We start from the raw sequence: 71,249 nt of genomic DNA on the forward strand, positions 1-71,249 counted from the left end.
TGGACACCTTTAGTACTTTAAGACCTTTCTTCATGTGTAGAAAGACAATTCATACTTTTTCCAGGTTTTCTTAGCGGTGGACTGACATTCGGTTGTCTATGAGTAGGTTCAGCACAGAGGGCATGTTTAAAAACAGACAGACACACTGTTTTCCCAGTGAGGTAAAGAGCTACATTTTCTAAAATTTCTCAATCTGCCACCTGACTGACAGGGTCCTTGGAAATCAAGGCAATAAAATGTCCTTGGCTGTGTTAAAAGCAAGCTATGTTTTCCTTGAATCCATTTTTGTAAGGGAATGTTTGTAATCTAATTGGTGATTAATTATAAAATGTAGTCTTCCCCTCAGACAGGAAACTATTTTCACTACTAAAACTCTCTTGGCCTTTCTATGGTTTAAAAAAAAAGTGTAGTAAACACCTGGGTTTATATCCTTAGCAACCATATGCACACCTGTACTCCAAATGCAAGCTTGCAGTATTTATCAAGCATCCCCAAAAATGAATTTGAGTCACCATTTGGTTGTAATTGTATTTGGATGGATTATCAGTCAGGGGATGTCTTCAGCACAGGCTCTGGAGTTCACTCACTATATACACATATAGATAGTTGGATAGATAGATAGATAGATAGATAGATAGATAGATAGATAGATAGATAGATAGATAGATAGATAGATATAAATGGCTGTTAAATAAAAAGTAATTATTGCAAGAGCTTTCTGAAGAAGTTTATTTATTTCTTGCGATAAAGATGTACAAAAAATAGGTGATAATTCCACTAAGACCCGTAAAAGCATGTTAGCAGAGGATATAAAGACAGCATTACGCCTGCAGCCTCGTATTCAGGAAGCTTCTCTGAAAGAGGGAGTTCTCTGATGTCAAATTTGGGCTGTCCGCAGCCTAGATCTTTACCTGGTAGTTACCTGAAGGACCTCTCTGTATCACTTTCCTCTCAGTGCAATCCACAGATTTTATCTTTCTCCCACACCTGTAGGCTGCAGCAGCCTTTTCCAGTGTGCCTGAGAGCTCATTCTCTGCTGCAGATGTACCACGGGTTTGCCTTGCTCCTTCTCCTGTCCTTGCAAGTCAAGTACAGCCTTTGCAAGAGCCAACTAGCCTTTCCTCAGTTCCTGATATTTCAAGGTCCTTTAAAATGCCAAGAGTATGTACAGTACTCCAAACTTGTTTTTTCTTAACTTTTGAAAAAGGCTTTATGTCATTCCCCCCCCTCCCCAATTCCTCACTTTCCTGACCTGCAGACTAATTTTTTTTATGAGTCTTTTACACTGGGAAGCTTTTTCCCTCGGAGCCTGCCTTCCCTGGGGACAAACAGCATCCCTCAGCGCTGGGAAACATCGTAGTATTTGTGTTGGTCCACATGGCTTCCGTGTGAAACCAAGGGGTGGAATAGAAACCCAGAACTGAGCCATTAAAACTGAGGAGGAGCCATCCAGTTAATGGATAATTAAGTTAATGAGTAACACACCATCATTCAAGGAACCTAAAACCCAGTGAGCTGGGCTGCCCACTCATTCATAATCTGGTTCCTATTCCATTTCATCATTATAGGTGAATCAATATATGAATTTGGCTTTTGTGTTGATGGACAGATCAGGACATGCCCTCTCATCCAAAGACCAATGCTGCTGCTGGGGGTTACGATACCACCTGTTACTTGAAAAGCTGATTTACTCCAGTTACCACACTGTAAACACAACCCAAGGCGGGTGTCGACACGTTTGACGCAGCAGCACTAAACAGTCCCAGGTTTGTTCTCACCGTGTAACGTGATGCGCAAACAGAACAAAAGAGTATTTCAGTTAAATGCCCTCTTCCAAAAACGTATCAGAGGACTGGTTACCAAATTGTCGCCCTTATTTCCCTAAACAAAAATTGTAGGTGTAGCCTGATAATACACTTACCAACTTGAAAGTACAGAAGGAAGGCAGCCCAGAATATTCAAGCTCTGCAGGCTGATTCCACTTATCTCAACATGTCCCTGGCTGCCTGCCTCTTGCTCAGCTAGCATATTTCCCTCAAATGTAATCTGCACTTGTAAAGATAAATTTAAAATACCTAGGTGCTGACAAGGGGTAAAAAATGCAGGAATACTTTCTACATGCTCATGAACACAAACAATTGTGGAAGGTTTACCATCCCACACCTTAGAGGGTATCTGAGCTAGACCTTTATCTGTACTACTGAGAAGACACAAAGGAGGTTCAGTTTCTGAACATAACAAAAAGTAGCCAAATTCTAGACAAAGTACTGGGAGATCTTGAGTTTAAATCACTACTGATACACAGAAAATGTTAGGTATGTTATACACAGAATAGAAGCCCTGAGTGTATGTCTGCATCTATTTTATGTAGAGAAAGTTTTGATTTCTTCTCCTGCTTGGTGTATATGCATTTTTAGTATTGCAATGTTTATGTTTGCACACGAGGAAATCAAGCCAATTTGCTGCATTAATGTTCTTATTAAGGCCTACTCTAATGTTCATATCTCATGCTGCCATATCCTGGGATGGCTTCATCTGTTAATTGGTATCTTGAATGCCTAAAACAAATATCTGCCAGAAAAGCAGGAGCAGGTAATTGTACAGTAATCACAGTGCACATTTTTTCATTTTTAAATGAAGTAAGGTTTCAAAGGCATTTATTCAGGTCCTTTCTCCTTGTGGTCACCTTACCACCCAACCTCCAGTAGCTACGTCAAATCACTTGCAGCGTGGTTTTTAAACGTTTCAAGTTCTCACTGAAAAATCTGTGTATTCATATATACACATACATGTGGATGTGAGACCACGTGCATTGGGTTCTATTCGGTAGTGCTTCTATTGTTTCTGCTACCAGGAAGAGTCAGGAGAGATTTCTGGAGCACCTTCAGCACTGACACAATGAGAGAATCAATTTCATCTGTGCAACCCAGGTGACAGACTAATTTAGCCTGCAGCAGATTTTCGATTTTGCCGGCAAAAGAATAAAGTATTTACCCACCAGCACAGCTTGCAAAATCACGCATAGTAAGAAGGATAAACTTTATTTTAAAGCACCAGCACACTTGCTAGACCACAACAAAGGGCAAACTTTATCGGTTTTTATTCCCCAACGCGGAAACTGATATATCATTTCTTTGGAAGCAGCTGAGTTTAAGTCCTGTATCTTTCATCAGCGGCCGAGGACACTGACTCGCACCGACGCCGCCGAGCGGCGGCCGGCGGGCAGGCAGCCCCGGCAGTCACGCCAAGAAGCCCGGCACCCATCTTGCACTTTATTTACTACTGCGCGTAATTTTCCTTCCCAGAGATCCCATCTCCGCCAGCTTTCCGGGAAGGCACCAAGCGCTCTTCCCAGGAGGCGCCGGGTCCCGCTCCCCTCAGCCGGTTTGGCGGGAGACGGGCGCCGCTCGCCCCATCCCGCCGGAGAGCGGCGCCCCCCGCCGGCAGGAGGCCGCGCGGCACCCCACGGATTCGAGGGCTGCGCGGCCCGTTCGGCCGACGGGCTTTAAATCGGCGCTCCAATAACCCGCGGGAGCCGCCTTTTCCCGGCGGGGAGAGCGGCGATCCCCGGCAGCGGCCGCCCCGCAGGCGGGCCGAGGTACCCGCGCCGCGGCCCTGCACCGCTGCGGAGCCTCTCGCCGCCGCCGCCGCCCCCCCACGCCGGGTGCGCGCGCAGCCGCCGGCCGCGGGGCGGGGCGGGCGCTCATTTCCTCCCTGGGCGCCATTTTGTAGCGCAGAGAACCCGCAAATAAAGAGCGGGCGGGAGCGGCGTGCGGGGGAGCTCGGGCGGGGGGAGGCGCGGCCGTCCTGGCTGCGGAGTTGGTGGCGCCCGCGCAGCTGGTGGCGGCAGGCGTGGAGGTGGCGGCGTTTCGCCCCTGCTCGATGTGAGGCGGAGCGCGGCCCAGGCAAGCGGCGTGCGAGGGGCGCGGGGCCTCCGCGCCGCAGGCGGGAGGTGAGTGGCCGTGCGAGCGCTCCGCCCCAGCGGGACGGACGGACCGACCGGGCGCCCCGGGGTGCTGAACCCCAGCGGCGCGTCCGTCCCTCACCTCGGGTGCGGGGGGGAGGAGCGGAAGCACTTAGAGCCATTTTGTACGAGGCCCCGAAGCCCGGCCTGGCTGCGCGGCCGGGATCCTCCTCCCCCTGCCTTGGGCTGCCGCCGCGCCCCCGGCCGCGGCAGCCGCGTTTGGTGCTTCTCCTGTGGGAGAGGAGCGAGGGCGGCGGGGCGGGCACTGCCTGGGCTGGGGGGCGGCCGCAGCAGCTGGGTCTGTCAAACACCTGCGGCCCTCGGGGAAGGGTGGGGGGTGGGACTCCCGCGGTTGCTGAGGCGAGTGTGAGGGCTAAGCAGTTATGGGGCTGCTGTGAAGCTTTTCTTTCTAAACGTCAGAAGGTTCCTTAGTACGAGGAAGACAAGGAGCTACTGGAGGGGGTCCAGGGGAGGGCCACAAAGATCCTTTGGGGTCTGGAATGTTTCTGTTGTGAGGAGAGACTGTGAGCTGGGCCTGTTTACTCTAGGAAGGAGAAGACTGAGAGGGGCTCTCATCAATATGTACAAATATCCTAAAGGCGGGTGCTGTCTTAAAGTGAAGGGTGCCAGACTCTTTTCAGTGGTGCCCAGCACTGAGTACGAGGGTCAGTGGCCATAAACTAAAACACAAGAAGTTTCACCTCAACATGAGGAAGAACCTCTTTACATTGAGGGCGGTAGAACACTGGAACAGGCTGCTGCGGTGGTGCATTCCCCCTTAACTCCCTTCCAGACTGCAGTGTGGGCTGAGAAATTTTTGAGCAATCTCAAGCGCACTCATTCGGGACAGCTGCTCAGGCAGGTCGTGGAATCTCCCTCTCTGGAGACATCCAGAACCCACCTGGACACGTTCCTGTGTCACCTGCTCTAGGTGACCCTGCCTTGGTAGGGACGGGGACTGGCGGGGGGGGTGGGGGGGGGGGGGTGTTGGACTATGTAATCCCCAGAGGTGCCTTCCAGCCCTAACAATTCTGTAAATTGTATGTTTGTATATATGTATGTACACACGTACGTGCTTTGGGAGCTGGGAGCCCATACTGGGGTTTTCCTCATGGAGCTCTTTCTTGGTATCATTAAAACAACTCAGTTTGTGTATAACAAGTAAAGCCTCACACCTGATTCAATTACTTTTGTTCACTGAGGTTTTTAAAAAAGTTTTTAAATCCTGTGTTCTATAAACGTTGTAGGAAAAGGTGTGTGGGCTTCTATCAGAGTTACTAAAATGTACTTTCCTCGTTTCACATTTCTTTTAATTGAAACTGCCATAGAAGCCTAAAACATTGAGTTTTTCTAAAAATTCTTTAGTGCCTGTTATTCTTAAGTATGGAGTATGGTTTTATGTTGCTTGTTGCCAGGAGCAGATGTGCAGGAGTGGTGTGTGGCAGCCAATGTTTCTGCAAAATCATGAAAGTGCTTAGTTAGGATGGTACAGTTAAGCTGTTCATAATATAAATCACAAAATACAATTGTGTTCATTCCCGTCAGTTATGCAGGAATGCTGTTTACGTTGATTCTTTTTATTGTAGAAAGTGCCATTTCATCATGTTCTTGCAAGATATTTCTGATAAGGGTAGGAGAGAGATGATCTCTTCTAGAGGCAAGCCGAGTGATAAGAAGCATCTCTTGATGCGCAGTGCTTGAGAGGTTACTGTATTGGATTCAAGGAATGAACGTTTCAGTTGCAGTTGTTGTCTGTAGCGTACAGATTCACCTGTTAACAGAAAACTAAAGTGAATCACCGTGACAGTTGCTGTAGCCAGCCTGATGCTGCTGCTGTTTCTGAGAAACACGGAGCACAAGGATAGCAGTATTCAGCAGTAATAACTGTTCATGCTTCTGCTGAGTTACTCCAGGTTCCCAAAAAGCTGTTGCAGGGCAGTAGCAAGGTGAAATTTATATGCGTGGAAAGAGCACTAAGTGTTTATCTGTAGATATTATCAACCTAACTTTTCCAGAATAACCTATGGAATATTTTTAGCTAGTGTGTTTTTATTTTTTAGCGTGTGATTCTGTCATAGCAAGTAATAATAGGTGGCAGTAAGGCAGTACCTTCTGTGATGCAGTGGCCCATAACTTCAGTCTTTCGTGCTCCTGTCTGAAAGCGAGAGATGGTTTTGTAAACAGTGATGTGCTGAGTGTGAGGTTAGAGCAGCCTGGTCTGGTGCTGGAATTTTGTGTGAGGTCTGGAGATGCAAGGTTTGACTACCTTTGCATTGGAGCATCAACCTTTGATTTCTTGTAGTCATGACTGTGACAGCAGTTTTATGTTTATAATTGCCATATGCTGCAGCAGGGGTTCCAAGCCAGGTCTCTGGGGGAAATTCACGTTTTCAAGTACTTGTGTGCTTCTGGTACTTTTTTGGGGAACACACACGTAATGACTTGACATGTGTGCACCATTTAATCCGTGTTAGCTGTAGTTGTGTGAGACGCCTGAAAATCGTGTTTCTCTCTGTCAGGAACTTAACACTAGCTGAGATCTTCAAGACTACTTCCAAACTCCAAAGGAGTTAAAAGCTTTAAAAATCTTTGGAAAAATTACAGAAGGGGAAGGTAGGCAGCCTAAATACAGGGGTCACAAGCATTCCCTTTGTAATCTCCAGTTACTCTGAGTGATTGAATTGGGCACTGGCAATTTGTATCAGCAGCCTCTTATGCTTGTATTTTATATTTGAGGTATGTTTTTGGTAAAACAGTTTCATATAAGGAGCTGCATGGAGAAGTTCAAGCAAAATGCTTGAGGTAACTTCTTGTGAGCAGGAGGGGGGGGGGGGTGGGAGTGAAGGAGGCTTCTTAGTATAGGGAAGACTTAGGTGTCTGTGTGTTACTAAGCCTAGCAACAGGAAGCTGCCATTCATTAGTGAGATGCTTCTACTGAATGTTTTCTTTCTGTGGGTTCTAATGTCAGTATTTATTATAGGAAGGGAGTGTGAGTGTTGGTTGTTTGGTTTGTTGTTAACCAGGACCTTGTTTGGTAGGGTGCTATGTAGTTGTCAGTGGTGTCAGTGCGGGTTGAAAACACTCTGCTTCATTGGAATGTGTTTGCTTGTCTTACTGACCAACAGTTTTAGGATTTGGAAAAGTTAAATTGATTCCTTGAGTGTCATTGTGAAAATACTAAGGTAATCCATAAAAATCATTGAGAAAATAGAATATCTGCTCCTTAAGAGCATTGTTTCTTTAAAGCTACGTGTTCACAACTAAGGAGTTGACACATCCTTTCCCTGGTACTTGTGCAGTAGTAGCTTTACAAACTTGTCAGCTCTTAGTATTATATGCAACTTTTGCACTAGAAAGCATATTGCAGAGATGCATGCCTCCAGCAAGCCTTGCATTTATTGTTATTTGAATGCCCGTAAGATTTAGGAACTCAGAATTTCTTACATAATCATAGTTGTGTAAAATACTGTGTATTACTCTTTAGAGATAAGGAAGCATGTCCTGTAACTCAGGGCAGTGTGAATATTTAACCTAGCAAAATGCGGTCCTCTTGTGCTCTGTATGCATCAGAGGAATTCAGTTTGATGGCCTATCTAAGCCATTTATTTTGCATCCTACTTTTCCTGAGAACATTCGCATGGGTTTTAAAATAACAGTACTTCCTGTTTATTTGAATCTTAAGAGAATAAGTACTTGCAAGAACATGTTGTAATGCTCACAAATTATTCTTTTATTCCAAAGAGGAGGAGCAGTATTATAAATTGCTTTCCTCAGACCCTGATTATCCTTTACCTTGTAAAATACAATGTTGTGGAGATGTAGACGCATACTAAATGTCAGTTTGATGCAAAGTTGGGTGGTTTTGATTAGTTAAATAGGAAGGATTGATTACTGATTGGCTTTTTAGATATAAATAGAAAGTTTGAGGTAACTTTGAGGAAAAAATGCATCTGACTATATCTAGATTACAGGAGCAAACATGTCTCAGTGTTATTTTGTACTCTGGTGCTGGATTGTGTGGAGTCAATATTTCAGTGGTGTAATATTGCAAACCAAAACAATTAAGGCTATAAGTTTCTGACTTCTTCAGTGTTATGCTTACACTAAATAAAACTCCTTTTTTTCCTCTCCCTTCAGAGTTCACAATGACGAATGAAGAACCTCTCCCAAAGAAGGTATGTGTAAAATTACTTGTGACTTCACCCTTCCAGGTAGTCAAGACAGCTTGATAAGTTATGCTTTTCTTTTTGTTTCATAGGTTCGCCTTAGTGAAGCAGATTTTAAGGTTTTGCCTAGAGATGAGCTTATCCTAAGGTAATGTAAAAAGTCTTTTTTCCATCTCAGCATTTTAGTGAACTTCCTGTGGATGATGTGTGAATTTACTCTTTCATTGTCTTTTAGTATCCTTGTTCTGAAAAACAGTTTTATTTGTTTCATAATGTATCTCTTCTGTAAAGTTCTCCTCTTGTCTCAAATATTTGTAGTTTGGGAGGGAACACTTTTTCCCAAGAGGCAAAATCCTTAATAGTATTTTGTAGAATACGAGTACAAGTATTATTTTTTTTTTGCTTCACTCATAACTACAGAAGATATGATTGCTTACATTCCTTGATAGATAGCAAGCTATTTTATCAGAAAAAATGACAACTCTTTAATTCTCCAGTACGTTTTTCCACTTTCTCAGTCCTTGCAGTTGTCTTCTCAGCATGTTCAGATATTAACAGAAAAATGTTAAAATGAAGTTTTCATTGCCTTAAACTTTGATAAGAAAGAACCTGGCCATCTTGTTAACTTTTTAGAAAGCTTCAGTGTCACCACGGGAACAATTACAGGGAATTCTGTTGCACATACCACCTGCTTAATAAACCACCCCAGGCCACTTGTCTCTGTATTGCCTGAATTTCCTGATTTGTAAGCCAGGAGCTATCCAAACTAGCTTTCTGTGGGGCATCTCTTTATCTGCTGGAATAGTCTGTGCTTTTTGGTAAACATTAGTTCTTGACTTCTTGTACACTGAGTTATTAGTGTTAATAGGGTCTCAAGGTGAATTTTGCTGTTTTATGGAACAAAAACTAAATTGTATAGAAACAAGGGGTTACATATGCAACACTTAGTGTACATGGTGATCAGCTACCCTCACTTTTGGGTAAACTATCCTGCCAGCTACTTTTGGGGTGACAGTTTTTTTTTCCAGGGAGTACACAGTCTGGCTCCATATGTTTAAAACTAGTTTCTGTCTGCTTCTGAGTATCTAGTCTTTTGGGTTGTAAAGAAAAATGTATTCAAACAGTAAGAAAAAGTGCTTCTTTCATAAGTGGTTTTGGCCCTGTGGTCCTTTTTCTAGAAAACTCCTAAGTCTCCAAAGCTGTGCCCTTAACTTCCTGTGATAAAATTCATGTGAAAGTACCAAAGCATAGATTCTGTACCACTTGCTTTCTGACTGATAGTGTGAAAACAAAAAAAGGCTGTCAGTTGTAATCAGTTTCTGTAACTTGAAATCATTAGTTGCTACATAGAAGAGATGAGTTTCCAGCACATATTCAGGAGAGAATGTGATGGAATGCCCCTAAGGAGGTAAAGTATGGCAGCAGCTCACCTGTGTTAATGCAGAAGGGAATTTGCTAATGACAGCTGTGTTGGTATTGAATCATCTTCTTAGTGTGTAGAAAAACTAACATGTTCTCAAAAAGGGCACTTTATGGATTTAAGGAGAATAACTGTTTGATATATGCAGAAATGGAAATTTAAATTCCATTTTGGTTATGTCCATTTTATTAGTTTGCACAGATCAGTCTTTCAGACACTTTTTTTGTATGGTGGGAAAATTATGGATTTCTAGTAAGTTCACCTCTAATTGTGATTTCATGTAAAACTAGCAATTATTGCACTAGCTGCTGGCTTCACTCATAGGCTGAAATAAAATATTATTATTACACATATTTTAATCAATGGCATTTCTATTACTTTGAGATGTAGAAAAACATATGTTGACCTCTAGATTGTCTTAAGACTTGGAATGTGGTTTTTTGGTCCATGCTTTGGTGAGGCAGATGCTTTTTGAGACAGATGTATAATCACCTTTTAGTCTTTTAGGTAATAAATCACCATTGCTGTACAGTTGCAGTGATGAAATACATACATAGAAAAAATGGGGGGTTTGGCACAGTTTCTGTGCCATGAGTCCCAATTTTACTGTTCTTTTCCGTGAAGTACAGGATTTAGGTTTGTTCATTATAACTTTTGTTGACTAAACATGAGCAGGACCAACATAGAGCTTTTAGACCTGACCTTGAATTTCTGCTTGTCTCATGACTTGCTGCTGTGGAGTCATCTTAAACTTTTCCCTCTTTAATGCAGTAGTTAGCTTGACTATAGGAGCTTCTGAGAGAAAGAAGAGCCGGGAACATGGCAAAGAAATAATGTGTGGATCATAGCTAAAAATCTGATCAGTATTACCCTGATCGTGTATTTCTGAGGAAACACAGTGCTTTTACTACTCTTCAGTCAACAGGGACTTAGAGTCAAAATCATTTTTGGAATGGCCTGGGTTCAGTGTGTGTCTTAACCCCTAAGTGCTTATCATTTACTGTGAACCCCAATGCTCAGCATAAAAAATGTGTGCTTCAAGAAAAAGTATTTAGCAGTTCATAGCTTCAAATTGCCTCTATAAAGTCTGCTAAATATTTTTAGAAGATTAAGGCAATTAAGTAACAGACATAGTGCTGCTTAGCTACCTTCCAATTCTTGTGAAACTGTAAGCAATCCCTTGAACACAGATTCAGGAGTGTCCTCCCAGGTCTCCTGTGTCTGTTCTTGAATGCCTTTCCAAGTAGCACTTCAGTGAAGCTCTTCAGATTATTAATTTTGAACCATCAGATTATGGACATAAACTACCATATTGCATGGAAAGCAAACTGGTGGGAAGAAAAAAATCTGCTTTTTAGCCTTTGTCATTCTTCCGCCACTCAGATTCAGCAATGAGCTGCCTTAGTCTGCTACAGATGTGCTGGAAGGTGTAATCTGGGGCAAGGCAAGGAGGTCAAGGGTCTGGCTGCGTTCCCTCCCAAGATCTTGCCCATTCCTGGCGTACTGGTGAGGGGGGAATGTTGGAAAACGTGCCTTGATGATGTGTGAGCACTTCTAGCAGTGGCTGAAACTGGTATGTTACCAACGCCATTCTGGCTATGAGTGCAAAAGCACAGTGCTGTGAGGGCTACTGTGCGGAAAATTACCTCTGTCTCAGCCAGACCGATACAAGTTGTTCGAACTGCAAGAGTCTTGACCAGGTTGTTGTCAAAATGCCACATCTGAATAGGTGTATTTTCTAGAAGTGTTGGTAGGCATATGACTTGAAATCCATGACACAGTCTAGTGCCATCTAGGTTTTCTTTTCCAGGAATTTGGTTCTTGCCTAAATACTAGCAGTTGTTGAGAGGTGAGTTAGAGTTATTATCTACAACATTCTTGGTGACTGTAGGCTACATGGTTTGTTTGTGGGTGGTTATTTTGGGGGTTCTTTTCCTTTTTATTTTTTTAAGCTAGTGGTCTGGCACATCTACTTAACTTGTGTAATGTCCTCATTTCACTCTGTATGTTGCTCCTATTAGGGGAGTGTGGGGGTCTCACAATTTTAGAATTACTGGGTTTGGGCTGGGAGGTGTAACTTAAAAGTGAAGTAGTCCTGTATATTTGAAGACCGACTGTTTATTGCATGCCAGTTTTTTAAAGTAAAATTAGGTTCTTTCTTTCTAGCTTTGCTGTCTAGTTGGCCATTTCAGTTTTACTTCTGGGAGATTGAAGTCTCCTGAAATGACATAGAATTTTTAATCGTCAAACAGTGAAACTTCTTAGAGCAGAGAGATTAGTTTAAGGGTTAGGTATGAATTCTACTGCTCTTTTACAGAGCTTTAAGAGTTTGTTCATGCTGTTGCCATGTTCCACTGAAAAGATGTAAAATTTTCTTGTTGCTTGAAGGGAGAGATCTCATTATTTCCTTTTTCTAGTGATGTGGTCTTGCTTGCTGTTGCAGATCTCTGATGCTTTTTAGACCCTTTAATGTGCTGTTTGAATTCACTAAATGGTCCAAATTACCTATAGGTAGATTTTATAGTTTCAATTAAAGTAGTGTTGTAGGCTAGAGAGTTAAAATGGACCAGTTGTGATGAGTCTGGCATAAAATACGCATCAGGGAGAGAAGGTAATGGGGAGAGGGAACAGACACCTCCTATAGTGGTAAGCTGTTAGATGAATTTTCTTTATAATGTGCAGTTGTACCATCATGAGGAACACACATAGTTAGGTGCAGAGTTCTACTTAAAAATCCAAAAACACTGTGCTGTGAACTTTTTCCTAAAGCATTTCATGCTGAACTTTACAGCAGACTTTATTTGCTGCAGATTTGATGGTTTGTATAAAATGCAGCGCTGTTTTTAGGTGATGTTTTTTGACTGGGGATGAATTTCCCAAATAACATGTTTTCAAAGAGTTATTAAACTGTTTGGCTTATGGGTGATGAATGTAATCAAAGAGTGGTCTTAATCTGAATGAGCTGATATAACTGCTTAACCTAGACTGCCGTTTCTAGTGTTATGACACTTCTGCTTGTCCTGTTCTCTTGGTAACATACTTAATGTTGTATTTGTATTGCACTTTGTTACAGAATTTTGTTTGAATTGCTCTGCTATGAGAATAAGATGCACGTAGGGTACTTTACAAAGATAACAAAATAAGTAGTGTTTGATGCTAATGTTTGTCTAAAATACTGACTCTTAAGATGTCAGTTTTAAGTGTTGTAATGCACAACTACCATTTTGTTCCTCTGAGATGTAAAGCAAATTTAACTATTTCCCTAATTAAAAGCTCCTTTTTTAAAACTGGAATTGTCTTTTGTGCAGTTGTGTAATTCCTTCTTGACATTTTCTGATTATGGTATCAGTGTGTGCTCTGAAAGCTTAGGAATGAGATGTTTTGATTTAATAAACAGAGCTTCAGAAAATTCTTTTTTTTTCTTTTTATATCTGTGACAGGTGGAAACAATATGAAGCATACGTGCAAGCTCTGGAGGGCAAGTACACAGACCTTAATTGTAAGTTAGCTGGATTTAAAATGGTTCAGATTATCAGAATGAATAAAGCAGAGTGATCAAGTAATATGTGTGCTTTCTAGAAGTGCTAGAAGTAAGATATAATAATCTGTTATGTCAGTTACTTGTTAGGAAAAGAGCTCCTGTTTTTCCTACTGTAAGTTTTCAGCCTCTCCTAGCTTTCTTACCAACTTCTTTTCCAGTTGCAAATTTCTCCCACCATCTAAAAAGTCTTATTTTTGCGTTGTTAGGACACAGACTGCTGGGCAGGGGAAAGCTTCAAAGCTTAACCCCATAAATAGGTGTACTTTCAGAACTTTACCATTAGAAAAGGAAACTGTCTCCTGAAATACTCTAGCAATGTCTGTGCCTTTAGTAGTCTTACAGGATTGTAAGGCTGGGAGGGGAAGCAGTGTTTAGAGGTAAATGTCTAAAATGAGTCCCCAAGGATTGTTTGATCTGATTAGGCAAATTTGGTTGTCATTCTTACATGATCATTAAAATTTGGTCTTTTGTAAGATAATGTGGGGAAAACATCCTATTCTAAAATGATAAAATATTACTACATTCTGGGAGTGACTCAACAGCCAATCCTAAGTAACTTTTTAAAGTTATATTGCCAGTTAGGGATGGTATATTTCCTGCTTTCCACTCACCTTTTCAGTCTAAATACTTAAAAGATGTAATACCACAGAGTTTGAAGGGTATTTTTCTGTCAGTCCAAATGATGTCCTCTCTTTTGCTGTTGTTACTTCCTTCTTCTACTGCTGTCTCATAAAATCTTGGATTTTGGAGAGAATAAAACAGAGCACATGGAAACGGCTGATTCCATTCACATCTCAAATGGTCTAAATATAGATGAATAAGTTGTTTCAACATTTCTAGTTTCTTGATTTTGGAAACAGTACAGGCCGTAGTTGTCAGTGTTAATGAATTATCTGCAAGGATTTATTTAGAAATCATTGTCCTGAAGCAATTTGTGATGCTCAGGTTATATTTACAGCTGATTATTCTCCAGAAATTAGGAAAAAATGAAAATCTAAATTTTTCAAATTTTAAATTGTCTTACATGTGACAAGTAGTAGAGTGAATGTATACAGTTGGTATGGAGTTGCTTGCATGTGTTTTTGTTTGAGCAATTTGGAAATGTGCTGCCTTCTCTTGTATTTCATATATAATTTTTCATAAGTGTCAGTGGATCAGAATTCTAGTTGTGACAGAATGTTCTTGAATGTCTTACTGTTCGCTCATGGGGTGTTGAGGCCAGTTTAAAGATTGCCCATAAACAGCGGTGTTTTACTGCAGATTGCAGATTGGTTTTTGCAGCACAGACTGATTTCCTATACAAACATGGAAACATCTTGAAAGTTTTAGTAAGTCTTAAAGAAGGACCAGGAATACGGCTTTAACGCCACCTGTAGTTAAGCTTTTCCAATACTTAATGACATTCTGTTTTTTGATTATGCTAGTTATAAACATGCCTGCAAAAAGAGTAACTGTTTGACTTCTGTTTATGAATTTGGTTTTTAGATTCTTTTAGCTATCTTTTTAAAACTTCTTATGAGAGGGTACTATAAAACTTGCTTTGTGTTGTTGCTTGTGTTAGCTAATGATGTGACGGGGCTGAGAGAATCTGAAGAGAAGTTGAAACAGCAACAGCAAGAATCTGCCCGAAGAGAAAATATTCTGGTGATGAGGCTGGCAACTAAGGAACAGGAGATGCAAGAGTGTACTGTAAGTATTTAGAAAGGATAAGTGTGTTCAAACTGCTGTGGCAACATCACCTGTTGAGCCTGTACCTATCAGCTATGCAGTGTTTTTTGTGTATCCACACCATCGCATTTTCTGCATTTAAACACACAGCAGGGTACTTTAATTGAACTAGTAAAGATCATGTCTTAAAAGTTTGGGGTTTTTTTTAATACTAGTTTTTGCTGTTGATTTTCAGCAGCAGTTGTGATTGAAGCTTGGTTTACTTCAAACCAAGCTAATTCTTGCATGTGCCATGCTTAATCTCTTCTAGCATTTCTCTGTGGAGCTTAGCTACAAAAATGTTACTTCTGAGTATCATTAGAGTCAGGAACAAATAAAAATGTAAGGGTATGATTGTGTTTATTTGTTTTCATTTAGTAGGTTTTAGGCTGACACATTGCCTTTGGGTAACAATGTAAGCCTATTTGTAAGCCTCTGTTTGGCTGGATAGGTGAAGTTGCTACTCACTTATGCCAAATTTCAAAAGAATTTTGAACATCTACCTGGTTTCTACTGTTCTGAGTATGTATTTTGTTGATCTTTGTTTCTTGCTCCTTCATTTCTGGCCATTTTCTGTGACTTCTACATGTGCATTTAGTTTTGGTTTCTTGGAAACCATCTCATATTGGATTACCTTCTTAACATAATTTTCATTCTGCTTGAATCTGGCAGCTTCTGTAAAAAGCTTATTGCTAGTTTTGGTAATATATTCTTTAGAGCTTCTCTTAGGAAAAATACAAGCTCTGTGCAAAACTAATAACTAGTGTTGTAGCTTTCCTTTGCTTTTTAAGTCTTCCTTTTTTTGCCTGAAGCTTTTAACACTCAGGTATAGATAGTAGTGTGACTGAACTCCGTACACAGTATTTTCACGGCTCTTAAGACTGTAAGATCGCTTTAGTTCACAGTGTTATAAACAGGAAAAAACTAAAGGGGATTAAGCTTACTTTGCAGTGGCAAAAAATGAAGCCCAGAATCATTGAGGTTGGAAGAGACTTGCAATTTTTAGTCCAGCTTGCCTGTTCGCAGCAGGGTCAGTTGGACCAGGTTACTCAGGACTGCACACTATTGGCTTTTGAACATCTCCTGAAATGGAGACTGCAGAAGTCTTTGGTGACCTGTGCCGGTGTTGAGCCACTGACACAGCAGAATGTGTTCTTAGTTTAAGTGAAACTTCTGGTGTTTCAGTTTGTGCCCATCGCCTTCTGTGTTTTCACAGTGGGCACCATTGGCTTTGCTTTCTTTACTCCCCATCAGGTATTTATGCACATTAGTAACATCTCTCGAGCCTTCTCTTCTCCAGATTGAGCAGCCCTAACACACTCAGCCTCTGCTTGTGTGTCACATGCTCCATCCCCTTAATGAGCCTCACAGCCCTTCATTGGCCTCACCCTGATACGTCTGTGTCTCTTGTACTGGGGTGTCCAGGTCTGGACCCAGTACTCCAGATACCTCACCAGGGTCAAGTGAGAGGATCACCTCCCTCAGCCTGTTGGCAGCGCTCTGCTAATGTAGCCCAGGATGCCAGTGAAGATCTCTTCTGGTAGTGGACTGCAACGCTTCCCTAGTTGTAAGGCTGCTGTATTGGTCCTGCTTCACTGGTGAAGTTGTACTGATAAATTCGGCTATGTGGAACAGCATTAATAATGTTTTTTTTTCTTTTGAACTTCTAAGCATATAGCTAAAGCAGTAAATACTAAAAATAAATAAATAAAAAGAAATATAAGTTTTTCACCAAAACCAAATTTGTGTGTGCTATATTTGCCTTTGTTCCTTCCTAGAAGTTATAAACTTCAAGTATTTAATGCCTTGAATTTGACTATCATGAATGATTTGGATATCATGAAGCCTATAGGGGTTTTGGCTGCACTTTGTTAGATGTTTATAGCTGCATAATCTTTCCAGAACATCTGTTTAGAAGAACTTCTGATGAGCTTTTATTTTCAGTGTACTTTAAAAAAGATAAAAGGGTGGGTAACAACCTACCAAAAAGAAATAAAAAGCAGACACATGCCCACACACTCAGGTGGCTTATATTTCTCCTGCTCTTGACTCTAGAATAACACTGAAGATGTAATCTCCGCAGTATATGGAGGTAGGAATAGGCATCCTTGTAAAAGAGGTGTAAAATGGTACACGGGAGGTGTATAATGGAGACATGGTCACCTTTAAGTATTTTCAAGTTTAAAAATGCACATAATTTCAAGAAGGTCTGAAGGACTGCTTGGCTTCATATTATAGAGAGTATTTTTTCCACAACAGTAACAGTAGAAAAATATGTCATGTTGGATAAGATGCAAAGCTAAGCTACAGGCTGCTGAATCATTTAATAAGCTATTAACCATGTGATATTACTCCATGTGCCTGATTTTAATCCATAAAATAATTTTTCCATATTTAAAATCCACACTTACATGTAAAATATACCACTAACATTTATATGTAAGCCTTCAGTGTTTCCTGTCACATTATAATTAGAAAGACTGAGCATTTATGGTGTCTAGTTTCTTGAAAATCTGCAGATATGTTTTTGGGACATTTTATTTTTACAAACTTATCACTTTCAAATTTAAATGGTTAAAAACTTAATACCATACCATAATCAACTGCTACTGGTTGGCAAAGACTGAATTTTCTGATCACTTGTGTAGAACACCTTGCTTACTAAAGTACACTAGCTCTGTTTTAAAATAGGATGTGGTGAACTCTATTTTGGTGTTTAAATTTTCACCCTTTTTAAAAATAGTACATTTTTAGTGTGTTTTCAGCTTATGAAAGTCACCAGTTGTCTTAAAGTGTAGATGTGCATGTCAGAGTAGCAGTAGCAGAATCATTTCCCTTATTCTATGTTAGTGCTGTTTTTGAATAAACAAAATGGGAGGGGAGTGCGTAGCTCCATTCTCTCTAGTGCCCTGCGCTGAGAGTAGCAGGAAAATACATGGATTTCTTCAGAGCCAGCAGCTTAGTAAAAGTCTGTGGCAGGTGCTGCAAAGTTACTCTGGTTTTAGGGTCACTAAGGGCTACTTTGAAGTTCAGGCATTTAACAGCCTGTGTACCCGGTTGTCAGCAGCAGCCTCGAGCTACCTTCCCCCAGCAGGAGCAACCCTCTAGAAGAGGTTGCTGCTCTTAGGGAAGTGTAAGTAAAGTATTGGCTATGGTTTCTACATAAAGCTTTATTTCTGGCAGAAGTGGTGGTAAAGTTAATGCTACTTCAGGGAAAGACCTTAACCTTCTTCTGGGCTACTGCACAGTTACTGAGAATCAGTAAGTGGGTAGACATTTGGAAATACTTGCTGCTCAAATATGTTTCTCATGGAATAGATAACAATGAGTGGAACTTTCTGTGGGTGCAATTGGACTGTAGCACTAACTAGTCATTACTCTTGTGGTTTAAGCTACAGTTCTGTTGTGTTTTTTCTCTTCTTAGTTGTGCACTTTATTCCTTCCTTATAAGAAGGATATACAGTTGATCTGACTTAGGTTGCTTATGCTTTCTCTCAGGCACCTGTGATCTGTTTTGTAAATTCATCATGGTTAGAGTGTCTGTTCTTTGTAGCTATCTTTGGATGATTTCAGCTGAAAGCATGCGACTTTCCCAGAATGTGAGAACTAGGGGGATTGAAAATGTTGTTGTCTGTCTGTAACAAAATAATAAAAATCCCCATGAACAAAACCTCACACAGCCCAATGTCCTCTGAATAGACTGCTTTCAGTGCTCTCCTGCCTTGGGTTGGAACAGAGAGAAAGCTGATAGCAAGATTTTATTCTCTTTGTGAAAATTACCTCTGCTTGTCCATCTGATGGGCTTTTGAAAAATGCCAGCTGGTGTGAGCTTTCATGTTTGGGAATCTGAAGAGTCTGTAGGCATTTCAGGTGTTAAAGTGGGCATTCCCTGGGGTCTGGCATTGGGCATGACTATTCCTGTATGTTCAGCTGTAGCCTGAAGTTGGTCCTGACTGTAGGCAAACTCTCCTGCCTCATAACTGTTACCACCTGGAATATCAGTGGGAGGTGACTCATACCAGAAAGTGATTAGAGGAAGCAAGAATGTGAGGTTTGGACTGGCTAAGCAGGAAGACAAATGTGATTAGGAAATTGGCCAAACAGGGAAGACATTTGGGCTTGCTTTGGGAGCAGGTCACACTGGGGGGAGGTTGTTAGATCCTCATGGATGAAAAGCCTGACAGATGAGAACTCTGGAGTTAACAACTGGAGAAAGCACTTGGGGAGGAATTGAGAAAATTTAAGTTGGAAAAAGTGGAGGGAAAGAATGGTCTTTCAGGTTTGAGGAGGGAATGAGCAAGGATTGTTAAGTTTTTTCTAAGTAGCTAAGTATTTTTATTTTTATAATAACAAAATAATGTGTCAAAGGAAATACTTCTGTTATTCCAGTCCCTTTGAAACCACTTGAAATAAAATCCAGGAAATTTTACTACTTAACAATATATAAATTAAGACATGTTACACTCAGTTTAGAAGTGACTGAGGTTGCTACTGCACACTGAATGTACGTAGGACTTCTGTACTTCCTCTTCACCACTGCTGTGTAAAGACACCATAAGAGAGTAACTGCATGTACAGGAGCATGGTTAAGCTGTCAGTGCTGTTGGCTGTGCTGTGTGTCCCAAGGAAAGGAGAGAACACAGGGGGACTCTCCCTTTATAGTTTGTCAGTTAAACTCTCTTGCTCTCAAGTCTAGTTGCCTGCATGGGAAGCAAACCATCTGACTTTTAATTAATGTCTTTTAACAGTGTGTTATTCTGTTCACCTCTTGCTGATGAAGAAATGTGTGTGATACAGGGAGAATAATAAATTGAATTTAAGAATCAACATATTCTGTTCAGGCTGATGCAGTATTGGTGATTAGCAGGGTTCTAAACACATACTTTTCATACAATTTTAGATATGTCTGTTGTGATGGGATTAAAATTGAAGAAACTTTTAAAGTTAATCCTATTTATTTACATATTTAAAAGGAGACCTCTCAGTTACTACTTCTGAAATTGTGACTATTGCAAATGTTTCAGACGTATAAAATTGTAACTCCTTTGGCTTATGGTTTTTGCAAAGAGAATAAAATCCAACCAAAATTAATTAATTAATTGCTCTTCATATTTCTGTTTTTTTTTTAAAAATACACAATCTTGCATTATAAGTGACTACTGCTGTTGCAAAAAACCTTAGAAGGGTCTAAAAACCTTTTTTATTTGCTTATAAATATTTCTTGTCAATTTTTGCTGTAATGTTCCTTAATAACTCCCACTGAATTTAAGTGGGAATTAACTGTCTGTTTTAAGCAGATAATTCTTACTGTATGCTCTTTGTTCCCCAGAAGGAATGCAGGCAGATGGGACAGAAAAAGGGAGCAGTCTAATGCTCCAGATAGTGCTCTGGCAAATGTAAATTGACATGTAGAATATAATCTTGAGATCTGGAAGGGAACCTGCCATGGCAGGTGCTTAGGATGGGGGCTTGGGTGAGCAGGCACATGAACAAGGGTGCAAGATGTGTACAAGTGCTTTTTATCCTGTGTTTTTCGGGTTACAGTGTGAAAGAAGGCAAGCTACCTTGATGATAACTTTGGAGTAACTATTGGTATTGAAATGACTTACAATTTTTCTTTAGTATTGTATGAATAACAGTCTTTTTTTCTTATTTTATGCAGAATCAGATTCAGTACCTCAAGCAAGTCCAGCAGCCTAGTGTTGCCCAACTGCGATCAACAATGGTAGACCCAGCCATCAACTTGTTTTTCCTAAAAATGAAAGGTGAACTGGAACAGACTAAAGACAAACTGGAACAAGCCCAAAATGAACTGAGTGCCTGGAAATTTACGCCTGATAGGTAAACAAAACAAATACTCCCCAGTCAAGACTTCCCTGACAGTCCCACTACGAGAATGCTATGGTGGGACAGCCAAGTACTCGTTTCCACACCAAGACTCAGACGTTTTGAGGCAAAAGCCACATTCTTATACTGTCCAGCTTGTAATGCTTAATGTAAAACTTACCAGATGAACCTTGTGTTTCAGCTTTTTTTCTCCCCTTTGCTTCAGAGGCCTGACAGCGTCGGACTATTCTGAAGAAATGGCCATCTTCGAAAAAATCTTTTCTAGAACATGTAGACATTTGCAAAATTGTTCTATTTGAAGAAAATAGAGGGAGAAACAGAAGTCTTAAGTCTGTGGCACACTGTGTCTACAGACAGTTTGGAGGAGAGAGAACCTAGAGATTATAAATCATGAATTGAACATGTAAAATTCCCATAAAATGTAGAAGTGGAATATGCTTCGCTCTTAACCTTGAGCCTAGTGACTTAGAGACACTGTAAGTCAGTTTTGCCAATAAGACTGTGGACTTCCTGCTTGTTCACTGAACTGCTGGGTCAAAACTCGATGAGGTGAATTTTGCATTAAAGAGTTTACTTGCTAACCAGTTCTGAATAGCCACAAGAGTGCTATTTGATATCACAACAGTGGTAGTGTACACATTTGACTGTTTGCCTTTGGGCACTCTAGCACTTGATGCAGCCTTAAGTCACTGTTGCTAAATAATGAACTGTTTTCTGGATGGTTGGTAATACTGTGGACGCCTCAAAATTAGGACTGTACAAAAATGTACGTTCCATCTAAATGCAGGTTTAAAATTGTTTGAAGCAATACATACTTGATCACAACTAGCATGTATAAGAAAAACTGGTTGTGATAAGAATTTCACTGCATGTTTTCATGCAGAAATGAGAATTTTTCGATCTTCATTCTAAGAACTGATCTCAAATGCTTAATACAGAAGGCACGTGACGGCAACTGTCTTCAGTGTTGGTGGGGTGTTTTTATTCCGTTGTACACCTGGGGTTTTTTGTATTGTGCTTCTCTATAAAATGTGCCTTGAAATAGTTGTAATACATAGTTCAAGGAACACTTCTGGTTATATTGTTGTATCGTGAAACTCCTGGGATGAACGAGAATTGAACAGGTTGTTATTTCTGCATTGTCTCGTTCACTGAAAACAAAGTCAGTATTTTAACATACCAAAAATCCTTAAATGCATGCATTTTCTTTGGTGGATTCAGTGAAGGAGTTTTTGCTACTCTATTGATGCCTCTGTTGTGTCGTCCCAAGTTACTTGTAAGAGTAGCAATCTGGGACAGTTGGGAGTGCATGTCTAAGGTCTGTAAAGCAAAATGTAGATCTGGTGTAGCATTTGTGTGTTTGTTTCTTCCCGTAGCAAATAGACTTCTATTTAGTAATCTGAGGTGTTGATTTTTCAAAACAGTTGGGCAACGTTTTATGACTCAGTTAAAAAAAATTAATTTTTAAATTAAAGAGACATTCAGCTGTCACAGACAGTGATGTATTCTAACAGTTTTGCTGACTTATTAAGATGCCATTACATAATTTTGACTTGGAAGTATCTTTAACTGTTCGTGCTTCAGATGATTAATACGAGATCAAAGAGTAGTATACTTATGCAGGTTTATTTTTTTTTGCATGAGTAATGACTTAACACCAAAAGAAAAATCCACAGAAAAACTTTACCTTTTTGAAAGTAATATATCTGGAATGATTTTCCTATAGCAGTATCTAAGATTTTATTGATCTAGCATCAAAACAGAGGTAAGACTTACATTAATAAAATGTTAATGAGTTACCAAGCCATTTGTAAAGCTCACTACAATGTGTTGAAAGAGGCGTGCCATGCAGATTGCTTGTTTCTAACTTGGAATTCAGAAAGTTATTTAATACATTTAGATACAGGTTGGTTGTTTTCTAAAGTCTTCAGGCTCTGAATGTGTGAGTACAACTGAGGAGAGTCAAGTAACTTGCCACTTCCTTTCAAACCCAAGTGTCAAAAGAAAATGTTATTTCTTTAGCTACAACATACCCTAATTTGCATAATATAATTTTAAGTCAGTGGTGTGAATGTGCATAATTCATACATGCAGTGGCAGGAATATAGAAAGTTAGTTTTTTCCTGGTAAATAATTGAGGCTTTGTTAACTGGGTTAAGATTTTACTGGTTTTATTTCTTGAAAGGTGAAGAAATTGGCTCATGTAAAGTATTTGTGGGGTATTTTTCATTCTCTTTGCATCTTGGGCCTCCTCCCCCAGTTGTTTTAATTGTCCATACTTGTACACAACTCCTCATTTCATGGCATCTGGCCTAGTTTTTGAAAGAGGCAATGGCCCTATTCAGATCTTAAACTGGTGCTCTTGGGGTGGTTAACACATTAACTGCAGCCCTAAGCAGAGCTAGCTCTGGACCTTAATGTAGATAAGGCTGTGCAGCATAAACATTGCTGATGTCTGGAGGGGGAAATAAATGCACATGTAATCAAAGGAATGGCTATGCTAAGCCATTTTAACCATCATTAAGCACAGTATAAACTTGGAATAAAAATGAGTTGAAATGCCATTTTGCAGTAAGCCTAGTACAACAAACTTTAGTCTTCTGAAATTTAACTATTTATATTCTTACAGGTGTTGTTGCATGTATGTTCAAGAGGATATGTGAAAACAATGCTGAACTTAGTTTTACAGTTCATATGAATTATTTTAATAGTTACTGTATTTAATTTTCTTGAATGTGCTTTTTTGTAAATTGCAAGGGTTATTTTCTAGTAGTTCAGAACATCTGGAAAAATTTTGATGAGAAGAAATAGCATTATAGGTAACTATGCAAATTTCTATACAGGTAATAAATATTTTACATTTTGGCAGGAGTTAACCTGAAGATATTAATGGGATTCTAAAATTGTCCCAATTCCAAGGTAACTGGTACTTGCTGATTCTGCAGTTGATGTTGGTTTGTGAAGAGAAAAGCATTAAATGACTTAAGCATTGTAAACTTTTTCTATTTGTAGAGATGGTGAATACGTTAACAGGAATTTGCAAATGGCTAAAAATCATGTCTGCCTAATTACTTTTGGGATCTGTCACATTGGTTATCTCCAAAGTGGTCCTGCTTTGCACAGAATGAACATCTCTAAGGAAACTTGCATCTTAAATGTGCGACTTGGACTGTATTAGGTCGGCACAATTTAAACTTCAAGGACCTGGCATTGGACATCACATCAAGAAAGAAAACAGGCTGCTGCCTTTAGCAGATTTTCAGGCCTCCAGGACTTTACACAGCCAGATTCCTTCTGGAGCAGCCCATCTGAAAGATTTGGGAAAGTCAGTTGAAAAAATGTTAACTGGGGCAGAGTTGGCAGAGAAATTAAAAGTTGTTTAAGGCTTGAGTGCTCAGAAGGTAGTTGATAAGGAATTGCTGTTTAAAATCATTGTATTTTGGTTGCAGGAGAGAACTGTGGCTGTGATTGTAGCAGAAATTTGCTCTTCTACTTTTTTAATCCTCAGTTTTTTTCAGTATTTGTCACTTGTTTAAAAGCTTACAAAAAATTAAATGACCTTCTTGGTCTTGAAGAGTAATGCAAGTCTTGCTATTGAATTCACAATAAAACTGTTCAAGTTTGGGGTTTTGCCAGAGCTTACACTTCTATAGAAAAGAAGACAGCTTCATTATGGTGCTGAGCCTATTAAAAGGAAACTTGTTTGGGGATGCTATCCTGACTTGGCAGACTGAGTCCTAAAGGACTTTAATTTCTCTCTTTCATGGAGTCAGCTGTATTGCCTATATATTAATTTGCATACTACTTCCTATAATGCTTTACAATGAGATTTTTATAATGAAGATTAAAGATGTGTAACATTACCAATTTAGTAAAGAAAATCTTATCAGTTTCTACCTGTTTCACATTTCTCTCAGAAACTGAGTGTCCTAATGAACATTACTTACAATCTGAAATCTGTCATTTTAGAGGAAGTTGATAGATAATATACCCCTTCCTTGATGTTCTTCCAATGTTCAGCTACATTTTCATTCTTCTTCACCATATAAGATGTACTTAAGGAATGGTGACCGTAGAAATCATGAAGCAGACTGTGCATGTTGACTGTCAAACATAAAAGTTGAGTTGAAAAATGGGCATCTCATTTTTTAAACAAGAGTGAGTACCTGGACAGCATTTAAATGAATGTTTAAACTTCCTAAAGAAAAGTGGTTGTCAGTATGAAAAATGAACGTGAGATTTATTATTTCCCCCAAGCAACTTTTCTTCACCCAAATTCAGTTATTAAATTTCAATACTACAACAAATGGGGGATGATTTTGCTTATAATTTGCTTGTGTAGTTTCTATGCAGTCCTTGATCTTTTGAATTGCAAAACACATCTTTAATCAAATATTTAACTCCATTAAGAATTGGCACATGCAAGATTGTGCATACTGATAATCCAGATGTTGGTATTAAAAAAGTACAATATGCTTATTCATATTTTCAGTAATAAAACTTGTCTTCCACTTTGTGGGACAGCGACAGAAGATCAACTGGCGTTGGAACAGCACGTGGTAACTATAGGGGAGACTTTCTGCCATGACAATTATGTTGAGGCATAATGTTCCTTGAATTGTGACATGCAGAAATTGCATCTCCTTTTTGTCTTTATTCGTGATTGAGGAAGATAACTGAAGGTTTTATATTCATTTTGTGATAGATGGCTCTTTCCTTTGCAGCCAAACAGGGAAAAAGTTAATGGCGAAGTGTCGAATGCTTATCCAGGAGAATCAAGAGCTTGGAAGGCAGCTGTCCCAAGGACGTATTGCACAGCTTGAGGCAGAATTGGCTTTACAGAAGAAATATAGTGAGGAACTTAAAAGCAGTCAGGATGGTAAGGGATTTTTTTAACAAAAATAGAAGTTGCCTTGCACTTCTGCAAGTTTAATTTTGTGATGATATACATAATACAAAATCACTTCTGCCAGAATGAAAGGGCAATATTGAGTAAAATATGATAATAGTAAGTATTAATTGGTAGTCTTAGTTAAACAAAATCCTTAAATTTGGGGGCACTGGTGGGATTTGCAGCTCTAGTAATGCAGTGTTTGAAATAGTTTTTTATGCTGTAAGTCTTGCTATTTAATAGGGAGTGTTTAGACTGCACACATTACTGGTTAAATTGGCAAGATGAAAGCTGTTAACATATAGCCTAGGCATGCACTGAGAACAGAAAGCTTGTTAACTCTGACTCATTTGGAATTTATTTTAAAAATTCAACTTTTCAGCAATGCCTAAGAATATGAAAAACTGATTTTTTTTCCTCTTTGGTAACTCAGATGAATGAAAATGTCTCATTCTTTTTATAGCCTAAATTTTGCAACACTGTAAAACTAAATTGAAATTATCTAAAAACTCTGACCTCTTGCACAATTTAAATGGAGGGGAAAATGCAGGTTTAAAAGTCTTCAGTCTCAAATTCTGTGTAGTGTCAGTGGCTCTTCATAGAACATTAGATTAGGTTATCTGAATATGACCTATATAGGTTGTCCTTGGGGATATAACCTATATAGACATCATATAGATCTGAATATCTTTTTGTTTGTTTTATATATGAAGATTGTAAGATACCAGAAACTTGATATGGCATCCCATATAAGTCTGAGATGTATTTTTAAGAATAGATCATATTCCCCAATCATATTTTCATCTCTTTGAGAAAGCACCAGTATAAAATAACTATAACTCTTAAGGTAAATAACTGTATAGTGTCATTTTGTGAGACTAGTAACTACTATTTTGATAGTACGCTTCAGCAAAATTTACCAAGTATATAATTGAAGCAAGTGTAGACATTCTTTAAAGACTGCTGCTTTTGAATGTAGTCTTCTCCAGCATTGAGTTGCTTCTTCCCTATATATGAATGAAGATGGTGATACTCCTGCAATAAGAGTTTTCCTAATGATTGTTTTCTGTAGCAGCAAGAACACTTGTTAAAAAGATTTTTACAGTATTAAGCAGTTTGCATTTAATTTCCTCTGGCACACTGGTGGTGCAGTTGAGCTGAAGACTGAATCAGTGCTTCTTATACTGTTTTGGGGTCAAATTTGTTTTGTTCCAGAATGCAGTACTAATTGTAAAAACCTTTTTCTGATTCTTAAATTTTAAAACACGCCGTGAAATTAGTTAACACTCCATTGGTAAGATGGTCTTTTTGTGTTCTCGAACTATTTAAAGGACTAAATACAGTAAGAACTGAAACTTGCTTGAAATATGATGAATAACTACTGCTTTTGACTGTTGAATAGGGTTTTGCAGAAACTCAGATTTGTTACATATGGATATGGCTCATGGTCAGTTTTACAGTATTTCTGGTAGGGATTTATACTTGAGTAAAAGTAGACGCAATAGGATCTACTTGCAAAATATTAATTACTGCAATTGAGCTTTTTCCTGAATATCTTCCTTTCTTGCCCAGAAGTTAATTTTTTCTCACATATTTTGAATATCAGTTTAGAAAATAGGTAGATACCACAGTTTTTAAGCATTTTCTCCCTCAGAGGCAGAGTATCAAAACCAGTGCATACCTGATGGCTGAGAAATAGTTCATTGAAAAATTCCAGCATAAAATGTTGAGTTGTGGGGTTTTAATTTTTTGTCTCAGATTTAACTATATATGGGCTATTAAATGTGTGCAACAAATGTGTTTTCTTTACATAGAATTGAATGACTTCATCATCCAGCTTGATGAGGAGGTAGAGGGTATGCAGAGTACCATTCTAGTTCTTCAGCAGCAGTTGAAGGAGACTCGCCAGCAGTTGGCACAGTACCAGCAGCAGCAGTCCCAGGCCTCCAACCCAGGTACCAGCAGGACTCCATCCTCTGAGCCCACGGAGCAGGGAGAGGCTGCGGGCAAAGACTGCAGCCGCCTGGCAAACGGACCAAGCAATGGCAGCTCCTCCCATCAGCGGACGTCTGGGCCTGGATTTTATAGGGAGGGTAGCGGCACAGAGGATGACTTCCCGGCTTCTCCAGGGAATGGTAATAAGCTGTCCAACCACTCTGAAGATAGAACTGGTAGAGGAAGTGGTAGCTACATAAACCAGCTCAGTACTGGGTATGAAAGTGTAGACTCTCCCACTGGCAGTGAAAACTCTCTCACTCACCACTCAAATGACACAGACTCCAATCATGATCCTCAAGAGGAGAAAACAGTGAGCATGAAAGGTAACAGAACTGTGGGTTCTCGTCATGTCCAGAATGGTTTGGACTCCAGTGTAAATGTGCAGGGTTCAGTTTTGTAACATTTTTCAGCAAAATTTTTATACAGTGTCATTGAAATTGGGAGAGGATACTGTCCAGAAGCCGTTTAAATTAGTGCATACTTGTCACAGTTTTGCCTTTTTGTGGGTTTCTTTTTGCTTCAATACCTCTGCCACTTTGGAAATTTTAACAGTTAATTACGTTGAATGTTGCTAAAAGGATGTTTGTGTAGCTCAAGTTATTTTTATATGAGTTAATGTGAAGTTGAAATGGAAATTATTTCCATAAAGTATAACATAAATGATGTCTGTACAAATCTGTGTATATCTAGAACCTGTGCTGTGTAAGGGCATTCTTACTCATACTGTTATACTTAACACCACCTTCAAGATTTGTCATAATAGCTGTGGGTTTGACTGCCAAGTTTGCCCAGTACAGTAGTTTTATCACTAAAAAGATGGACTTGCTGAAGGAGTCCTGTAGTAGTTTCAGTGTTAATTACAGTTTTTCCCCACCATACATCTGTGCATTTTCTCCTTAGGTGACCGAATGTTTATGAATTGTGTGCATAGTTACTCAGTTTTTAAGAACTGTTGTATCCTGTTGATGCATATTGCTCTGTGACTCCAATATTATCTTACCTGTACTGACCAAACCTAAATAAAAACTTTTAATAATGTAATTTCCTCATTGTTCTGCATTGGCTTACATGGCTTATTTGTATGTGGTGTATTTATAGTCCTTGCTTTTGAGTTGAATTTGTATCTGTGTCCATCCTCTCTGATACAGCGTATGCCCAATACATGAAGGTGTAGGTGTGTACTAGTACTTATTTCAAGACAGCCTGATAGTGCTTGTTCCAAAGGTTTTGTCCTTACTGGCAGAAAAAGGGTGGGGATGGGGGGGGGGGGGAGATGGAAAGGAGAAGTTAATAAAAGTAAACCTTAGAGTTTGAACCTAGTTTTATTAACAATTTTAGAAAAACCCAAAAAACAAGCCAAACCCAATAGCTTGAAGTACATAGCGGGTAAATGCACAAGTTAAACTAAAAAACAAAAGACTGAATTGCTAATTCCTTATGAACTGGATAACTTCATTTTTAAATGCCTCCCTGAGGAAACTGATTTCTTAACAGGTGCAGAGAATGAAAGAATTCCCTTTAATTAAATATACTCTTATTGCTCAGTAGGAACGGGCTATGAATTTCAGAACCTGGATTTCTGGTGTTTATTTTCGATCTACTTAGTTCAGTGTTGGTAGCACATGAGCAAGAAGCACTGTTCAAGGTAAGACAAAAGTACTTAGTGTTATATTTTAGGTGGACTAAAGAGCTTCCAGTTTCAACATTTTTCTACCTGTGAGTCTTGTAATTACCAGATGACCAATAAAATTAATGCATATGTAGCTCCTAAAATAATAAGTAGCTTAACTGCTTTGCAATTCACTGTGGAAACAGACTTGTTTCAAAGGAGTATTTGTCAGAAGTTCTTGAGCATGCTTGCCTTGGTTTAAATTTACAGTTACAGTAAATTCTTATGGAAGGGCTTCTGTGATAGCATTTTTAAGTGGCACAAATTAGTATCTGCAGTAATACTGTCTGTGAGAAATGGATGTAATTAAAATGCTACCAGCAATGCTTGTCTGTATTAAAAACATGCTAGTCCATAGCTAGCATCACTGCTATTTTAATTTCATAGGGTTCACATCAGTGTTCTAAAATCACTTGATAGTGGTCACTGGAAGTATAAATTCCATTGGTGATACATTGTTGCTTTTTGAATATTACATCAGGCCTTGAAAAATAGCAGTTGAATGGTTGAATGCATGAAAGGGAAGTGACAAATAGCTATACAAAAATGGTACTGGCATCTGGCACCTAAAGGACTTTTCAGATCACAGAAGTCCCTGATGATGAATTTTATTTGATCTTAACATCATACTGCTTGCTTATGTAGCATGTGTATATGTGTACATCCTGGATCCTGTAAATGGTAAATTACAATATTTTTAAAGAAGCTTCAAATGCTGATAACGCAATATAGTAATCTGGCTTTATGTGATCAGATGGTAAAAAGCCTTGTGAGGAAATCTGTAGTCATTTTAAAAAAGCATAGCTCTTAGGTGGTGATGAATTTTTACTAAGTCTGGTATTACATTCATGACTTTAAAATTATTTTTACATTAGGTTTTTATTTTCACAAGGTATGCTATTTTTAAATAGTAAAAAAAAAATAAATCAGAAATACAAATTATACTTTTTGGAAAAAAAAATGGTGTCCAGCCATTCCCCTTGTCATCCTCTGCTTAGAAGGCATCTTCTAAATAAGTAGGCTGGGGTGCTTTTTGTGATTTTTTTTTTTTTTCCTTCCAAAATAAAAGCAACCCAGCAACTGTGCCAGTTAATAATAAAATCAATAGAATAATTACACAATTGACTTGCTTTCATGGAACACTTGCTACAAGCATTAGTGAACTGCAGTGTAATACTGCATATGCAAATGCTAATTACTAAAAGGCTGTAATAGTCATGGTTTTGCCAGGCTGTTGGTGCCTGTATTATGACACTTAATAATCCTGAATGTAGTTGGTTCTTTTTAGCAAAAAATGACATTTTATTCATCCCATAAATACAGTATATTCCTCTTTAAAATTAGATACAACCTATATATCTTGCTGAATGTATTTTCAGTAGTCAGGGATGAAGAAACAACTCGCTGATTTTGGACAATTTGCCTTATATCTTAGCTGCTGCTAAAGCAGCTATTTTCGCTGCTCAGATTACTGCAAGAGCATCACTGGCTCATCAGAGGAACTAAATTACTGTCCTTTTCTAGGATGCCTCTAGAAGTGAGGGACGGAAGCACTGTGTCTTCCAGGGGCTGTGATTCCCTTTATGGGTCTTCACAGGTGGATTTCTTCACAACTGGCAAAATGAGGTTATTTATTCTCAACAAAATTGTTCAGGCTTAGCCCCCACTGACTTTTTGTAAATTGAATTTTTATAGACTGGTAAATGTGGGTGCTAGAAGAACTTAAGGCTATATGTATTTTTTTAGAAAGACTGTGATGATCAAAGGTTTTGTGGTAGCAGAGATTAATTCCATACCGTTTAAATTTTACCTAATGTTTGTCTTGCCTGCAGAGTGCCTCCTACCTCTGAGGGATGAGCTGCTTCTCCCTGACCTCGCTGGAGAGCCAGTTTTTTAATGGGTCTTCGGACTCATTTGCATTAAATTGGGTAAAGGATTTTCATGAGCGCCAGAGGCCGCTGAATTGCTCCATGCAGGAAAGCACGTGTTGGGGAAAACAAGATGCCCAAAAAATGGGTAAAAGAACATAAATGAACCAGCAAAAGCAAGTCGTAGACAAAAAAGCTGAAACGGTAGCGTTAGTACTGCCGGTGCCGTCACTAGCTGCCAGTACCATGTCATTGCGCGGCAGCTTTTCAAAGCCGATGCTGCTCGATCCTGTCGGATTTTATCTGTTTCGTAGGGGCGCTGAGGCAGCCTCGCCTCGGCTGGAATTACGGCGGGCCTGCGTTTTACGATAACGATTCTAGAGCGGCTCTGTTCATAAGGACGAGCTACACCCATTGCCAAGAAGCGGTATTTTCCCGAATTCGGAGGACGGGGGTGCCCGCGGGGTGTGTCACCTGCGGCTCGGCCCCCGCGGCTGGCGCGGAGGGCGGGCAGGCCGCGGCTGCGCCGTGAGAGTCGCACCCGGCTGCAGACGCCGCCATGTTGTGCCGCTTCGCCGCCGCCAGCAGGTGAGAGCCGCGCCGCGCCGCGGAAAGCGCGGGGCTGGGCAGAGCCCCGCGCCGGGAGACGGCGGCCGCACCTTCCTTGCCTTCCCCGCCGAGCCGGGGACGGGACGGGGGGAGCGGGGGAGGAGGCGGCGGGAGGGTCGTCTTCTCGCCCCTCGGTGTCTGCCCCCGGCCATTTCGGGCGCAGGGAGGTCGCGCTGCTGCCGGCTGCCCCGCAGGGTCGGCGCCGGCCCGGGCGGGGGCTGCTACCGGTGGTCCTTGAGCACTCTCAGGGTCTGCCCGCGCCGTCCGCCGAGGAGCTCTGCTGGCCTGGCACGGTGCTGCCAGACCCTCTTGTTTTTGGTGGCCGGGGTCGTCGCACTCGGCCGCTCTTCAGGGTCCCGGGGGCTTCGCTGGCGGTGTGTCCCTGGCCTATGTCAAGGTCACCAGCGATCCGGCGCCGGGCCTCAGAGCTGACCGTCCTGCCGGGCCGGCCATTCTCCTCTCGTCGCGGCCCTTGTGTCGCATGACAAGTGCGAGGTGTTAAAATGGGGAAGGGTAACACAGCCTGAGCGGTGTCTGTGCCGGGCATCGCGGCTGTGACGCCCCGTGTGGTTTCCCGGTACCCCCTGTGGGGACAGGGAAACAGGTCTGTGTAAATATTGCTTTAAATTGAATTTTGCTTCAGGCCTTACTGCTTGAAAAATAGCAGTTGAATGGTTGAATGCATGAAAGGGAAGTGACAAATAGCTGTAGAAAAGAGAGAGATTCCGTCCTGGGAACCCAGTGACTGCAGGTTTTTTAGTGTCTTTACTTCCCAGTGCACGGACCTTGTGGATAGCGAGGGAAGGACGCTTAGGCGACATCTTTGCTGCTATTTTTAATCAATAAAGATTAGGTGAACCTCTGAATGTCATCAGGTTACTACTGGCTTTTCATTGCTCTCCCTGCTTTTCCCTCACGTGCATGCTTGGGAGGATACATGAGTCTCTGCAGTGGCCTGGAGGCTCGGTTTGAGAAGCAGCAGCTTCACAGTGCAAAGCCCTGTATGTGTGACCTTTGTGCGAATTCATCTTTGCAGTTAAGCTGCAAAGTATGCTTGCTTTAAACTCTTGAGAAATTGAAATATGATATGAAATATCACCCCAGGTATTTAAAGCATCTGATCAGAACAGCAGTGTATGCAGTATATTTCACTGGTAAAGCCCAAGTTTTACTGAATAAGACTGCTTCCCTCTTTTTTTTTTTTTTGTTTCTTTTCTAGAAGCAGTGCTAAATTGGTAGCACCCTTGGGGTGCTTGGTTTCTAGGCAAAAGCACACTCTTCCTGATTTGCCATATGACTATGCTGCTCTGGAACCTCATATTAATGCAGAGATCATGCAGCTGCACCACAGCAAGCATCATGCCACCTACGTGAACAACCTCAACGTTGTCGAGGAGAAGTACAAAGAGGCAGTGGCAAAAGGTTTGTATCTCCACAGTCAACAGGTGAGATGGAAGCTAATTGGCATAGATGATACAGAAGAACAAAATAAAAAAAGAAGTGAGATATTATTTTAAAAGCTTTGGATTATGTCATTGCAGTATTGTTAGGGGGAAATTTTTTATTGTAGCTTCAGTGGTGCTGATAATTTGAAATCAAATGTAAGTAAAAAGCATGAATTCTGTTCTCTGTAGCTCTGTAAAACTAGAAGATTTATTGATTGTTGTGGGTTTAGTCCATACTCCATTAGTGACTTGAAGCGAACAAAGACTGAGTCAGTAGGAAATTGCAGTCATTTTGCTGAACAAGTACTTGCAGTAAAAGGTTGGTAGCACAGTTAGATAAAGCGAAATTTGCGTGCTTTGATAGTTTTCACATCAGATGCTCTGCTCAGTCTTGGTAAATAATCTCAGTTGCCTACAAGTGGAGGTAAGAGAAACATTCAGTTAATGTATACAACACACAGTGCAGGGACCTGAATTTGGGTGTCAGTTATAGCACTGGGTCCAAATTAAGGAGTTGTGTGGGTGACAAGCCCATGTGAGGTGCTAAAATATGCAGGAAACCATCATGGAGTTTTTTGTTATGATCCCAAAATTTGAGATACACTGCCTTTTGGAAAAATTTTGCAGGTGTAGCAGAGCTATGCTGAAACATGAGATGTGTTTTTTCCAAACTTTGAGGCTTTCAGTTGGACTGATAAAAGTAAAAATAACATGTATGTCTTTTTAAGAAAGTGGAATATTTTCTGGATTTTTTGCTTTTGTGATGGTGTTCTTAAAAGGTACCAGTTTATCTCAAAGAAATGATTCCTGTATAGACTCACTTCTGTCTGCTTGCCAGATGGCTTCACAGTGGAATTTAACTGCTTGGACTTGGGTGAAAGTGAGAATTGCTGGTATCTGAGTAAACCTGAGCCATGTATCCCTTGATAATTAATTGTCAGTGTATTTGAATAGAAAATGGGGCTTTTCAGGTACCTAAGTGAGCCTAAAAATAACTTGTGCCGTCTGAATTAATGAACTAATGAGATTCGATTAAGAATCAGGTGATCAAGACTGACTGCTGCCTTGCCCCGCCAGTAGCAGATCCAGGAAAGGTGTGTTCTGGAGATGTAATTAGTGCAAACACAGCTGGGGAGGGAGCCTGAAGTGTGAGAAGACAGTGTGTGTGCTGCTGCTGTTCGTGATGCTGTTAAATTACAAAAGCTTCAGCCACTAGTGGAGGCAGAATTTCTGGTTATCAGAAGCACCTGCAGTGTTGTGGATCCTTTGAGTTTTTTTTTAGGAATTACAGCTTTTGTTAGTATCTCATCACTTGTGTTGAAGTGTTTTTTACTTAGAGATTAATTTTTCCTTAAGGATTCTGTAGAGATTATTTTCCAAATGGATGGCTTACTGGTTTTAGTCATGCACACCAAAGCAGACAAATAATTACTTGGGATATTTTTGATTGTGTGGTTTGTTAGTTTGTTTTTTCCTAATTGGTATTTCAGTATACCATGTGCAGTATTTTGACCTTCATTAGAAAAAATTCTAAGACTGGGGCAAAGTCTGAACTGCCACCTCATTCTGTCACTATTGTTCTTTTTTCATACTAAAACTGAGCACAGTCAAAAATCTTGCTGGGCTGTGTATCAGTATTGGGTTACATAGCACATCTGGTCACTATCTAGTTACTTTTCTGGACAGCTGCACCTTGTCACTGTCTCTTGTTCAGCAATAGAAAGTAAAGTATTCTCTTCAGATTATCTTTAACATGTTCTTCATTTATCTGTATTTGCATAGAAAACTCAAAGCCATCCTGTTGGCTTACGTTGTCTGTTCATTTGAAAATGAATTTACATTTCTGTGACAGCACAGGACTTTGTTTCAACATAACTGACTACTGGCCCATCAAAATGTGTCAGGTTTGCTAATTGAAGGATATTAACTTGAATCTCATTTTCATTGAAAACTTGTTCCTGCCATATATACTTGTTCCTGCATAGTTTTCCCTGCTCTTCTTTGATCATCATGCGACCTGTGATTGCAGGAAACAAATGACTTAAGCTGAGAAACTGAGCTGACTACTCTCTTTAGCACCTTTAAGCTCCTTGTCTTGGTTTACTGAATTGTCCATGGATTCTATACAAATAAATTCCAATATGCTTTTGCTGTAGCTTAAGGACAAGTTACCCCTTTTCAATTGCCTTTTTTTTTTTTTTTCCCCCAGTGCAAAGGTCAGCAGCACAAATACTGCTTAAGGACAATGGTGAAATGCCATCTCTGGTTTCTAGGGGTCCTGAGGGATGGGTCCTTCTAAGGAATGGTGGAATAAAGAGTTATAAACACATTAAAGGCTTTCTAGGTTACTTTTTGAGTTCTGGCTTGCTATATGTTGTATGCTCTGGATGAACTTGAAAGTGTCATTAAGGCATGCAAAATTCAGGGCAAATGTCCCAAAGGTGCCATCTGAGTGGCCATGAGATACTTCTTAACCTGATACCTAAATCCAGCAAATTATGTTTTTACATACAAGGCATTGGATGCTTTGTTTCAGTGCTGTACTCCTCTGTGAAGGTTGTGAGGAAATGCTGAGAACACAGAATCCTGAATTAAAACCTTGGTAACAGATGCACTACTGCTTTGGGGATTGTCTTTATGTCTGCTTTGTTGAGGTGACTCAGAAAATTTCTACCGCTCAGTCCTGAAATAGGAGAAAACAGGCCCCCCCACTGATTCCTTACTAAAGAATGTTTGGAGTGGTGGAAAAAGCTTTAAAAATGTTTGAAATGCTTCAGTGTTTTTAAAAGCCAAAATAGTAACAAAAAGACTTGTATTGAAGTGGTGCAACACTGTTCAGAGACACAAGGCACCAGTGAATTCTTCAAGGAGTACAGCATCTTGTGGAAGTACTGTTTGATCTTGGTTTCAGATGCAGGATTCTGTCATGTGTAGTAAAATTATTTCAATCACTGTTCTGTGAGTACCTCCCTCCAAATGAAACAAAAGACAGGAAGGAGAAGAACATTTTGTGTATGTGCTCACTGTACTTACTGACTTTTCTCAAGCACAAGCTGTTTGTCCTGTAAATTGTTTTAAGAAGTTTAAAAATGCTTAGTTTGCAAATCAGTGAGCTGATGGGTGAGTAATATTCTTGCCTTGTAGTGATGATACTGACAAATTTACAAGTGCTGGGTCCTCAAAGAGTTCTGGCTGTGTTTGTTGCTTTGTTCTGCTGTAGAGTGGCAGTAGGTCTTACGTGTGTAGAATGGGCTGCCTGATAGTTGCAATATTGCAGATTACTTACTGCAGTATAAAAAAGGTCAAAGATAATAAATCTTTAATAGAGTTTGTTTGTGACTGTCTAAAACACGGATAACAGTACAAACCTTATGTTTTCCATTGATAAGTTATATGCTTGTAGAAAGATTTTGGATATCAGTGGAGGCCTAGTAGAAACCTACTGCCTCTTGTGGTGATGATAATGTTTTTATTTATGTATTTTTATTTTCTGTATCCTTAGGTGATGTTACAACTCAGGTGTCACTTCAGCCTGCACTGAAGTTCAATGGTGGAGGTCACATCAATCACACCATCTTCTGGACAAACCTTTCTCCTAATGGAGGAGGGGAACCTAAAGGTTAGTGCATGTTACAGTGATTTATTGCATCAGTTTTAATTGACAGGTAGATAGAATTGATGAACTTTACTCTCTTTGAATGAGTCTAAAGGATCTTTATTTTCAGAGTTAATTCACTTTTCTGTGTGACAGTTACCAAAATTCTGAGGTATTCAGGGTGGTTTGGGTGTAAGCCAAAAGTATAAAAAACTAGTAATTTACAAAGTACTTTTAATTTCTGGAGTTGATTATGTATACACTGCGAAATACCTGGCTGCTGCTGTATATACCCTTTCCACCTTCATAAGAGAAAAGATTGTACAAAGCCGTGCTAATTAAATTGCCGTGTGTACTCGGTTCACAGAAAGGGAAGCAATGTGCTGCAGACCCACCCAGCTTAGTGGCTGGAGTTGTGCTCCAGTTTGGATAGGGATAGTTTAGCACTTGCAGCCTCAAGGAAGGAATCCCCTTGGGGACGATACAGTACTGATTACCTAAAGTGACCTGCAATTAAAGGTAAAGGCTCTTCAGTACAGATCTCACAAAAGCTGTTGTGATACACTTGGGAGGTTTTGATTGAGGTTATACACCTGTGATCTTTCTGTGCTTTTTTTCTGTTAAAGGAGAATTGATGGAAGCCATCAAGCGTGACTTTGGTTCTTTTGCAAACTTCAAGGAGAAGCTGACAGCTGTATCAGTTGGTGTCCAAGGATCAGGCTGGGGCTGGCTTGGCTATAACAAGGAGCAGGGACGCCTACAGATAGCAGCTTGTGCAAATCAAGATCCTTTGCAAGGAACAACAGGTCAGGTTTCTTTCCTTCCCCTCTGCTTCTGTAGATTTGATAGGCAAGTGTATGATGTCTGAAAACTGGTTTGTGGACAATGTTCAGAAGAAATTGATGGATAAATAGATCTGAAAAATCAAATGTCTCTTCTAGCAGAAGTGAAAACTCAGTTTTTAGAGGAGCATTTGTAAAGCAGGACTTAAAAACTTTGAACAGCAGAAGGATTAAGTGTCCTTCTAGTCCAAATGAAAATAGATGGGCCATGTTGTGAAAGTGATTTTTGCTTGGTGAATATTTTAGCTTCAGCTTCCTTGGATTTATGAGTAACTGGAGTAACTTGCACGTATCGAGCAACATTAAGCCTCTTGCCTTCAGATTTTTTTTCCTCTGGCAGAGGAGCTATTCACAGCACTGTCAGTGGGGGCCAGACAACAGGAGAGGGAAGATGAACATAATAACTCTTGTTCCTATCTAGACTGTGTTTAAAATGGAGCCTTATAATTTGCTTCTTTTATATTTATGAGAGTAATGAGTGTCAACCAAATTAGTCTGTGGTGTAGTTAAGCGTTACAGCTGGACAATCAGCACAGTACCGGCAATGATCTCTTCCAAGATATTCTTATTTCCATAGAGAGACATGGAAAGGGTAATGGCAGGCTGGACACCCTTCACAGAGGGAAGAGGTCATGATCAGTGAGAATCTGCTTGCAGTGACAATTTGTCCAAAGCATTTTGCAGATACCTTTAAAACACGTTCTGCAGAATTCCTAGAAAATGGCAAGGAATTTAATGTATTGTCAGCAGTCTGTGTATTGCCTATCTGTAGGGTGAAAAGAAATTATAGATTTAGTATAGGGACATAGATTATAATGGGGGCGAATTTCACCCTCCCTCCTGGGAAAATTTACCATAAAAAAATCAGTGACAAGGGTCTTTTAGCACAAAAGCAAGGAAGTAATTAGGCACTTAACAAATAGCCTGTAATTAAAGTGTTGGAGGCAAGCTGGAATAGCAAGAAACCTTTATAATTTAATTTTTTATGAAAGTGCTTGCATAAGTGTGCAAAAGATAGAAACCTTTCAAAAATGACGTTATCTGGTTTTGGTTATGTCTTCAAGGCAGTTTCAGAATATTTATAGATGTGTTTACCCAAATCAGCTCTTTGAATTTATGCAGTGTGTGAGTGAGCACAGTTTTGTACAATATTGCAGTAAAGACCAGTGTGCTGCAGAGCTCTTTGTCTTCCTGCAGATTAAGGCTCAGAAACTGGGTACAACTTGAAGATGCAATATAAAACTTTACATGTAAAGTGTGTTTTCATACATTTACAAAATTTATTCTCTTTTTTTCACAGGTCTAATTCCTTTGCTAGGCATTGATGTATGGGAACATGCTTATTATCTTCAATATAAAAATGTTCGACCCGATTATTTGAAAGCCATCTGGAATGTGATCAACTGGGAGAATGTATCTTCAAGATATGCAACTTGCAAGAAGTAGAGGGAATTCTTGCACAGACTACTAAAATGTCACCAGTTCTACTCTGATACCACTCTTGTAGTAGTGCCTGTGGCTTACAAATGAATTGTTCTACTGCAGAAAGCACTTCACTCATCCAACAAATGCATTTCATAATCAAGCAAAGTGTCTGCTTGTTTAATTCTGTGAAAGGTATTTACTTAGAGTTCTGAAGCTTTAAACTGTTGTGCAACAAAGGGAGGCACTTAAATCTGTTCCATTGCATATAGAAACATAGGTCACCTTGCTGAAGCCTAATGGAGTTCCTTGTTGCACTAAAAAACCTAAGTGAAAATATGTGCTACTGTTACTATAAACAAATAAAACTCAAAAGAAGAATCTTCTATAACTGTCTACAGGAGACTTATTTTTAGTAATATCTGGTCTAGTTACTTGATTTTAAAACAGTTGGAAGAGAAAAATGCCTTTTGTAATTTGTTGTATTACAGGCTGCAGAGCTTTCATAAAGGTTGAAAAGATAAATGAAAGAGGAGATAGGTGTTGCTGTGCCTGCCTGAATTGACTGTCTTCAGTCATCCCTACCCCTTCCTGCATTTCTTATGTGAGGTCTCCATATCACACTGATGCACAAGCGTTGGAAGCATTACCTTGGGCAAGAGATTACAGTACTGGCTCAGGCAAATGATTGACATAGGGCCTGAATGACAGCATGTGGCACTTATTTCATATTAACTGTTCAGGTGAACAGTTAGTATGAAGACTATGAAGACTTAGACCATCCTTTAACTAAAGGGGCTGATTGCATGCATATATCAAATATGAGTTGTCACTGCACAGCCCTGTTGCTGAAGTAGTAGTAACAAATTAATTTTGATCCTTGAAGGCAGGCATGAAGTAATATTTGTGGTGTAACAGAGCAGGCCATGGTCTTGAAGTAGTTGGTATGGTGTGTGCTTGAAGGTGAAGGAAACTGGAGTTTTTTCTGTTCTTATTACATACAGTGAAGTACCACATAGCAGAGATGAAAAAACAAACTGGTGGAGTGCTCCTCAATATGAGTGACTGCTGAGGCAGGGCTTTGGTGGCGAGTGCTGTAACATGTGTGCCAGATGTCCTGGTACTGCACACTCCAAAGGAACAGGAGGTAAATGTGCCTGTAGACTGGTGCTCTGGAAAGGAGTGCTTAAGCTGTGGAGGAAGCTTGAGTTAGCTCCAGGTGGTGAGGCTGTAAACCATGGAGGGCTCCTCATGCACAGCCAGCATTTGCTGAGGCTCTAAAAGCAGTAGTGTGAGACCCAGCACATGCTGGTAAGGCTCAGTCTCTGCTGTGCACCAGGTTAAGAAGAAGCTCCACTGTTGCCTGCTTCCTGTCAAGCTGGTGAGTTGGTCCTGCATGTGCCAAGTCCTCAGCTCTCTACAGAAAGGAATCTCTGTGGAATAGGAAGATGAGAACTTAGTAACTGTTGAAGGCAAATAGTAGGGACAGTGAAGCAGTGAAAAGTATTTAATGCATGTTCTGGTGAACAGCTCGTCCACCAGAAAGGACAAAGATTTCTTACATGGTTCATTTGAAGTAACAGCTTGCTTAATAAACTATCTTAATTCCATACTGCTGTGAAATATGGAAAAAGTGGTTCTTGCAGCTCTATGAGGTGGAGTATGTGCCTGTAATTTAGCAAGTGTGCTAGCAAAGCTGTTGACTGGGCAGTGAAAGTGCATAAACCTCTTACTGATCTGTGTTAGGCAGTAAGCTCAGAATTGGTGCTGAGAGCTAGCACTTGGTGTTACTGTGGTTGCTGTGGAGGTGGGCAGGTCTGTCTCTCCCTGCATGAATTGAGAAACGGAAAGGGAAAGCCTTACAGCTGATCTCAAATGCCCCGTGTGCACAAGTCTGAGACCCATTAGTGAAACATGAAATTTACAGTTTGTTCTATCTAGACCTTCCTAACGCCAGTGGTAAAAATAGGTCTGTGTGTTATGTCATCTCCAACCCGAACTGTGCACACTATCATCAATGAGCATGGAATTACTTGCAGACTTGATCTGCATGACAGGAGCAATGAGTTTGCAAATTTGAGTGCTGGATTAGTCTTTGACCTGGACCAAACAGAAGAGTTGCAAAATTGCATCCTGACAGGCCCCAGGGCTTAGCTATGTCGCTGATGAAGGTGCTGCGTTTGTAGACATAGTTAATTTGTGTGTGGGCCACATTATGTTAAAATAAAAACTTGGAATCATTTTCAAGAGGGTAACAAAGTGCAGTACCTAACCCAAAACCTGGGAAATGATAATGTGTCATGGGCTGAAAGAACAGGGTACATCAGGGTGATCCCATAATAAATACTTGTAGGTGCACCCAGAGACTTTGCTTTGCACATTGCAGATTTTGGTGGCTGAATGTTTTTCAGAAACACGCAGTTGGGTCCAAAAGGGCAATACCCTGCTGGGAAATGCCAGTGCACGTTTGTGACTTTAAAAGATATTTGAAGGCCAATATGAATCACAAAGGGTGTGTATCATTTTGTACCAGAACAGATTAAAATAATTCGAGGCCAGCCATACCGAGCTCTTGCAGCCTTTCAGGATGGCACCTTCATCCTGCTGGGAAATAGGAGGGGTCTGTGGGTGTCTTTATTGACACCCATGCAGAAATGGAAATAGATCAAAGAGGCTTTTTCCCTCCAGCTTCTAATTACCACCTTATAATTTTTTTTTATTTTAGCTTTATCTACAGCATGTATTAAAGCCCCCTCAAAGTAGTAAACCCCTAAATTGTCTCCTGAAAATACTGACAGTGACACAGGTTGTGAGCTGGTATGCTCTCTTATATTAAAGACTCTTTATTTACTGAAGATTTACTTATCTTTATTTTGCATTCAAGAATTTAGTTCTCTCTAGGTACCAAAGTAGGTTTAAAATGCCACTGTGCCATTCTGATAATATTTTACATGCCTGTTGCATTGACCTTGCAGAAGTTAATCATTACACTACCATAAAGTGAAAGAGTTGTGGTTTACAGTCATGTCTAATACTGAAGAGATAAAAGTTCTGCTAACTTGGTAGGCTTAACCTGCCTTTTTCTTCTGCTTAATAATTAAAAGTAATGCTCTCAGGTTTCATCATAGCTGTTACTCTTGTTGATTCAAAAAGCAAAGGGTTCTGTTCTGTGGTAGCAGTGTGTGAGTCTGCAGAGCTGAAGCAGCTCCAGTCCCAGAGCCCAGAGCTCTGCCTTCCCCACTAGGTGGGAGTGTCTGTCTGTCTTACTCTGTTGACTTCGGCTTCTGAGTTGAATGTCCAAGAGTCAGGCTAGGAACCTGGCTGAGTGTTCTCACTGTTCAGGAGGGGATCTGTTTGGATTTCCTCTTTCTAAATAATGGGGGTGACCATCTTCAGTGAACAGTAGGTGGGGAGCAGACAATGCTGCTGTGCAGAAGGCAGTTTATGGTAATACATACAGTCAAACACAGAATCTACTGTAACAAGAGCCAGACAGGCAGAGGCTAGAGGGAGGTACTCCTAATTAAAATGAAGATGCTTCTAAGTGTTTTTGTGTAGGGACACACTGTACATGACATCCTGAATGGTCTTTCAAGTCCAGAGACCACGGATTTAACTGCAGGGGATGAAGCTTGTGGCATTGCTGTAATTAAGCCAAGTCTGCAGGGAGCACACAACCTGAGACACAGAGCTTTGCAGTGACAACTGTGCTGCTGCTGCTGCTGGATCTTCTCACCTAAAGAGATAGATAGACCAATTAGCACAAATTGATAAACCTGCTGCTTGGACCTGCTGGAGCTGGTGATGGATCCACACAGCCTTGTGACACCACAGCAGCAGCTTTGATGTGTCCTACAGCAGTGTTTTAAAGCATGTCTGGATTGATGGGAAATCCCTGGAGCTCAGAGAACTCCCTGTGGCTCAGTACTTGGGAAGTCTTGACATTAGGGCTGTGTGAAGTGACCGGCAGTCCCCATAGTTACGTGCTCCTGTTGCATATAAATTTGAAGGGGAAACGACAGTTTTCTGAAAGTATTAATTTCTTTGAAACTCTGCAGAAACATACAAAAGTTGGTGGTTATTGTGCATGGTATTTGCAGACAAATGGGAGGCTTTCAGAATCCAACTTCTTGTGAGGGAGTTTTGTCCCAGTTGGAAAGGTAAAAACTTTGAAAAGTCCAGGTCTGTCTTCACTTAGACTACGGTTCCTTAGTCCTTGTTTTCATCACCTTTTTTTCTGAGGAGGAACCAAGTCTGTTCTCCCTGCCTCTCCTGAGGTCCCTTATTGAGCTCCACTTTGGAGTGTGCTCTGCAGTTGTGTTCCTTGCAGCTGTGTTCCTTCTCACCAGCTGCTCCACAGTGCTGCATCTTAAGGGCTTGTCCTTTATGCTACTGGCACTAGGACTGTAGCTCTAAAAGATCAGATCTAGAAGCAAGTAGTATTGTGATGCAGCTACTTTTATCCATAACCTTTGCAACACTCAGAAGATTACTACACAGGAATTTCAGTTTTGCCTTGTTTTTGTAAGAGAAAGTTAAAAGTTTTTATGCAGTTACTACAAAAAATACCACTGACACAACAGAGGTCTGCAAGTCAGAAGGCGAGAGAAAAGAACATCTGTTCATTTAAATGTCATGATTTGAAGGTAATCTCACAATTCTGAGAATGACTAAATTGTACTATTTCAATATTTGAACTTGACAGGAAATGGTGATGTTGCAACCCTTGTTTTGCCTCTAGAAATTCAAACCTGAGGTAGCTAAAAGCAAGGACTCCCAGTTTTTAGGAATTTTGAAATTTGGCTGTGGTCAAAACTGGATAGAATTGACAACTTGTCAGTGTTTCCAGGAATTCAGAAGCTCCCCAGGCCTTACAGCTGTCAGGGAAGTCTGGTGTCTTGTCTGTCAGGGCAGCTGTTGTGGGCTTCAAGCCTCAGGCTTCTCCAAAGGTCATTCACATAGAGCTGTTTCAAAGAAAACATTTTAGGCTCATAAAGGTATTGTTTAAGAAAGCTCTCTGTCTCTCTATGTGTCTGTCTTCTGACTAAATGCTTCACTGGGATATTTCCAGACACTCTTATCCCTCTAGCAGAAATGTGTTAAGAGGCTAGGGAAGAGAGGAAACACAGTCATTCAAAGGAAGCATCCTCAAGTTGTCTTTGATTTCTTCCTCCTGTAGAAGATACATGCAAGCCTGGCCAGCCTGCCAAGAGAAGTGCTCTTTCATCTTAGAGCAATGAATGGGAAAAGCAGCATTTTGTACCCACAACTAGCATCTGTCAGTCACCATTGATTTCCTGCACTCCTCAGGTAGCACCCATGTAGCATGAGATTGCATGGTAACAACCTGACCCCTTTATTTCAAATACCAAATTTAGAGCTTGCCCAAGAAGAGCTCTTGGATCCCTTGAGTATTTGAGTTTGTTTCCCAAGTCACTGATAGGAACTTGTGTCAGAAGGACTCTTAACTTTTTCTTCCATCTGGGCTCCCCCACCTCTTCCTGGGTTTAATTACAATAGGTTCTACTGGTATTTACAAGGTAATGTATTCATTAGTTTCTGATTATTTATTTTTCTTATGAAAGAATAAGGGTCACAAAACTAAAGCTCTCACATGTGCTTTTTGGGAATGAAGGGATATTATTTATAAAAGCTTAAGTGTAGGACTTGGTGCTTGTTTGCATAACTAAATAAAATGGGAACAATCAACTGGAATTAGCCTGTCTGAGAGTCAAATGCTCCAATGGGAGTTTTCATTTGTCTTCATGAGGTCCAGGTCAGTTAAAAGCAGCTCAGGGCCAGAATTGCTGCTTCTCTGTATTATCTAGCTGGGAATTAGAGTTGTTCCTGGATTTTGTTTCATTAGAATGCAAGTCATAGCAGCTAAATGTTGGTTGTTGTCCATCTACTGATATTCCTTGCTGTCCCAAATGCACTCTCTCCAGCTTGTGTGAGACTGTGCAGTGCACATGGAGTATGTGAGTGGCAAACCCATGTCTTGTATAGGGAAAAGCACAGGATACTGAGTGGAACAAAATGTTTTTGTTCCAAATGTGGCTTCTGGCATAGACACTGTGGATAGAGGTGTGGGCTAGTGATGAGGGGTCAGCCTTGAAACTGATCCTTGAAATTAACATCTGCCTCTGCTGATTCTGAGCTGACCTGCCCAAATTTCTCTCCAGCGGGCTCTGATGTCAGCTTCATTAGAAAATAGGATGTTTCTGTTGTCTCATGGAAGTATCCAACAGCTAGATCATGTTGGGATGCAGGACTATCACATCAAAGCCTTTGCCTGAGCATTTTGCATCAGCAGCCAGCATGTCACAACAATGCAGTGATCTTCCTGCTGTATTTTTTCATTCCAAATCCCAAACAGTTCACTGTAAGGCAGTTTTGCATGGTTAGAAAAAAGCAAAGCTGCCCGTGCCCAGCTGATGAGTTGTCCCCAGGTACTGCATCCAGGAGCATGTTTTTTAAGTGGTTGCAAAAGGATTCTGTTGACTGCACCCTTAGGCTGATCCTGACATCAGAACAGCAATATGGAGAAGTCCTAGTCTGGCTGTTACTCACTTGGAGCTTCTTGCAGAGTCTGAGCTGGACCTGACATCTGAAAATCCTAGTCCTGCCTGTAATCCTTAGGGATTACAGTTTTGAGGGGGCTAATATGTGTATGTGTCTAAATATACAAATACGATAACAAACTTATCTCTATGTGTGCATACTGTTAACCTCTTCTGAAATGTTTGGAGGAAAAAAATGGCAGAAAAACCATCTGGTTGCACTCACTCTTGCAAGTCAACATCTGGCTGCCAGATTTGAGAGGCTGTGTAATCTCTGCTCATGTGGTTTCCATGCTTTGATTCCCCGCTACGACTGAGTGCTGCGGAGGAACTCGCCCCTCGTGGCAGAGTGGGATCTGACGATGTGTTGGAAGGACAGAAGGTGTCCACCATTAGACTTTGTTTACATGGAAGTGTTTCCAGGGTAATCCAAGTGGCAGTATATGTGTGTGGTTCTCCTAGTTCTTCATCACTAAAGCCTTGGCCTTAAAAGCTCTTGCTTGGGCTGGCACTGCGCTTGCAGTTACCCAGATGTATTGTAGAGGTGAAATGTCAGCCCTGCACTATGAATGCAATAAAAGTGAATGATTCTGGTTAGTCTCTGAACAGAAATTCAGGAAAAATGTGCTTTGCTTTTCTTACACCCCACCCACACACGTGCAAGGAAATGTAACCTTGTGTATTGCCTCTTTGATTTGGTTTTGGATGAATGAAAAGGGTGGGATGACAGTGCAGTTCACGCAAAGAAGGAGGACGTGGGCGCTGGAGCATTGCCTCTGCTGTCTGGGTAGGCACTTTGGACACTCCAAAATTCAGGAGAGCAGCATGCAATTCTTCCTCTGCTGATGTGGGCCTGAACATGTATCTCCCGCTAGTGTGCCCTGTCTGCCATGGCAGGAGCATTTCAGAGGTCATGTGTTTTGAGTTCCTGCAGCCAAGATGACTGAACTGCTAGCTAGCTGAGGTAGTCAGGCAAAGGTGACCCCTTCCAGACCAGTGCCCTAGGTACTCTCCTAACAAGGAGAATCTGGATGTCAAAAAAATACTGTGGGTGGAATCCTGACTGCTGAAGGGGAACCATCTGCCCTCAGCATGATCTTGTTCCACTAACTGAGCCCCACATCCTCTTTCCAGCTCCAAGCATTTGTGACTTCGGATGAATTGGCGAGACATTTTGAATCAGTCAACACCCCATATTCAGTGAATAAGTTATTTGCTTCTCCCAGTCTTGCCCAAAGCATTTTTCTAGTTGCATGGAACTATTTTCTATTGGCTTGAAAGGGGAAGAGGAATGAAATAAATTTGTTGAGTGACTCAGAGAACATGTAACAGCAGCTAAACAAGAACTCTGATTTTCTGATTTTGGTCGTGATCAAATTTAGACTCCATCTTCCACAGATATTCAGGCTGTGGAATGTTTCTTTTCCAAAGGAATTCACAATGAATTTGTTCATCTCAAGTCAGAATGACTGTCTTGGTGGCAGTTGGCAGTGACATTTGGGTTATGTTAATGAGAGCAAAATTAAATATAGCGCAAAACTAAATTTAGCACAAAGTAGGAACTGGTAACATGAAAAATAAGTGAAAAAGAAGAAAGATCTACCTGTCAGACTGCAGATCAAAGGGAGAAAATTATTGGAAAGTCCCAACACTAGTTTGGATTTTTTTTCGAGGGGAAAAAAAAATACAATAGCCTGAAAACTGTGAGAATACTTTTCTTTTTTGAGCCTACATAACTTCACCTTCTGTTGGAGGAGCAATCAAATTTTATCCTTCACCTTGACCAGGAAAATAAATGCAGTGGAAGAGACAGGGAGAGGAAAAAGGCTCTGTTTTTGTCTTTTGTACTAATTTGCAAAGTTCCTGACAATAGTGAAAAATTTGTAAAACTTTTTTGAGAAAAAAGCCCAAATGAAGGAATCAGAAAAATAATGTAAGTGGAAAACAACAAAACAAAGAAGGTGCGTGCTTGTAGGAAGCCAGTATGTTGGTTATCTTTTGGAGGATATTTTTGGTGGAGATTTAAAGCTGCCCACAGAAGTCAGTAGTATTACCACCATCCACTCAAAACAATCCGTCACCTCCATTGCCATCATCTGTCAAATTCTCAGGTTGCAGTCAAGGGTTGTCAAGCATGCCCCAGCCTTGTTAGCAGTAATCTTTAAAAAAAAGATGTCAAATAACAGAGAGGCCCCACTTCGACCAGACTATATCTAATTGCCACATTATTTTCACTCTCAAACTGGCAGCATTAATGTATGCAGGGACCCTCTGCTCTCTTTAGAGGTAGCTGCTCCTTATCACCAAAGGAGAAGCTCCCAGAAGAGCCTGTAACTCCTTGTGGGGTTTATTGCCTAATGTGTCGACATTCCAGCTTCCAACATCAACCTTTCCTGAGTGACAGCAGTTGCACCCAGATCCTCATGACTCAAGCAGAGCAGGCAGCTGGATGAATCCATCAGACAGCTGTATGTTCAGCCACAATCCACACAGGCAGAGAGGAGCACTTCCAGCAGGAGATGGTATTTATTTCCATAGAAACAAAACAATCCATTTTATGTCACTTTCTTTGCCATGTGGCAAAAGAGAGAAGAGAACAGGCAATGGTAACCTCATCTGCTTCTTGTGCTCTCTCATATGTCAGTATGTAGAGGTCTAAATTCTGAACAAATCTATTTCTCTTTGATTTATGTTAAATTGTTCACGTGTGATGTTCATAGCCAAGAGTGTAATGGAGTAAAAAGCCTGCTGCATTTCAGAGACCTCTGGATCAGGCAAGTCTCAACACATCTCTAGAGTTGCTGAAGTCCATGCTGAGGTCATGCCTGCTGGTCTTGTCCTGCCTCCTCAGCACATACAACTTTCATTCTTAACAAGTCCTACAGGAAACTTCAATTGCAATTTCCTTAAGACATGGGGCATCAATACATTTCAGAAGGAACATAAGCAGCAGAGACCAGAAAAAAATTGCTGCTGATTTCTGAAAACACATCAGATTTGTATGTATTTGGAGAGGGTTTGAGTATCTTGAGAAGTGTTTTGTATTTTTTTGTTGGGAACTGCTAGAGTCCTTAGGAGCCCCAGCAGCATGACAATGGTCTGTGAATGTCTGATTGCTAAGGCTGGATTAGAACAGCTATGGCCTTGTGGCTTCTCACTCTTCTTTCAGTACCACTTAGCAGATTAAGGTTATGAAATTTAATGTGGCATAACAGTCCAAGCAATTATTGCTGGAGCTGTGGTGGTGTCTAGAAGGTCATTGCCTGAACCCTTGGCCTGAGATAAAATTAGTATTAAAAGAACCCTCTGTGTAAGCGGGGTCCAGGAACTGCTGGCTGTGTGTGGGATGGGTGAAGCTGTCTGCTTGCTCCCCTGAGGCACAGCCATAAATACTGCTGTGATAATGAGAGCTTGCAGAAGAATCTGAGACAGTTCTTCCTCAGAGGGATGCTGACTTAGAAGTAGTTTGAATAGCAATATATGTTCTCTAACAAAGAGGTTTGGGAAATCCCATATTCTTCTGAGATTCCCTAGTGAATGTATTAACCATATCTGAAGTATTTTTACACAAGTTCACATCCAGCATCTGGAACAGGATATAGGAATATATTCCCAAAATGTGAATGGGTGGTACTGGTAAAATACTGCTATATTGGCATACAAGTAAGGGTTTTTTTCTGAAAACACCTGTAATTACAGCTGTAGAGGAACTAACCACCAGTTTATTTGGAGGTAATCAATCGTGTTGGGGCCTGGCTTATGCAGGAATTTATGCAAAATGGATGATCACAGTGTCTCTTCGTGTTTTAAAGCCTGTAAATTTGATCTCTTTGTTCCCTTTCTCATTTCCTACATAATTTGTTTACTCTTTCTGTCTTTATCCTTAATGAGAAGTTGAGTTCTCTCTCCTTGCAGAAGCTGAAAACGTTGATCAAATCCTTGCCTTCCTCTTTCTATTGTGTATAATCCAGTAGAGAAGGATGTCTGTGGCTAGTCTGAGCCTCTGCACTGAAGTGTATGGAATAACCAGGTTTTCCAAGGCCAACTAATTCGGTGTGAAACAAGAGAGCCTCAAAAAGAAATTAAGATATCTTGTTTTAGAGGCAACAATAACTAATCTCCCTCTCAATCACACTGATGTAATAGAATTTTTTTTTTCCATAGAAGAAAAAGTTTGGCTAGGAAACTTTCAGGGAGAACTAAGGAGCTGTACTACTAATGTAGGCAGGAGACCTGGATTGCCAAGAGGATAGGTTATATGTAATGAGCAATAGGTTTTTACGTGGACTAAAAACTTAAGATGGTCACAAACCAGTTTTGTGTTCCCACGCTTTGCTTTAACTGAGTTCTCCTTCATGCTCTGTCACCAATTGTATGAACATAGTCTCCAACCAAAATGAGATTTTTCTTGTAGCAGATCTATGAACCTGCTTTATTTTCAGCATCCCTTTGAATGAATGGTCATCAGCCTGGTACTTAATTCTCTCCTTGTCCTGCCTGCACACACCAGAGCTGTGTGCAGAGGGTAAAAGCACCCTTGAGTGATGCTTAATATCCTGTAAATTTATCATAGCCTCCCATTAACTCTGTGGAGAATCTCAGGCTGTGAAAAGCCACAAAGTGGACCCTTTAAAGTAACAAACATTACTGAGGAAAAAGCTCCACTGTGTAGAGGGATGGCTGAAATGACAGATGAGTTTTCCTCTCTAGTACAGTGAATTTCTCCTCTAGTATGCTGGGAAGTGAATTGTATCACACCAAAACACTGCCCTCCTTCCACCCCCGGGCATGAGGCTTGGGTGTTTTCTTGCATCAGCCTGCCATACAAGAAGCCAGGATGTAGCCTTCTCCTGTGTTTGATAGGTTTGTAAACTAGGCAATGTTTTTGGGCTGTTAGGGAAGTTGCAGATGCTGCTGATTCAGCTGATGGCTCTGCAGGAGTCCATGGCAGGGAAGAGAACTGGCCTGAGAGCATCCTTCTCTGAGAAGAGAGGAGATCTGAGTGTCATTGCAGCAGGTGGCCTCCTCTTGTGGTTCCTGGGAACAAACCTCCTTAAGTGAGGCCATGCAGCTTATTTTGCAGCCTTCCAGGCTACTTTCTCCCTGAGCTTGTGCTGTGCTGCGCTATTTCTAATACCATGGCCTGTGTTCAGATCCCTTGCAAGAGCTGCCTTGCTTTGGAGTCACGTCTGTCCCTCTCCACTGGTATGAGAAGAGCCCAAGGCTGGCAGTGCCAGAGGATTTGTTGCCTTGGTTGTGTGTCCCGCCTGGATGCAGGGCAGCCACTGGGGTACCAGCTAGGCCTTCCCTAGGTGCCCACTCATCCATAGCTCCAGGCTCCTGTTGCTGACTCTTCTTGGAAGGCAGAGGAGCACAGGGGCATCCTTCCTAGAGAAGGGGCAGCAGTTGCATTTAAATCCCTTATGCATGAGGCCATCTTTTCCAGCACTGTAGTGATTTTGCTACTGCTAGGAGGATCAAATTCCAGCTGTGTGTGCCACTTGTAACTCTCAGGGACACAGGGTATAGGTGTGTATCTTAGACTATCACTTAGACACTCAGGAATGGCAGTCCCTGAATCCAGCAGTGCTGTGGTGTCAACATAGTGCTGGAGAGGAGTGTGCTTGGAAAAAAAACATTTATCAAACTGTGTTTTGTTGACTTGAAGCCCTAGAACTGCCAAACACTTCAGCAGGTATTTGATTATAAACAGAAGAACACTTGCTAGATTAAAAAGGAACCAAGCATGGTTTACCTAGATGGGCAGTGCTATTAAAAGGGCAGCAGCAGGCCAGCTGTGCCCTTCAAGAACAACACAGGACTCTTGGGGTAAAATTACCTTTTTGGCTAACATTTTGTCATGTATGATACTGCTTCTCTCTGATAGAGCTGACTGGAAGAAAAACTCAGAAAACCTAGAGAGGTGAAATGAGGGGGGAATCTAACAAGTGTAAACCTAAATCTCTAATATTCCTACTTCTGCAATGGTGTGACTGTCAGTAATAAAGTTTGCATGAAAGCTGAAATTTCACTTTGGATTCATTAGAAGATTCTCATGCTGCTGAGGAAAAAAAAAAGAGAAAATTACACTCCCTTATGAATTGCCAAGGGATCGCACAATAGCTGCATTTATTTTATTAGCCTTCTGACCTTTCCCTTCTCTGGTGAGGTTTCTTTTTCCTATTAGCTCTATTAGAGCGTCTACTGAGATGGCAGCAAAACAGACACTGTTATTGTTGGCTAACTTGCTCTTTTAGCAGGCAACAGGGATGCACAGGCCATGAGCAGACGCTGGCCTTGCACATCCAGCCTGTGGTAGGTGTGGGAGCCACACCGTGCCTGGGACACCAGGCTCTGGTAGGAAGCCCTCACCGTGGATACCACTGTGCTGAGAATGCTGCATCTATTTTCATGAAGTGCTTCAAGTCATGCTTGACTTGTAGCCTGAGAGTGATTTCTTTGCCCCTAATGGAGGAATTATTATTTTGTTTTGTACCATTCATATATTTTTGCACAGATATCGGGGGTTTTCCCCCACTCTATTTTATAACTGCCCCCCAACACCTCTTCTTCTGGTGGTGATCAGTGTTAGACTACATGGTGATGGCTGGATGCTTTCTGCCCCCAGTGGTTTCTAGGGCAGGTTCTTTGCAACAAAGAACTGCAGCTTCTGGAGAGATGGATGTGATTATTGTGGCAGCACTTTCCCAAAGCACTATGCGGATTTTGTGTCCTTAATTTAACTGGCTGCTCCACATCAGTGGAACTGAGTGTTTCAAGAATTTATACCAAGCAGTAAGGGTCAACTGTCATGCTGGCATGGAGCAGGACTATGGAATATTTGGACTTATATGGAAGTTTGAGAAAACTTCAGAAATAATTCTGGAATATGCCCAGCAGACTGCATGGTAACAGAGGAGCTGGCTGAGGAATTTATAGCTGCAGGGAGAGAATAATCATCCTTTTTCTAAAGAAATTTTGATCCCAGGAGGGGAAAAAACAACTCAGAAGACTAGTGGAGAATTTGTCAATTATCTTTTCCTTCGTGGGTAACTTATCTGGGATCTATATATAAAAATCATAGTAATAACATAAACACTACTGAACTTAGCAGAAGCATTTAAGGAGAATTTGGGGATAGGATCTCACCAGCTTTCCTGAATGCCAAGTCTGTAGTCCTGTGTTATTCTAATATTAGTCACTTCCAGCAGATAAGATTGCTTAAAAACCTCAGCCCATCTCCAGTTTCAGGAGGGCTGAACCAAGCCAGTTAGGAACAGTTAAATTACTAGTTCTTGAACAAAAGTGGCAGCATGATAAATGTGACCTGTTAGCTCCAGGAAAGTGCAGCCAATTTTTCTTTAGTTTAGCCTTAGGGAAAAAGCATATTAAAACTTTACATGTTGGCATTCGAAGACTTCTATCTTTAGACAAATGGCACCACAACTCTAGAGTTTAAGGAGAAAGGCTGAATCAATTGCTCTTATATATTTACTTCATATAATTACTTTGTTCTTCTAATAATTTCCTTATATTTTACCGCTTAGGAGACTGAGGTACTTGCTATAATCGACGGTACTAGACACTCTTTAAACTACCAAAAAACTCCCACCTTTCTCTCTTTCTGTGGCTGTCTAGGTACTGGAAAAACGTTTACAGTAGCTGTATTTCTTGTTGCACACCAGGAGTGTTTGAAGTATTGCATCAGCCGGGCAAAGAGGCAGCTGGAAGCAAGCCTGATACCCCAACATGGGTTGTGCTTGTCTTAAGCAGAAAAAGGGGCAATTGCAGATTCTCTCAGGGAAGCTGTACATCTAAAAGTGAGCAAATGACTAACTGTGCTATTAGAGGAGCTGGGATAAAAAGGAGACACCTCTGACAGTGGGGAGAATAGAGAGGAATAGCGTCAGGGCCCATCCAGTTACGGAATAGGCCTTTTGAGATCATGCATCACCTCAAGGTGAAGTTATACCAGCCCTTTGCTGACAGTCCTCAGGAGATGATCTGGTCTAGATTCCCAACACAAGCAATCAGGAATTGAGGCTGTGGTATTGCAATTAAAACAGTAACAGCTGCACTGTCACAGAGGCCTGCTCGCAGCATGAGCAAGGGGTGTTCACCTCTCTGTGATTTCACACTGATCCCACCTCACCAGCCAGTTGGGCATCCCGTGATTTTCCACAAAGCTACTCAAGACAGGCAAAGCTACTCAAAGAGACTGTGAGGCTCTTCTGGGCTCTGTGGCACAAGGAGTTAAGTCAGGACCAGGGTGAACACAGTACAGAAACATAGGTATGGACTAGAAACTACCTTCTACCATCTTACTATTTTTTAATCCCTTTCTTGGGCACAGATGTTCTTGCAAAATCCCAGTTAAAAGACAGAAGGGATTAACAATACCTGGGCCTCACTTAGACCCAGGCAGTAGCTCTAGTTATCCAGTTTGAGCCGCACAGTATGTCAAGAATGTATGTGCCATTGTGGACTGGGAAGATGTCTGCTCCATAAACTCTGATGCCTTAATTGCTTTAGCTAGAAATATCTCTAATTGAATATTGCCAAACAGTGTATGGTTTTCAACTGGCAGTTAGTATTTAAATATGTTTTTGATCAGGACTAGTCAGGAGAATAATGGAGTCAAAGAAATTCCAACCCAATGCATTCATGGCATCAGGTTTAATTGCAGCGAACTAAATAGTGCAAGTTACCCTAATGATCACTTTCAATTTAATTGCTGGGCTACCTCTGTATTTTTCAAATAACTGAGTTTGTAAAGTTTTCTACTTCTCAACTGAGTTGCTTTTTTGTGTCAGTTAATGTTATGCCTTATTAAGTCAATATGGTGGTTTCCTGCCAGTTTCATTTCATGTTTAACAGACAAGTCATCTCTATAGGGTACTGTTAGAAATTATGTTGTAACATTTCATGTCTATTTGCTAACCACAAGCAGTCTCTCTGGTGAGACAAAATGCATTCAGCTATCTTTATTTTTGCTAATTTCACTTTTCTATGAAAAATCCCTTCTGATGTGGAGAGCACAGCTGCACAGGATGAAGCCAAGAGGAGCCCAGAGAGAAAACAGCAGTGCTGGCAGGAGCCACTGGATGGGACCGCACTGCTCCCGGAAACCCAGGCTGTGGGAAAGGGACTCCCACAGCTCTGGGGGAGCTCTGCTCCCCTCTCCCTGCATCCAGGGCAGGGACATGGTTCAGCCTCCACCGCCTTCTGCCCCCGCTGCTCTAGAGCTGCAGCCTGGGGGGGCCACGGCAGCTGTCCCACCTGCAGGTGCCAAGGGCACGGATGGATCTGTGCCGCCGGTGGGCAGGAGCACCATCCCTCAGCACCAGCAGGCTCCTGGCAGCCTGTGGCAGCCTCCTGCAGAGGCTGCGCTCGTGCTCTGGAGCAGCAGGCACTAAGCAGGGAGTTACACAAAGTGGTGCCAACAAAAACTCTGCTCTTGCTCTTGATGGTGTGGATTGGCACAGTCCTGCTCTTTGTGATGAGTCCAGGAGGCTTTCAAAGCTTTCTTTTCTTGAGCACAAGGGCGGCTTGAATGTGTTGACCTGGTGAAGATGGTTGCTTTGACCTCGGCGTATATATTGCTTGTAGTGTTAGGAGGCTGGTTAACATCAAACTGGGATTATGAAGGGAGTTGTCTTCTGTTTGGAGATTTGTTTGGGACACGAGTCTTTACCAACTTCCTCTGCACTGTCCTTCCATAGAAGTCAGCTGTTTTAAATATTGCTGTATTTTTGAAGCTTTAAGATTCCCGATATGGTTCTTTGCAATGTATTTTCCATATGATTTTGTTTCACACATCAAGTATGGCCTTATGGCCAGAAGAGTTTCTCATCTCTGCAGACACGTGCATGTAAAATAACCCCCACAAGGTTCAAGCTCTGAATGGTGTGCAAGGTTGAATCATTTTACTGGAAGCAGGGACAGACAAATGGAAAGAACAATTTTAAGCACATTCTGTCACTGCAAGGAGTGAAGTATGTGTTTGGTATAACTCCTATTTATACTTGTATTCTAAAACAGTCCAAAATCCAAGTTAGGTTTGATCTCCTTACTGCAGTGGAACAAAGTGCTCATCCCATATGGGGACTGATGCCTCGAAGGCATTCTGTTACTCCAAGCAGCCTTTCCAGGGAAAAGATGTCTCTCCACCTCCTCAAATCTGAGGCATGGGTCCAGAGTGTCGATGCTGCAGTATTTCAACCCCCAACAGCCAGAGAGGGGTCTGCTGGAGCCCTGTGGCATGCAGAGTGACATGCTAGACCCTAACATTGTATCGCCTCTATATATTCTCTCAAAAATTTCTGTCCACAGCTGCAGCTGTGGTTTCATGGTGCTGAACAAAGCATGCCCAAGGAACTGCAAGAAAGGCCTGTTCTCCATGCAAAATACCAGGGATTAATTAACATTGCATATTTTAACTGGTGTGGCTATATAGGACAGCACAGGTGTAGGCTACTGGGGGTAAAGAGTGGTTTATTCTGATTTCTTTTCATTTGATGAAAATAAAAAAAATGTTCAAAGTTAAAATAGAGTATTACAGCACTTTGTGCCTGTGCATAAGCTTTCATTGGTTCAATCAGACTCATTAAAACACTTAATAGCTACTACACCGATGAAAACTACTGTTTAGGTAACATCTGATACACTCTTTCATGGAAGGAAGATCTTAGAGGAGGTGTGGAAATGATCTACCAATAATTTACCACACTGGTCATAAAATGCATCTCACAGGAACGCAAGACCAACCGAGTGATCAGAACAGAGGTTCACCCAGCCCAGCAAGATGAGCCCTGCCACTACTCACACTCGAAGCCAGGGAATGGTGTAAGACTGGGGCAAATGCACAGGGATGCTTCCCTATCCTCCAGAAATTTGTGTATAAGCTAGAAGTGAGTATGTAATAGCTCTTGATGTAGTTCTGGCTCATGAATGTGTAAAGCTGTCACTTGAACCCAAGTAGACTTTCATACCTGCAGCATCCCATGCCAAGTTTGTTTGGGGTGGAAAGATATTGATGGTAGAGTCCTCATGTCATGAGCAGAATTAAAGGTTTTCTCTGCCTTTCTACGGTTGTCAGCAGTGAGATCCAGACAGCTGCTCAGTCTTGCAAAAATTTTCTATAACCAGAGGTTCCAAGTGACCTGTGATGAAATATTTAGTAACAGTAATAGTATATGCCAAGCTTCTGACACACAGTGTCTGCAACTACGCCCGCCTTCCGAGGTTCAGGTATACCAGCAGAGCCATATTTCTTGCTGTAGTGATCCATGCTGCATTTCTGTGCTGTGATTTTCCCATCTGGCATCCTTTATTCATAGCAGCAGCTCTTCTTCTCTTCCAAGATTCTGTTTGTTTCTACTTTGTTCTTATTCCTTTGAGGTTTCTCACCAGTTCAGGGAAGATAAATAGATAGGGAGGCAGTGTTGCACAGGGTGAGAGGGAGCAAGCCTCTGTTGTCATCAGCTTTTCTGATTTTGTTGGAGCCCTTGTGCTTTTCTTTAGCTGCCTTCATGCAAAAAAAGCCCTGGAAAACAACAGACCCTAAGGCTCATCACCTGTACACAGGTGCTACCACAGTGCTGATGCTGGGCTGTGCAGTCTCAAACTTTTTATTCGGGACGCAACATTTTCAGGCATTGGAGGGAAAAATCGATGTGTTATTTCCTAAAGAAGCTTTAATGTGCTGCAGCCACCATCTGCCTACAGCTCATAAATTAAAACAAATTAACTGTACAAGACACGTCGAGTCACTGCTTCCCACTGGCATGCCTCCTGCCTCTTGCCTGGTACAGTCAAGCCATGAGGAGGCAGCTCCTCTGGTAGGAAAAAACCCAAACCAGCAACAAGACCCAAACCCCAACTCTCCAAAAGTGAAAAAGAAAAAAAAATCGGGGAAACAAATAGAAACACAGGAAGACAAGTCTTGTGACCCATTAGCTCTCTCATTTGCAGCATAAATCATTCTATTATAATCACAAATTTTGGGACATAATTGGACTACATGTCTAAGTCTATTGCCAGTGATTACAGGCAAAATGCCCTGAACAGTGAGGCCTGCAATCCAGCCCTGTGCAGTTTGGGGGGAGGCTTTGGGGAGGGAGAAGGGAGTCTTTGCCATCACTAGAGTATTTTCCATGAGCAGTTCTGTAGCTGGAAACAGATGCTCCATGCTGCTGTCCAGCCAGCAAAGTAATGTAAAAAACATTACAAATCTACCCTTCAAAGTGTTCTTCACTTTGCTCATTGTCCAGCAGTGGCTTGACCTCCTCCTTGCTCCTCACCGAAAGCCCATGTGGGTATCCCGAGGGTGCCTCTGCCCCATCCCTCTGAGAAGGGCAGAGTGGCCTCCGAAGCTGCAGCAGCTCTCTCTTTTGTGGTTGAAGATGGGTAGCATTACCGTTTCCTAGTCTCAATCCTGGCTGACCATGAGAACCTCTGAAGGGCTTTTGGATCCCCTTGGCAATTCTTCCTGAGCAAATGGGAATGTTGCGGCTTCAGGAACGAAAGGTTAAACTAATTTCCTGCCCAGCCATCTACCTGGGCACCAGTTATCCTTCAGAGGGAGGATGTCCCACCAAGACCCTGCTACAGCTGGGGTGTTGGAGCTCTGCATTTACAAACTCTGTTGCAAGCCTGTGAAAAGCACAGAGATGATTAAGGGTGAATTTTTCAGCACTCTTGACGCTTCTCCCTTGTGTGTGTTCCTGCATGTTCTGCCTGTAAGTGTGTTGATTCCCCAGAGCATTCCCCATGTGCTGGACACATGGCAACTTGAAAGCAAACTTACATGGACAGAGTTTGTTTATTGCTGGCTGCAACGCAGGTACTCTGTAATGTAACTTCTAAGTGTGCATGTGACCTTAGGAACATGTTTCTGCCTCTGCTCTTCCACAGCCAAAATAGCCAAGATGAGGTAATGCTGCTGGGGAGATGCCAAATGAGAGGTAAGACCGCACAATGATAGGCTGTTTCTCCACTGGGGTAGGGTTGTGTTTGCTTTTTTGGTACCAATTTTTGACTTAGAAAAAAAAATTTCCCCTTATTCCTAGCCTTGCATGCTTTCTGCAGCAGATCTTTAATGTTTTTTCAGGTGTTGCACCCCAAAATCTGTGCAGCTGATCTTCCAACCCCAAAGACCTCAGTTTACTTTCCAGTTCTGGTGTCCAGACACGCCTGCTACCTGGGTTATGATGACATTTTTCTTGTTCCCTATGTTTTCATTAAATGCAGTATTTTGAGCATCTAGGGTTTTCGTGAAGCAGAAATTCAGTGATTTTTTGGTCCATTGGAAGGCATTCCCCATGTTGATAAGCTTTTGAGCTTCAAACTGTGAAATTACTCTGTTCTTCCTCCCATGGCATTTCTTGCTCTTTCAGTAGCATACTTAAGGAACTTCCATGTCTAGCTGTATCTTACATAGAAAAACACCTTGTTTTCCACTTGTCTGCTGGGCTTTTAAAATTCTGAATCTTCCTTAGAAAGTGAGAGTAAGTGCTATGTTTTCTTAACCATCACTTCTTTCAAAATCACTTTTACCTATGCTAAACTGTCTTTCAAGTAGTCTTTTACTAAATTTGCATAGCACACGATACTTTTCTTTCACAGAACTTGCATTTCCCTCTATTAACACAATATTTCCAGTCATCATCAAACATCCCTAACTCTCAGACAAGCCTTCTGAGGCTATAAAACATTTGGGAGAGGAGAGGAGAGGAGAGGAGAGGAGAGGAGAGGAGAGGAGAGGAGAGGAGAGGAGAGGAGAGGAGAGGAGAGGAGAGGAGAGGAGAGGAGAGGAGAGGAGAGGAGAGGAGAGGAGAGACAATTATTTTTTTGAAGGAAGCTCTTAAAACATTGACTTATTTCACAGCTGCTCTAAGAAAGTGAAGACAAAAGATGAGCATTAAAAATGAAAAGAAAGCACCTTCCAGCACATGGAGCACAATTCATGCCTTTCAAAACAGGCTCCCTGCTGACTCCCTGAGGAGAGGTCAAGCAGCACCTGAGGAGTGTGTCAGAAGTTCTCTCTAGGGAGGGCTGGCATAATTACTCATGGGAAATCCACTTCTTTCAGGTTGAAGATGTAATGAAATCTCCTGACCCAGGCAGGAGAGAAGCTCTGAAGATAACCTGCTCTCACCTAGTTCAGCCCTACTCTATACTGACACCAGACTGGATTAGTCCTTTGGAAACCCCCAGGGAAAGGAAGCACACCCTGTACCTGGGACTTGCTCCAGCACTTCAGTGCCTCCTGAGGAAATTATTTTTCCTAATATTAAGAAAAATCTCTCATGTCACAATCTGTGCTTCTTGTCTTCTTCTATATGATTTGGCAGCCATGGGACTGGTTTGGCTCGCAGCTCCATCACCTCTATTTTCTTATAGCTTTCTGCCAGGGCAGCTGATGGCTTTTGTGGCTCAAGCAACACCCAGCATTCGAGGGTTCAGGCAAGACCACAATTTGGAGAGGGAATGCTGGTGATGTTGGGGCCACACAGCCACATGGTTTTGTTTCTTGTTTCCACTGCTGGATTTCCTTTGAAATTAAGTTGTTGGGGCCTCAATCAAGTTGCTGGGGGCTCAATGCAGGACACGTGTGAACACAAGGGAGGAGTTTTTTTCACCTCCTTGAGCTCAGGCTCACTTTGAGCTCTCAGTGAGTAGAGAGGGCAGGATAATCTGTGGAGATACCAGCAGGATAATCTGTGGAGGTACCAGCCTCTTTCATGAACTGTAGAGTGGAGTAGGTGACCTGCTTGTGTGAGGTGTCTAAGTTACAGAGAGTATATCCAGATGAGATGACACCTGTGTTTTGCCAAGCTTTTCTAACCATGTGGTTTAGAAAGACAGTGTGTTTACAACAAATGAAAGTTTAGATTTTCATCTAATCCATATGCTTTCAGGAGTGGGGACTTCATTAAAAAGTTCAGTATTAGGAACTATGATACAATTGCAAAAGTTGGCTGTGTCATATTTCTGTTTGCCAGTTTTTTTAGAAGCCAAGTTGTGCGATGAACAGTGGCAGGAACTGCAACATTTCCCCCATTTTAGAAATGGTTGTAACTCTCTGTAATGTCCATTACAAACATTCTTCGGGAACATCTTCTGATAGATTACTTTACGCAAGCAGTTAGCTGCTCTCTCTGGATGAGTTCTGGTTTATTGATGACAAATTCAGAGCAGAAAACAGCTATCAGTGCCCACAAAAGAAAAACAAAGAAGCCAAATTATATGCAATTTACAATAAGATGAAATATTTAGCTCTGTTGAACATATGTTAGTGATGAGGGCAGTGGATGTTAGATTTAATTGGATCCAGAAAAATGATGAGTATTAGTCCCTCGGGAATTATTCCTGGTGAATCTCCAGGAAAATTCACAAGTATTTTAATAAATTAAAAGCAAATGGAAAAAAAAAAGAAAAAAGGAATGGAAGAATCAACCAATTTCTTCTTTTCATCTCAAAGATTCCAGTTTCAGATCCCCACAGTAACACAGATAATGCTGTAGCATGCTGCATTCAAACAAAAATAATGTCCAATGACAGCAGTGACGTCCTCGAGGTCTCTAAGATGCTAGGATTTATCTCTAGAATTCTGCAATGTTTTGGTTAACCAGGACCAGCTGGTTAGCTGGGCTAAGGCTCAGCTCTCAGATGCAGAAAGACAACACCTGCCACAAATTAGCTCCAGGCTCTGCTGGGGGCTGCCAAAGGGGCTGTGTAGCCACAGCTGCCAGAGCAGACCCCTTTGGGGAGCCAAGGGGACTCTTCTCTGCATGTCAGCGGCTTGTCCCAGCAGAGTCTGGGGGCTGTCCTTCATCCTCATAGGACTCTAGTCCAGGGATTTCTCCCAGTTTGCAAGCTAATGGTATTAAGTCCAATTTGTCAGCCTCCTGCTGGTGTCAATGACATCCTTCTCTTTGGGCAGTTCTTCCTCCCTGTTTTTTGCCCAGGATATGTTATTACAGATCTGCTTTATCCTTTCCATACTTCACATTTTCAAGTTGACTAAGTCAATTGCCTTCAGTATATAAACTCACTTGAGGAAATCAAAGTCTGTTTTGCTAATCTTCCTGTATTTGCATGCAAACCAAATCATTTAGCACTTTTTAAAGTATGTGTTTTGACAGATGCAAGGGAAGGTTTACTCCTTGTTCTCTGTTTCAAGACAGATTAGCAAGACAGATTTTCATGCCTCTCAAATCTCTGGAAAAAGAGGTTGTGTTTCTTTACACTGATAGTCTGGAACTAAAACACTAACGGTTTGCCTAACAGTTGTGAACGTTCTGGTGGCTTTCTTTGTGAAACATGAGAAAATTCCAGCTAAAAGCTGAGCTGTGGAGAAGACCTGGGGATAATTTTTCATCTTAAAGCAGATAATAACTGTTCTTATCAGGAACTAGCTGTAAAATAACAGTTACATGGGGAACCACGCCCATTGGGCATGAGAAAACAGCTTTTGGGCCCTCACAATCAATATTCTTTTTTTTTTTTCCTCTTCAGAATAGGGAATTGAAGAGCTATTCTGTTCATTCAACAGAGGTGTGTAAAGAATCAGCCACTCTGTGATGTCCCGAGGACATGACATGCAGTGCATTTTGGCTTTTACTGCTTGAGAAAACTGAGCCTGAAAGTAGGTGAAGTAAATGGAGACAGCACATGGCGGGCTGTTAGAGGGAGCAGCAAGAGGTTGTGGCATGTACATGGCAGAGGAGAAACAAAGGGACAAGGGGAAGAGCAAGCAGTGAAGATTCCAGAGTGGTCATGGATGGTGTGTGGTGCAGATGGGTTTTGGGGCAGTGGAAAAAATGGTTTGTTACAATGCAAGAACCAAAGGAATTTCTCCCTGGGGTTGGGTTGCTTCAGGGGGAGATGGGGTGGAGGTCTTCTTTCTGACGTTGCACCAGTGCCAAGAAGCAGAGGAGCCTACAACAGTCAAGAGAAGAGACATTTGCTAAAGCAGAGGCATTTCTCTGCTATACACTGAACAAACCAGTGGATCAAAGCATGACAGAATATTGCAAAGAGATGAATGTTCCTGCTCAAGTACCTTGCTATGAAATGGTAGGTCACTGAGGGGCCAGGTACTTGTGGTGGGATAAAGGAAGAGATTTTAAGAATGAGCAGATGGTGACATATTTTAAAGATATTATAAAAAGGGGATCCTCAGGGCAGATGTTTTCTCAAAGACACTGGAACACAGCACTGCAGCGACAGGAAAATATGCAGAAAATGTGTGGCTGTTAGAGGATGGCAGCAGCCAGATGGTTCAGATTAACTCAGCAATGACTGCTGACACAAAGTGCAGCAGCAGGTGGGACAGGCCTCAATGGAGCTGCAGCTGTGCAACAGCAATTCTCCATCCCCTTTACAACAGTGGAAACATCTGGCCATGGAACTTCACAGAATCATAGAATGGTTTGGGTTGGAAGGAACCTTAAGGATCACCTAGTTCCAATCCCCCTGCCATGGGCAGGGACCCCTTCCACTAGTTCAGGTTGCTCAAAGTCCCATCCAGCCTGACCTCCCCAAGATTTTAAGGAATAGGGCATGTGCACATGCCCTATTGTTCTACACAATGTTCTACAATGTTCTACACAATGAACAATCCCAAATCTGTCAGCCTGTCTTCAAAGGAGGGGTGGTCCAGCCCTCTAATAATCTCTGTGGCCCTCTTCTGAACTCATTCCTATAGATCCATCTCCTTCCTGTAGTGGTGACCCCAGAGCACTGCAGGTGGGGTCTCATGAGAGCAGAGCACAGGTGGAGAGTCCCCTCCCTTGCCCTGCTAGTCACACTTCTTTTGAAGCGATCTCATACTCTTCAGTGTATTATGTTAAACTCTTTAAAAAGCTCTGCTTTGAATACTTAGGATAAATTTAAGCCTTGTTGTGAGAGAAATTGGTTCTGGTTGTATGAGAAAATGAAGAAAAGCTTGCAGTTTCAGCTGGTTCATGAAAGCAGATGCACCTTGGCAGATTTGACATGTGCCACCCAGTAAAAAGAACAGGATGACATAAGCTTGCTAGCAGCCAGACAAAGGATCATGCACAATGAAGTTTTTTAAGGGAGCAGCTAACACCTGGATAGTGCTTGATCTCATCCAGTCATGGGCACAGTGGGCAGGAGGCCTGTGAAAAAAAGAAAGAGGGAAGGTGTAGACTCACTGGGGAAGTAGGAAGGTGGATAAGCTTGAAGATGTATTTTTTTCTGAAGACCCCTAAGGGCGATAGGGAAGGGAAGAAATTTTTCGCAGAAAGGACATGAGAGGTTTTAGAAACAAAGAAAGATTATGAGCCTGGACATATATAGAAGTGCTGCTCTACAAGCAAAGCTGTGTGATGGGGGCAGCCTCTGACCCTGTCACAGAAAAGATGATGGTGCTGGCTTCCAGGTGCATCTGGAGGGAGTGGAGACTCTTAGGATCCCCAGGTAAACAGCATAAACATTCAGGGTTTTGCCAAGCCCAGCACTGCCCTGTGTTTGGGCAAGAGGAGCTGAAGCAGAGCAGGTTCCTGAAGACTGCTAGACACATTTAGCTTGGTTTCTTTCAGGAAGATCTGTTTTATAAGTTTTCCTCTTGCACAGTGCAATTTTATCTTTCATTTTTACTGCATAGGAACTATCTGCACATTTTGGAGAGAGTGCTTGCCAAGAACAATTACTCCTGTCGCTTCGAAACATTAGAGACTTAGAAAAGCCTAAGAAGTTTCTCAGCTCTAGTGCTGAAAATGTGGCACTTCTGCAGAGGAGATGTCCTGTCTGGAGACACAGTGGCGTGGGGGTGTGAGTGCTTCAGCAACTGGACTTCTTGGGCTTTCTCTTTGCAAGATCATCAACGGGACCTGCTTTGCCTGAAACATTTCCTACCAACAGCATACCATTAATCATTAGTCACTGGCCAATAACTTCTTTTATTGGGTTGGCTGAAGCTTAGCTGAAAGTTCAGTCGGGCAATTGACTCAGGAATGTGTTTTCAGGAAAAGGTTTTATTCTAGAGGTTTAAAAGTGCTCACACTCTAATCCCTGTTTGAGGGTGAAAAGTGAACTTCAGATGAAATAAAACATTTGAACATAAATGCATGTCATTGACACAACAAACTTGTTTGTAACTTGCTGCCAAACTGTTGGAATGAGATGTATTTTTTGACTTAGAGCATCTGCTGACTGATATTTTACAACTATGCTCAGTGGCTGAAAAAGGAATTCAGAAACATTAATATAATGCAATCCTGATATGGATACTTTGAAATCCTGTCATTAGCCTCTTCCACCTGCCTCCCCTTGGAGACTCTGTGTGTTGTCTTTTCCACCACTGTTCACCTTGCACTTTATTTTCATTTGACATGCACCTTTGTGGTACGTCTGCTGCTCCTGAAGCAGGTTCTCTACATCCATCTGCATTTATCCCTCAGGTGTTTTCTGGTAAAATCTCACAGTGCATCCATTGGTTCTCTGGAACTTCAGCTTCTTTTGTATTCCTTTCCTGTTTAGAGAATTATACTGCAGCAATCTCATGGGGTGGGATTGATCATCAATTCCATTGATGATGTTTTCTGAAGGGAATTTTTTCCCCATCTTTTTTTCAGAGTCACAGTTGAAGATATGACCTGTAACTGTCAAGCAGGCAAAAAATTTCACTGGTGTTCTGGGCTCTGTCATCTTGAATTACCAAAGACAAAATGTGGGTTTGTCATCTTTCATTGCTACCAAAACCAAACTCTTCCCTGACTCACAGAGAAAACATTATTCTGTTTCATTAGCTGCAGTGGGCAGATAATTTAATAAGAAGAATTGAAGTAATTGCACTGAATACAGGGCATTTAGGAGCATGGTTGGAAGCCTCTGCCTGTCATTTTAATTCAGAGAGCTGGCTGTCATCTCCTGTCCATGTAGCCTGATGGTGGCTTGCGGGAAAAAGCAAAAGCTCTGTTGGTGTGCTCCAAAGGAATGTGGGGCATGAGGAAGGGAAGACCTGAACTCAAAGCAACAACTCCCAAGGTGTTTCTTCATTTTTACCTGCCTGGTTTCTGCTAGCTGAAGGTAAACTGAACAGCTGGAAAGTTTTGGCTGGGTCCAGGCCACTGCAGAGAGACCTTTGCTTTTGTTACTGGGTTCTTTTGGATTCATTAGATTCCTGTCCTTGCTGGTCTCTCAGGTAGCTTTCTGTGGGAGGAGGAAGGGGCACAAAACTTCTTACAGATACTTCTGTTTATTCCATTAGGGAAAAAATTCATCTCTGGACAAATGTGTTTTCATGGTGGTGCTGTGACAATGATTGAGGAAGTTAATGGAATTGGCATATTTACTCTTTACATGGGACCTCTGAGTGTTGCAGTATTCTTCAGCTGAAGGAGGAAAACCCAGCCTGTCACCTCAGCCTACAGGTTGGAAAAATAATGTTCTACTTCTTTATAGATAATGGGATCTGAGCCAAGGTCTTAGAGTGCTCCAGCAGTAGGGCTGCTCACTGATGGGTTTGCCATGTACAGAAATCTCTTCTATACACACATGGCTATAGTTAGGTACATGTAGATATATTTATATATACATATATGATTCTGTATAATCAAGTATATCTGCCCATTCCTACAGCTCTGTACCTGACTAGGGAGTCCTGGAGATAACTCATGCCATCCTCCTCACTGTCACCACCTCCCACCCCAAAAACAGGTCTTGGTAAGCTGGAGAGCCATGAACAAGACCTTTGCCTTCAGGTCTAGCTTTGTTGCCTGAGCCTGTCACTTACCTCTGCAGCTGTAGGACAAACATCTCCACCCTCACCTGCACTTTCCCCAAATGCTGCCTTGCTGCAAGGCCAGGAGAAGAGAAGGAGAGGAGACGTTTGGAATTGCTGTTTGGGTAAACCAGAATGACTTTGCAAAGAGGACTGGAGCACTGAGGGAGCACAAGCCAAGCAACGCTGATCCATTGGGCAGCCACAGCAGGGTGCTGGGGTGGTCACTGCTGGAACAGATGATGCTCTGTAAGGCATGGCTGTGGTTTCTGGCGGAAGACAAAGATTTTCCATGGCTCATTTCCATGGTGGTCTCAAGTTTGTGATGTTCCCCTTGAGGGCTGGAGCTCAGCACTGGTCATTTGTTGTGCAGCGCTGCTAGCCACCGGATTCCCAGGCTGGAGGCTGGGATGTGTGTCAGGACATCCTCTGGACAAAGCAATGCTGCATGGTGAGGAATGGTGGGGGAAATTCCTTACTTATCCCTGCAGGAAGACAGCTCCTTTTCCAGGCTCCTGGGACAGCATTAACCTCCTAATTACAGTGATCTCTATAACTACTGGGGATTGCCTCAGCCAAACCATTTGCCCTTCTAGCCACAAGCATTCAATTCACTGACTATTCCTCTTCAGTATCAATTACACGACCTCTACCAAAATTCCAAGCACTCAGACCCTGAGACAGGCGTTTTGGGGAGATTTCCTCTAGAAAGAAAAGATTGGCTGCTGCCATAGAAATTGATTTTGCCCTTTATGAGTTGCCTGCACTGAAGCACAGGCTACATGGCTGTGTTGCTCCTGAGCAGCCTGGAGGAGATTGCACTGCTGGCTGAGGTGGCTGGATGCTTCCAGATGTGCAGCACAAGAGAGGAAGCTGCTGTTGTACCACTGGGGGGAAGTTACTCTCCTTTCTGCCCACACCAGGGTATCTGTGCCAGGGCAGAGGCACCCACAAGCTAATTGGAATGCAGAACAGAGTTGGTAGGAAGATGCTGCCACTGTGGTTCCTCCTGCTCATTGTGGAAGCTGTTCTGTTTGCAGATGGGGGAGGCTGGAGCTCCTGAGGGGATTGGGACACAGACACCTGCTGAGCAGCAAGTAATGCTGCTGTGTATTTGTGTGAGATGTATCTTCCTCATCAATGCACCAGAGAAACGTCCTTGTAGCTTGAGATGGATGTGTTTCACTTGTAAGGGAGAAACACTTGGTGATGGGGTTAAATGCCAAGGTACAGAAATGATGGAGGGCAACTACTGAGATGTAAGAAACTCAGTAATTACTACCAAGATCCTCTTTATTTCAGTCAGTATGCCAGTTTTGTTTTGGCCTCTGGCATATCTGAAAAGAGATGGTCTTTCAAATCGTTGTCTCATCCCAGGTGCCCATGAGATACCAGACACCACACAAGGTTCATCATGGAATAAAGGATGAGACAATCCTAAGGCAAGCACCATTTGGAATAACACCGCTTGCCATAAATTTGGAGACCAGGGACAGACTTTGTCCACTCTTGTGACTTCTTCAAAGACAGGAGGGGTCAAGAGGGTTGTGCTCATCTCCTGCCTCTCCCCTTGCACTTGAACTGTTGGTGGTGTGGGGCATGGCTGTGCCTTTTGTTTTTTGTGAGGCTATGTCAAGCCAGATGAAGGGAAAAAATTATCTGGCTTTGGATTGAATTAGTGTAAAAAAGGAAGTCTGGTTTCTCACCCAGTGAAGCAGAATCAAACAAAGTCTACACAGTTTGGCAGGAAATACCCCTTCTGATTGCAGATTGAATGTGTTATTTCAATAACTTGCAAGAAAAGAAAGGAAATGAACAACTACAAGCAAAATGCCTGAGAAGAAGGCAATGGACCCCTACTTTTTCCAACTCTCAGGAGGTGAGAGTGCCATATTCACAAGCATTTCCATCCCTGGAGCCTCCCACCTGCATCTGCTGAGAGGGTGACCAGCTGACATACATTTTGCACCTGTAAAGTGCTGTTACACTCTCCTTCAACACTGCTCACTTTGTATAAATGTCTTTATTAAATCCCATTAGCCTCAGTTACATTGCAAAATATCACAGAAAGAAGAATTTTTGCTCAGACGTCTCAGACTGATGATCTTACAGCATGTTCAAGTATTACTCATAACTGTAGGTGAGTGGAAAGATTTTTCAAATAAATCATTACTATGAGTATCAGATTTTCCTGTTATTCAAGAAAAGGGAACACTGTCATCATTTTGAAGAAGCTCTATTAACTTTTGAAACCCATTGGGAGGGCAAGAAATGGTAATGGAAAACTAGGAACAGCAGTTGCATTCATCTTTGAAAGAGCAGCTGATGTGTTGGCACTGGCAGAAATGCACACCTGCATCTTGTTTTCATGAGTATCTTTCTGGAAGTGAAGCGGTTTGCTTCACTTCACTGAAGCAGAATGCAATTACAGAAATTGCATTTCTTCTACTACGTTTAAATATTGTTGTTAAAGTGAATGAGCCAAAAGATGGGAGGAAGATGTTTCACTGAGGAAGGAAGGAAGGAAGGAAGGAAGGAAGGAAGGAAGGAAGGAAGGAAGGAAGGAAGGAAGGAAGGAAGGAAGGAAGGAAGGAAGGAAGGAAGGAAGGAAGGAAGGAAGGAAGGAAGGAAGGAAGGATTTTTCTTCAGAGCAGCTGTATAAATTAGTAACAGCTCTGCATTCCTCTGAGAGTGTTTTAAGCCACCATCACCTGACTATGATGTACAGCTTATATAAAGGATAAAAGTACACTGGTCAAACCTGGATTTTGTTGCAGTCACTCAGGTCAGAGGAAATTCCCAAGTTGGGGGTTGAGTGTGGATCTGAACTACCTCTGGGATTGGTGTCTAAGTCCCAATGCACTTCTTCTGAATGTGGAGTTCCAGGCAAAGAAGATAGATGGGAATGTGCTTCATTCTTGCATGAACAGCCATTGGCACAGAGAAGTCCAGCAAAGGTATCAGCCCTGGAGTTGGAAAAGCAAGGAGCTCATGCACAATGGTGAGGAGGGAACTCAGCAGCCTATATTGACCCAGCACAACCATTCTTCTGTTTAATTCTGATGTTTCATTCAAGGTTACATTCACAGTCTTTGATCAGTCAAACCCAGCAAGTTGTATAGTAAACACTTGTCATACACAGATGTTGCTTCCTTATGGTCCATGTGTGCCAGCTCTGTTTTTCTCTTTTGTTTTGGTCACAGACTTGAAGTGGGGTTCAGAATAATTTTGTTCTATGTTTGAATAAAACCCTACCAAGCTGTGCATTGGTCCATGCCTGGAATTTCTAGGCACTTCCTCTATATAAATAAATACGAATAATCTATATTCTCAAAAAGCATGTTTGATGTTCCTGTAAACAGCCTAAGTGAAAAACAGAACAGCTCCAGCCTCACAAGCTGTGAGAATAGTCAGATGCACTGTTTAAGAAATACTAACAAGTAACAGCCTAAGTAGTTACAGTTTCTGTGATGCAGATTTTAGATACCATTTACTTACTGAGAACATGGCTCTGGATAGCCACTGATGCTAGGTGAGATGAGAGGTGAGGTGTAGTGGGACAGTGTGCTGTAACCAAACTCAACAGTGTCAGCACCTGCATCCAACACATGCTTGTGCCCTTCTCTTGCATCTGTGCTGCATTTAATCCAGCATAACCTGTACTGTACCTGCAGGACACAAGGACTCCACATCCTCACAAGACAGCGCCTTTGCATCATGCTCGCTGAGCTCTGACCAGATTCATTGGCTGTCCATGGTGGCACAGTGTTGCAGCTCTTCCTCCACAAAGCAATCTCCCCTTAAAATTACTTTACACATATTGGTAAGGACTGTGTGCTGGCAGGATACATCAGGCATGGGGATGCTGGTGGGTCACAGAATGCTCAGGTTAGGTCTTAGGTGTTTTCCCTGAAGCAGGGAGATGGAATTTTCCTTTTCATGCAACAACACAGGTACTCCTGTTCCATCCTTTCTGCGGGAAAAGAAAGATTGATACACACATCCTGTTGAGGACTGAGTTGTCCATGGTATGTTGTTTTTCAAAGAAAAGCCTGGTTTAAATGTTCGATGGGCAGAACTGCTGTGAGATCATGTGAGGAACTGGAGGATGATCTTTGCCTTTGTTTTAATGAAAAATATTCTGCACAGCTTTAAGAAAAAAATACCTAAATGCCTTTCCTGCAAAGACTGGATAAACACTATAGATTTTCCTCCTGATACTAAACACGTCAGGAATCAAAGTATCTGTCCCTGCATGAAGGGAAGACCAGCAAGCTGAACTGAAGTGAGGAAGGGAATGTGGTGTTGCTAATACCCCTCACATACTGATGGCAGTCCATACCAAGATACAGATCTGCTGGCCCAAAGGCAAGCATGTTTTTGTATATGAGAGCCCAGCTGAGGATGGATGTGTGTAACCCAGCAAGAGTCAAACCATACACCTGTTCTTTCCAATGTTTGCCTCATCTGTGCTCCTGTCACTCTGCTGATTTTGCAGGATGGAAAGCTGGTCATATGCTGTGCCTGGCAAGAGTGACAGGCAAGGGTGAGGCTACCCAGTGAGTCAGAAAATGCTTCCAGGAGTTAGTTCTGGCAGCCAGTCCTGCTGCAAAGTCACATTTCTCTTATGCATCTGCCATTTATGTTGGTGGTAACCATAATTTTGGCAGTCCCTTAAGGGTATTAGTTTTATAAGTATGAGCAGTTCTTCAAGGATTTCTGCTACATACAAGAGCACCTTGAGGCTCAGGTCCTTTGGCATCTTTCAGTGTGGCTGAGTTCACACATATTGTGAAGAAGAACTGTAAACCTGAATTTACTCTTTATTTGGTGAGTGCAGGTGTAAATGTGGTGGGGTGAGCCCAGTCCACAAGAGCAGCAGTAGGGATCAGGCTTCAGTCTGGAAAGGGCAGCAGAACACTTGTTCCTCCTGCCCCACGCTTGACAGAC

At 41.6% G+C, this 71,249-nt stretch overlaps 2 protein-coding genes across 4 annotated transcripts; both read left to right on the plus strand.

Annotated features, from left to right (window-relative positions):
• Positions 1–3,813: 3,813 nt before the first annotated feature.
• Positions 3,814–28,575, plus strand: LOC119699129 (WT1 associated protein). 3 transcript variants are annotated; one of them, XR_005256352.1, is made up of 9 exons: positions 3,814–3,952; positions 8,102–8,139; positions 8,223–8,278; positions 12,991–13,049; positions 14,653–14,780; positions 20,461–20,639; positions 20,851–21,194; positions 25,370–25,524; positions 27,351–27,850. XR_005256352.1 is itself a non-coding variant. In XM_038132175.1 (8 exons), the coding sequence occupies exons 2-8, from the start codon at positions 8,110–8,112 to the stop codon at positions 27,932–27,934; spliced, it is 1,191 nt and encodes a 396-aa protein (XP_037988103.1). In that variant the 5' UTR covers positions 3,814–3,952; positions 8,102–8,109; the 3' UTR covers positions 27,935–28,575. The 3 variants fall into 3 exon arrangements, 2 of the variants coding, with proteins under 2 accessions (XP_037988103.1, XP_037988104.1); XM_038132175.1 differs by lacking the exon at positions 20,851–21,194 and having other exon boundaries at positions 27,351–28,575; XM_038132176.1 differs by lacking the exons at positions 3,814–3,952; positions 20,851–21,194 and adding an exon at positions 4,311–4,909 and having other exon boundaries at positions 27,351–28,575.
• A 2,926-nt stretch (positions 28,576–31,501) lies between these two features.
• Positions 31,502–39,375, plus strand: SOD2 (superoxide dismutase 2). The gene is made up of 5 exons (XM_038133045.1): positions 31,502–31,659; positions 32,900–33,102; positions 36,628–36,744; positions 37,347–37,526; positions 38,863–39,375. Exons 1-5 carry the CDS (start codon positions 31,631–31,633, stop codon positions 39,006–39,008), a joined length of 675 nt encoding a protein of 224 aa, XP_037988973.1. The 5' UTR covers positions 31,502–31,630; the 3' UTR covers positions 39,009–39,375.
• Positions 39,376–71,249: the final 31,874 nt, after the last annotated feature.

This window comes from Motacilla alba, chromosome 3 (assembly GCF_015832195.1).
Source record: "Motacilla alba alba isolate MOTALB_02 chromosome 3, Motacilla_alba_V1.0_pri, whole genome shotgun sequence".
Classification (NCBI taxonomy): domain Eukaryota; kingdom Metazoa; phylum Chordata; class Aves; order Passeriformes; family Motacillidae; genus Motacilla; species Motacilla alba.

Coding starts and splice junctions, on each gene's coding strand:
- LOC119699129 (XM_038132175.1), top strand. CDS start 8,110: ATGACGAATGAAGAACCTCTCCCAAAGAAG. Junction 13,050..14,652: donor CAAGTACACAGACCTTAATT/GTAAGTTAGCTG, acceptor TGCTTGTGTTAG/CTAATGATGTGACGGGGCTG. Junction 14,781..20,460: donor AGGAGATGCAAGAGTGTACT/GTAAGTATTTAG, acceptor TATTTTATGCAG/AATCAGATTCAGTACCTCAA.
- SOD2 (XM_038133045.1), top strand. CDS start 31,631: ATGTTGTGCCGCTTCGCCGCCGCCAGCAG. Junction 33,103..36,627: donor CAAAGAGGCAGTGGCAAAAG/GTTTGTATCTCC, acceptor CTGTATCCTTAG/GTGATGTTACAACTCAGGTG. Junction 36,745..37,346: donor TGGAGGAGGGGAACCTAAAG/GTTAGTGCATGT, acceptor TTTCTGTTAAAG/GAGAATTGATGGAAGCCATC.